Source organism: Cyclospora cayetanensis, unplaced genomic scaffold (genome assembly GCF_002999335.1).
Source record: "Cyclospora cayetanensis isolate NF1_C8 unplaced genomic scaffold, CcayRef3 CcayRef3_contig_75, whole genome shotgun sequence".
In the NCBI taxonomy this organism is placed as follows: domain Eukaryota; phylum Apicomplexa; class Conoidasida; order Eucoccidiorida; family Eimeriidae; genus Cyclospora; species Cyclospora cayetanensis.
Genome location: NW_020312747.1, coordinates 150 through 66,284, shown reverse-complemented (window position 1 = coordinate 66,284; position 66,135 = coordinate 150). Strand labels below are relative to the sequence as shown.

Genomic DNA, 66,135 nt, shown 5'->3' with positions numbered 1-66,135 from the left:
TACTCCAATTCCCGTTCGCCGACCCTCACGGGAAGGCGGCAATTTCTGGGGCCTTTCGGGGCTAACGATTTGTGGTGTTCGTTTTTTCCGACGTGGGAGGCTGTCGCTGATGAGCGATTCGATGTCGGCCATAGCGAGCGGCTTCGCGTTGCGGTTCTGCTCTACGGTCGCTAGATTATTGTCGTTCAGTGGCGAACTACGCACTTAGTCGAGCCTAGAACTTGCTGAACAGTGCGTGCTGTGGCTCGTGATGCTGCCTATTTCTACCTGCGGGCTGAGAGGCACGGGGAGGGGAGCCGAGTGAATTATTCTGCTGAGTGACGGGGGCAAGCTGCTCCCGGCCTTTCTTAGCTCTGTCTAGTTGTTTTTCGCGCGGCTATTCATTTGTTGAGTGGTAGAGGTGCACTGAAGAATAGAGGCTAACGCTCCGAATACACCCCTACGCCTGCTTGGTGGCCCTTTTGAGGGATGATGCAGTATAAGCCTACTTTTCCAGGCAGTTCCCAGATGCAAACAAGGCGCACAGAGTTAAAACCCTGGAGGGATGGGCGGAAGGTGTATATTGCTGCTTCCTTCTCCTTCCGAGGGGTATCCTCTGGCCTCTCCCTCGGTTCTTTATAGAGTAAACAGGACGATTTGTGCCACATGTCTCTAAAGTATGTGGCGACGGCCCCCGCCTTCTACACGTTGTGTAAAAAAGACGCTGTTTCTATTTTCGTGTGGGTGGCTGGACCTCTTGTGAAAGGCGTGCTTGGAAGACGGCCTCTCTTTGTGCCATTTATTGGCGCGCACGCGCGCTCTTAAATGCATGCAGGACGTGGGAATATATATAGGGAAGGCAGCCGCTTCTTCCTCTCTCCCCTCCCCCTCCTTTAGTGTGCAGAGGGAAAAGCGCAAGCAAACAGCGTCATCTTACTGGAGATGCGCCAGGTTGCTCAAAGCCTCCGTACATACCAGTTCCAGCAGGCGCTGTCTCGCCTGGGGTTTTAAGTGCTGCAGAAGCACAGCAATGTCGTGGTGTCGTTGCTGCAGCTCGGTGACTTCATGCGATGGCACCGTAAGGTCGATGCTTTGCTGCCGTGATGAAAGCCTCTGGAATTGCTGTTCATAGGCTGGGTGCTGAGAGGAGTGCTGCTGCTGCTGCTGCAACGCCCCTACAATTTCCGCAAGCCAAAGCCTCTCAGTGTCGCCTACGTGGCTACGACGCTGCTGCTGCTGCTGCTGTTGCTGTTCCCGCGATGACTCGCGTCTTTGTTGTGTGCTTACCTTTCCATAGCGCAGCTGCTGCTGCTGCAACTGCATCGTCTGCTGCTGCTGCTGCAACTGCATCGTCTGCTGCTGCTGCCCGTCTTGCTGCTGCTGCCGCGATTGCTCGCGTGAGCGCAGTTCGTGGTATTGCATTTTCTGCCTCGGCTGCACTTCCTCGCAGTGCTGCAGCCACTGCTTGAGAAGCTGCTGCTTCTGACTTTCCGACTCCTGCTGTTTGGGATGCTGCTCTTGACGCCCTCTAAGCTGCGCCTGGCTTGGTTTCGGACCTTGTTCCTCTGCAAGGCGCTTGCGCTGCTGCCCTGCAGAGCACTGCCGCGAATGCGCCTTACGCAGCTGCAGTTGCAGCTGCTGCTGCAGCTGCTGCAGTTGCTGCTGCTGTTGCTGTTGCTGCTGCTGTTGCTGCTGCTGCTGCTGCTGCAGTTGCTGCAGTTGCTCCGCCCCCGCCACACAACAGGGGTGCTCGGCGAGTGGAGCACCCGCTGCCAGGGAGGCTGCCCCTGCGTGCTCTCGGAAGCTCTCAGACGCATGCATGGACCGTTCGACTGCTTGCTCGACTTCCTGTCTGTCTTGCTGGATATCGACTTCCGAGGAGCCGTGGTGTGTCTGGTCCGCGAGCGGCGTTGTCGTTTCGTCCGCACTCTGCCCTGCGAAGGTAATACAGCCCGCCGTTCCAAAGTCTAAGGCAGCCACTTCGACGACTTGCCAGGAAGCGTGGTGCGCGGCTTTTTTTGCCTCTCGTTCGCCTGCTTCTGCCGGTGCTGGTCGCTCGCAAACGTCGCTCTTGCCGCCCGCGAATAAGGCCTCTTCCAGCCCTGTAGACGCGATGGTTCCAAAGTCGCGCAAATGCCGCAGCTGCCTGGGAGTCGTTCGCGGAAAGCCGAATCCAGCATTTCCAGAAAGCAGCTCGCCAGCAACAGCGGACGCGTGCGACTGCTGCTGTAGTTGCTGCTCTGCTGCGCATTCGCGCTGTCGCGTGTTTCTCCTCTTGGCTAGTCCACCCCTTTTGCTGCTCGGCAGCTGCTGCAGAGGCACCGAGGAGGCACTCCCTGCCGCCTCAGCCTCTGCACACGCAGCTGAGGCACCGCTCTCCCTTCCCCTCGAGGCAGTGGAAGCCGCGGCAGCGGCTGCAGCCGCTGCAGCCTCTGCAGCCGCTGCAGCCTCTTCCTCCTTCTTCTTGCCCTTCATCTTGAGCTTCCACAGGTAGTAGACCTTCTTGAAGTCGGCGTCTCCACATTCTTCCGGGTGAAACTGGAAGGCTAGCCGCTTCGCCTCGCTGTATCCCAAGCTCTTCGCGTTGTACGTTCGCTGTTTAACAGGCCGGTGCCGGCTAGGGCTTCGCAGCCAGGAGAAGAAGGTGTGCAGATCTGTGCGGTACCACACCTTCCGTCTGTAAGACGCGTCGATGACTTCGTCTGCCCACAGCACGCGCTGGTACCCGCCCCCCCCCGCCGTCGCAGCGGCACAGGCAGCAGCAGCAGCAAGCTCTGGAGCTTGCTGCTGCTGCTGCGCCGCTGGCTCGTTCGGAGCAGCGGCTTCCGTCTTCTCTGCTCCCGAGCAGACAACTTCGCAGTAGCTGCCGCTCGAGCCGTAAGTCATGATCTTCAGGGGGCGACTGGGGAGTCCAACGTACGCCTGCAGTGTATGAACATCAGCGTACTGAGGGCCCAGGGGGCACCCCTGCTGACCAGGCAAGAATCCTGCAACGTCACAGTAGCAAAGGGCTTCGTATTGGGGGGAGGGGGGGGGAGCTGCCTCGTCGGGAGCGCTCTCGGGAGGCGCCCTGCCGCCTCCAGGCTGGGGAGCGCCGCTCGCCGACACTGCAGAGCCTTCGGCGGGAGAAAGCGGAGGCAGGATGCAACAAGACTCCGTCTCGGAAGGCAGAGAGAGACTCGGAGAGGCCGCTTGGAAGGGGGGAGGCGCAGCGGAGGCTTCGTCCGGTGTGCCCTCTTGGCCCCCTTCTGCTGATCGCTGCTCTCCCGCTTCTGAACGACTCGAGGGAGAAACTCCGCATGCAGCCTCTGGCGTGCCTGCCTGACCAGTAGGTGTTGCAGGCTGCTGCGTGCTGCAAAGGGAGTCCGCGCGGCTCTCCGCTCGCGTCACACCTGCGCACACGCACGCCGTCGAAAAAACGCGCCGCCTCCAGAAGAAGACAGTCTGACATTCGTGCATGCATGGAGGTCATGTAGCATGCTGCATGCTACATGCTACATGCTGCATGCTACATGCTGCATGCTACATGTAGCATGTAGCATGCACGATAAAAATACGGAAGAGGGTCGGCAAACGGGGCGTTCGTGCATGCACGCATGCATGCACGCATGCATGCGTGCATGCGAGGCCTTACATAGAGGCAGCCTCGGTCGGTGCTCGTGCTGCAAACTGATGCTGCTGCTCCTGCTGCTTGCAGTGCTGCTTCGCCTGCGTTTCTGCAAGGGCTGCATCAGTTCGAGATCGGCTGCCTCGCAAATAGGCCTCTCCCGTCCCTGCGCGTGCAGTTCTGCAAGCATCGCCAAGTTGCACATCGCTGGCTCCTCCATGCGCAGTGCTCCCACAGCCCTCGCCTCCTTTCCCTTCGCCCGAGCAAAGGCTGCAGCAGAGGATCCACTGAATTCGGCGGCAGTTGCCGTGCGCATGCTCGAGTCTGCACGGAAAAGCAGAGAGAACCTCTCGCCGCCTACGCAAGGAGCCGCAACTGCGGGCAGCACGGAGCCTTTCCGAGACACAAACGCATCTAGACACGTAAACGGAATAAATTACATGGAAATTAAAGAAAATAAAGACGTGTTTTTATCTCATGCGGCCCCGCTGTAGTGCTCCGACTCCGCAGCCGACGGCAGCGGCGTTGCTGCTACCCTCTGGCTCCCCGGCGTGAGTGCTCGTAAGGTGAAGTTGGACAGCGTGTGGCAATACGACTCCATAAGAAGGTAGAAGAAAGCAGATGAGAGGGAGAAACCGTGGAAAAGCGAAGGAAAGCGATAAGCGCCTCTTCGCAGCCAGCGGCAGTGGGGGGAACGTTTAGACCTTTCTGCACGCTGTGTCGGACGAGTTTTACCGCTATAATCGCGTTCGCTTTAACGTACTTCAAAATCCACAGGGTGGAAAGACCTTGATCAACAAGGGTTTCAATAGGAAACGCGAATATGTGAGACTCTGCTGCAGTTCACAGTCCAGTAAAGACGAGTGGGAGGGACGCGGCCTACTAGGCCGGTGTCAGAGGAATGGATGCAGTTTTCAGAGACTAGAAAGGAGACAATATTCAAAGAGAGGAAAAGGAAAGGTCCTCATGCATGTACATGTAAAGGCAAGAGGAAAGCCGGCGATCCCTTGCGAGCGCGGTATGGCAGCAGCTGGGCATACACTACAACAAAGGCAGCAAGGCACTTACAACCCCAGTGTTCCCACATTCAAAGTGCACGTAAAAGTATAACCTATCATAGAATCCACAAAAATATGCTAGACAGGCGCTAAACAGGGACTCTCCATGGTCGTCTTCTATGCCAACGGCGGAGGTTCCCTGTGCCCTATGGTCCGGCAGCCGCAAGACGCGGCACTGCGGAGTGCCGATCCTCCAAAGTTGTGTTTACCGGGGAGAAAACCTTGTAACCACACTCAACCTGTGTTTAAATGAAAGGTATGCATGTCTCGGCTGGCCAGCTGCTCTACTTAGTCATAACAGCCTACTATCTCCCGATGTCGGCAGCATATCAACCACCCTCCTGCCTGCTAGGCGCCCATACAGTCTTGGGGTCTCTTAAAGGGATTGGCAGAAACTACGTCTGTTTCATTTCCCTCTTCATGAAACAGGAAGCAGTGTACCAGGGGGAACTCTCACCGCTTCCACCAGAGACGGAATCGCACCGAATCCATCTGCGCCTCTACGCCTACTTGGCCGAGTTGTGCTAAATTAGGCAGTACTTCAATTCCAGAGGTGTGTACTGGCATCCTCAAATGTCATCCGTCTAAAAAGAGCGTGCTTGTGGGCTGCCTTGGGAATATGCGGTATACTGAACACTTACGTTATGGCAGAGCGCCACGATTGTTGCAAACTAGGCTACAGTTGGGCGCTTTCTGCTAAACTTGGAATATTTACTTACGAATTGGAAAAGACCTGACGTTTTGACATGGTTTCTAGTGTATCTTATTGCTTGCAGAGTAGAACTCGTTCATCCACTCCATCCGATTAGAACGAATACTGTGTGCTGGTGCGCTCGATGCTCTGCCCAACTGATCGCGAACGCTCGAAGTGCTAGCGCGTACAGCACACGCACCCTACCTGTGTCTGTTCCCTCATGTCGGAATCCTGAAAGCTGGGGGCAGAGAGATGGGAGGATATCTTCTGAAACAACACCGAATAACCTATGAAATTCGTCTGGATGCAACGCTCCAACAAAACTTTTCGCGGGGAAACACTTAAACCCAGACTTAAGCCAACCTTAATAAAAGCCAATTCAATGTTGTCCCAGCGGCACATCGCCCTTTCTTGCTCTCGCCCCTCGGAGCTGCGACATCAGAGGAGAAAGCCCGCTAGGGTGCAATCTCCTGCATTGTCACATTGCAGTCAAGATGTCCTTCAAGAAACGCATAGCCCATGCTGAATCCAAACCAGATAAAAACTTATTAGGTGTTTTCCTTAAGCTCCCTTCTTCCCTCACCCGCGCCCCTTCGATTTCCTGAAATAGGGAGAGAGGGAAAGCCAAGGTGCGTATAGCTGTACCATCTGAAGACTCCGACCATCCGTACTAGTTGCGGAAAGTACTTAGCGCACACGCACGCAGCATTCTTATGATATTGACGTAACACTACTTCGCGAACAATACCATATAAGATCAGATTAACCACTCATAGTCACTTTTCCCTAATGCTTATCTAATCTTGAGCACTCTTGAGCGCAGTAGTCTGATGTAGCAAAGCCCGTTATATCTTCCCACAGTTCAACGACAATCCGTCATGCCCCGCGACTGTACGCCAAGACCAGGAACGTGCGGGATAGCGATGAGTTCGCGCCCTCCTGCCACTCCTATGCAAGCCGAATCGCGAAAAGCAATGCAAGTGAGAAAAGCAAATGTATGCGTCAACCACTAAAGTGAAATCAAACGGAAGAGAGGCAAAGAAATCGGCCAACAACGAACGAAGGAGCCAACCAACATGGCTACCGCGGCGCTATGGCTCGCAGTCGTAGGACCTCTAAAATGCTTAGGCCTTCTGCCGAGAAAACAGAAGACAAGCAAGCTGTGTAAAGGGAAGCGAAAAGAGACTGGTTCAGCAGCGGCTCCGCGTCTCGTGATTCAATCTGTGTATGCAAATACTGCCGACATATGCAGCATCTTTGAATTCAAAAGCCCCAGAAGGGGCCTACGGAACAATGGTGGGACAGCACACCGGAGCAGCGCTCAAAACAAATCCTCAAAAGAAATTCCGGTAATAAGATGCAAGCTCCTAGAGCTTTGAAAGGCTCAGAGAGTGCGCAAAGGTGAAGGCCATGCCCTGATTGCTTCAATTTTTGCTGACTCCGCCACGTTTTCTGCCGCAAAAACACGGAATCTCAGAAACGGAGTATCCACTCAACTGCCGCAGCCTTGCAAGTCTTTGCGTTGCGCTTCTCGTCAGTGAACTTAAGTCTTGCGCACTGCACTACCGAGTGAACAGGAGGGTTGCACTTCTGCGTCGTCTCCTCAGTCAAGATAGGCACTTCTCGTTTAGTGTCAAGTAACGATAGTAGTTCTTGACACTTTGTGAGAACATGCAAGGGCGCAAAATTAATCTGTTGTATCTCCTCAGCTACAGCTCAATCCTCTGTAGCACCCCTCACGGCACACAGCCTGAATGGAGGCTTTGTGTTTCCCCTGTGCTCCTTAGCTTGCAAAGTACCATACCTCCGGTATCTTCAGCCCTGCTCAAGGTTTTTGGTGTTTAGCATGCGCTTGCAGCTACTGGTCTTATGGCTCACTCTTCCATAATAGAAGCATGTAAGTTTTCGATGGGCTTTCTGGGGCTGCTTCGAAGCGCGGTCTCCCTCTGGGTTTATTTTTTTGCTCACCTAGAACTGTAGGCCGTGAAAGGTTGCCACAGCTTCGACACGCACTGGCGAATTCGCCTTTTCTATTCAGCCAAAGATGCAAACGCTGTGTTTATTGCTCTTGAAGCCTCAAGTAGCCCATCTTGTGCGGAACCCACACAGATCCGTTATTTGCTTGCTGGCTCGCTGCCCACCTTGCGACCCCTTGAAGTCGCACTTCAACCAGACCTTGGAACATATCACTGAGAAAGCGGCTGCTCGTCTACGTTGTGGCTTTTGCAAGCCAGATGTGCTTACCTCGATCTTTCGATGTGTTGGTTGTTTGCGCTTGCTTAGCCTGCTCAGTTCTCCGAAAGCATGACTTGAGGAGTCGTGGATTGTATAATTGCGGAGTTGTAGCATTCCCTGCAGGCAGATGGCTTCCACTACATGAGTACAGCCACAATTCAAGTCGTTGCCTCCTGCCCCCCACCCCAGCGAATGAACAGGCTGCAAAGAGCATTGTTTTTTTTCTTTATCTAAGGGGTACGAAGCTAGGTACATTTCAAGCTAGCTGATAAATTCTTTGGTTTTTCACCCATCTATACAGCCAGCATACTTAGCAGATCTGCAGACCCTCATGAATGCAGCCACAAACATTTTATATGTTGAAGAATCACTCCTGTCGTCCAGGAGAGGATCTTTTGCGTTCACCTTAGCCTGCAAGATTTCACTGTACCTTCCCAAGCGGCGCTGTGCCACCTTCAACTTCAATAACCAGAGGGTGATTTCTCCGGATTATTGCTACGAAAATCATAATACTGAGTTACCCAATAACTTTAACTAAACCAGACACTGGCTAGAGGGAAACTGACACCCCACTGCATCCACAGCCAGTGAATGAGCAGATCTGGCGGCAGCAAAGCACAGATACTACGGAGTGTAACGCATTACCTAAGGTTCTTGTAATGAGGTAAATATTCCAGACACAAAGCAAACTTAATGGAAAGCTACCGATCGTTCTTACAAAAGAGCTCCCACCTATGCTTGCTCCTGAACCCCTAGAGTTTCACAAACGAGAAGAGAAGAACATCTGGGTGCGCGTAACTGAGGCCTTTAAGTACTTCGAGCATTCATAAGTAGTTGCAGATAACATCTGGCGCATATGCACACAGCATTGCGTCTTCTTTTGTCGAGCTAGTGTTACTCAGCAATACTAGGATCTAAGGGGCCACACCACTGATTTGATCACTACTAGCTTCTTGTTAGATTTAAGTAGTGCAGTGTAAAGTGCTTTAGTGTAGGTTAGCCCGCCACACCGTTGATTATCGCAAGTCGTTGTAGCACGTTTAAAAGTCCTGAAAATCGACCAAAGGATATGCTCTGCGCGTACTTCATAAGGGTTCTTGTAGTCTAAATCTATGTATTAATTGATTGGAGGTTCTTGTAGCTTGCTGTGAGGCATTCAATTTGATAACGAATGTGCAGGGCGCCTGCGCCGCGTCGAGCATTTTTTGGTAGGAGATACTGCTGCAGCAACCAGTAGCTAGATCCTCCCCCTTAAAGTCTTGAATCTTTGCTTTTTTGTTGATGGCGCACGATAACATAGCGGTTTATTGTGCGTGACATCAAATGGTACGGGGCTGCGACGAGTTGCATTTGCAGCATGGCGTCGGCAGCAGCGCAGTCCCAGCACTGAAACGATATCCCTGAGTACCAGTCTGAACACACAATTCATTCATATTTATGTGTTTTATCTGATCACAAGCTAGTGGAATGGAGAGAGGACTGTGGACCTTCTGAATGTGATTGTGGGCATCTTGCGAGCCTAAACAGCCGGCGCCCCTGCGTCCATGGGAGGCTCTTGTGAACTGGAGCTTGCACACGATCGCTCTTCCCCTTATGCATTGTAGGAACGGGATTCCGTGTTACTCTTCGTATGAATGCTTAGAATTTTCCCTTCGGCTGCAGTAGGGGTCTCAATTTGCGCTGTCAGCCATCGGCAGCTGTCGCCTTGCGCGGGTGCCGTATAGCAGGCATTTTCTTTTGCATGGTCTCGGTCTCTTGGCTGCATCTGTACCAGCACCTTGGAGCCTGAGACGCTTTTTTAAATCTCACACCTCCGCTTGGTTCTCAGATCGGTCTCGGTTTCTTCAGTTTTACCGTCCAAAGCCAATGACTGAGGGACTGAGCTCAACTGCAGACAGGCGGCGCCCCCTTTGGGGATGCCTGAAATTCACCATGATGGCACTGGGATTTTTCTCAATAATCCTCAACGCTGTTCTGCTTAGTCAGTACCTCTTCTCATCCGAGCGGTTTTCCTCTACAGAAGAGGCGAAGTTCGTTTCTTCCCTAGAAGAGAAGCAAGCTTCTTTTTCCCATCAAGCCCAACCAAAGCATGGTAATAACACTTTGATGATGCACGGACCTCTTGGCTTCAAGCCAGACGGGAACCCGGCACATGTGCCAGCGCCCGCGCCTCCATCCGTACGCCCTGACACCCTGAAATCGAAATCGAACAAACTGCGCTTTGCTATCCAATGCGGAGGCCCCTGTGCTCCTCCTGATTGCACCATGACTTTGTGTGTGTGTGCTTGTGTTGGAACATTATTTCATTTAGCTTGAGCTCGCAGTGTCACTCCCCCTTTTTGAATATTGCAAAAAGGATGTATACAGAGGTAGCGCAACTCTGTGCGGCGTGACCACAGGACTTGAACATGTCACTGGAACTAGCGCGAGGAGGCGGGTTTAACTTGAAGCTGAGCGACCATCTGCCTCTCGACCGCGACATCCCTGATTCTCGCCAGCCTGCGTGCATGTCAATTACTTACGACATATCGACTCTCCCCGCAGCTTCTGTGCTCATGGTCTTCTACAACGAGCCCTTCTCAACCCTGATGCGGTCAGTGCACAGCGTACTAAATCGCACACATCCCTCCTTGCTTCAGGAAATTGTCTTGCTAGACGACGGTAGCGACTTGGCCGATGTTGCTGCCAACGGAAATGGAAAACTGGAGAACTATGTTAAGCTGTTGCCCAAAGTGCGGCTCGTGAGGAGCCCAAAAAGAGAAGGGATTGTGGGTGCACGCATGCGTGCAATAAGGGCAAGCCAAGCGGATATATTTGTCGTACTGGACAGCCACATCGAGGTGCAGAACCAGTGGCTAGAGCCACTTGTTTCTCGGATCAGGGAGGACCCTCGCCGCATCGTAATGCCGCAAGTGGACGGTATTGACGCGGAGAACTTTCGCCATATTGCAGGTGGCATCGGGTGCAAGTTGGGTTTCCTTTGGCAGCTGATGGAGCATTCTTATGAATTCCATCAAATGGCACGGCTTCCCCCCGAGCAGCAGAACTCGCAGGCTACTGATTTCCAGACCTCTCCGACCATGGCTGGGGGCCTGTTCGCGGCTGATAAGAAGTTTTTTTTCTCCATTGGGGCGTATGACGAAGGCTTTCGGTACTGGGGAACAGAAAACCTCGAGTTCAGCTTCAGGCTTTGGCAGTGTGGCGGCATTCTCGAGTGCGCGCCATGTAGCCGTGTATACCATATTTTTAGAAAAGGAGGCTCTGGATACAGCTTTCCGTCAGACGCACTGATTGCGAATAAAATGCGTACGCTGATGTGGATGGACGAATATGCCGACTTGGCGTGGCGCGTGCTAGGAAAACCAGCGGTCGATTATGGCGAAGAGTCCCTCAAGAAAAGGCGGGAATGGAGGGCACAGAAGCAATGCAAAAGCTTCAAATGGTACATGGAAAACGTGTTCTCTGAAGCTGATGTAGTACATCTAACGGACGTTCCATTCCTTGGTAAGCGGAATTGGGGATTTGGGGATTTCAGCATTCGCTAGTTGCCGAGGATGAGAAAAGTTCGGAAGCTGAAACGCATCTCGGCTCTTCGCAGGGAGAACTGAGGAAAGCGAACATCTATGTTGCTGACGACGACAAAGTTTTCGAGCATCTCTTCAAATTTGAGAATTTCCTTCAAAACGTTATGCGGTTCTAGTACTTCCGGCTCATTGGGGTTCATGCTCACTACGGTGCATGTCATGAACCCTATACGTGTTTCAAAAGGCTTCCAACAGCGGTGCCTCTGGGTGTTATATTAATCAGGGCGCCTGAAGCACAACGCCACTGGATTGTGCCTTGACGCTGGTGGTCAGTCCTTCCCTGGTGGCCACCCTGCTTTGGTTCGTTGTGAGGAATCTCACCCTAGTCAAGACTTTATGTATTTTAGGTAAGCGCTTTTCCTCAAAGGAAGTGATCGGCAATGCTTGCTGTCCCTGTCCATAGCCCCATGATGCATGACCAGCATGCGTCTAGGAGTGCGAGCGAAATACGCGGGCTGTTCGTGGTTATGCTTCGGAATCATGATTGAAATATGCGTATCATGAATGCGCTTTTTGTATGTGTGCTCGGCGAATGCGCTGGACTGCAGGAAAATCGGTCACGTGATGCCAGTGCGCAATGATGAAGCGTGCTTGACTCCCAAGGGAAATTTTGACTGGTGTCGAGCTACGGATGTTATGTGGTACTTCAATTTAAACGTCTTTGTTGTTCATGTGTTCCGTCGTGGGGGCTGTTCAAATTGCCAGAAACTCCAGTCTTGCTTCATTCCCATGTAATCTTATTTCTTACGGCTTCAACGTGAATGAAATTTTCTGTAATTTGATCCATCATTCACTATATTTCATCTGTGCATGCACATATTTCGGATGTGGTGGCATCTTATTTGCTGAAGGTGGGATTTCGAAGGCGGAATGTTGCAGAACAGATCCGCTGGGGAATGTCTGACTGTCGTCCGCTCGAAGCTCACACTGGTTCAGTGTGATCCGACAACAGCTCTGCAAGTGCGCACGCCAACAGACATCCCCTGGCGATAGAATAACTTGAATGTCATGTACACGCTTTCGCCTGCAGAAGTGGGATAACACATGCGTGTGAAGGGGGGAACAGTAAAAATTGACTGTGGGATTATAGAGAACGGACTCGCATGCACGGTGTTTGGCTTCTCTTGCAGCAATGGACTTGGGAAGAATACAATCCTCCAGACACTTTCCACTTTCCTCCTCCCCGAGCTCGCAAGCAGCGCATCCCATAAATACGGCGATCAAAGCTGCTTGGCATGTCCTGCACTAAGGCATGTACAGGCTGCCGAAGAGCTCCCTCGTCTTCACTTTCTGATTGATGAGTAAGAACTATTTGTGGGTGTCTCAATGATTTTGATGTAAGGCTTAATACTGGTTGTTTTGAAGGGCTTTCAGAGGCATGCCCACATACTGTCCTGGGCAATCTGTTTCTAGTCCGGCGGTGCAGCAATCTCTGCACCAGGAAAATTTTTGAGTACTCGCCCGATTTTTAGGATTGGGAGGCCTTTAAGAAGAGGATCCAAGTAATTTTTTTAATACTATTTCTAACTGATGCATCTGGTATCGATATGCCCATCGCTGCTCGCCTGCAAATCGTGCTCCATTTTTTTGTCGCTATTCGGCCTAGGAACGTCAGCACCACAAAGGAATAAATAGAGCACCGCTGCATGACGTTCGATGACGATTTAGCCTGCTCTATTAGTATGCGTGTCGCTAGTATATGTTTCATGTGAATGTGCCTGTCTGTCTGGGAGCACGAATTGTTTTGTGCTCACTTTAGCTTCCCGAAATGCACTTGGTTGTGCATCCTTCTTTGCTATGAGCAGTTCTGGTGAGGTATTGTACCCGCTCATGCATGAGCTATGCTTGGTGTGGTTGAAACCGATAGATCCTTTAGTCCAAGAGCTCTCTAACAACTTGCAGTGCCCTGTTGAAGCACTACAAATCGCATGAACAGCATCATGCTCTCTGTTCATTGGGCAAAAAGTGCCTGTCCGATGCAAGCCGCACATTAGCTGTGCAGTAGTGGTGTTTTCGCTGAAACATGCGGATTTTGGACACTACTGGGCAACATTAGTGTTCTTGAGGGCTCTAGTGACATTGCTGTATGCCTACCGATGGGCAGGGCAAAGTGCAATATATGATTTCTCGTCCTAATAATATTTCGATCCAAAACAGGTCCAGGCAGTGCCAAATTCCAGTAAGCAGTTCACCCCCTTGCGGAACGTGCGAAGTGCCGGTGGAAGTTATTTTGCGCGTCGTACATCGCTCCATGCCTTTCATGCTAAGCAAATGGAAATGTGATGTTCTGCTCACTCTTCGAAAAGATAAAATCGCAATGGAGCACACGGAACAGGCTCAGGGCGAAAAGCAGTCAGTTAGATCGGATATTCACCTCACGCACAGCTTCACCAAAAGGGACATGCGGAGAACAATCAGATCAAAAGAATCAGTATGGAATCCATTGCCCCATAGCGTGCAGGGGAATCGCCGGCAGTCACAATCCAAGCCCATCGACTGCAGAGAGAAATCAAGAATAGTGAAGGTAGTTACTTTTCTTGTACATACCGTGGTCCCGCACAGCGAGATTGACAGGAATGGGCCGAGAGAAACTCAAGAAGGAGGCAATGCGTGCATTTTATTGAAAAGTTGTTCGAAGAAGCGACAATTCTAGAAGTCATGGCAGCGGCCACCGCATGGACGTTCAGAGAGTACGTCTATTGGTGTGAACCGCCTGCGTTTAATGCTAAAAGTAAAAGGCAAAGCATCTGAACCACATGCGCAAATGATGTTCCACTTCTAGGGATTCGAGAGGCCTGTGAGGGCAGGCTTCTGAATGGCGAGAATTTCAAAAAAGTTAATCTATCCAGTAGCTAGAAACGTATTCCAATATACACGTGACTATCTTTTGTGCATGAGGCAGAACGATTTACGCAATTGTTCATTATCGAAGGCATTCCTTCTCATGTAGCTGGCAGTTATGAGAAGCGCCACTGTAAAGACCTGCTATTCCGGTGGATGCTGGTCAAACAAATAGCGGACTAACTTTTGCTGCTTCTATGAGGTTACTAACATATGCTGCCCGCTGCAGAGTAGTTTAGTTAGCTTGAAACGACTACAATCAACCTTTATTCCCCCATGGGCGCAGCCTCTGCGTGCAATTAGCGATGAATGCTCAGCGTGCATCCAGTGGCAAGCACCGCGTACCTTGTAAGCAGTCTCCCTTCATGGCGATACCCTTCAAAGTAAAGACAGGGAGAAAGGATGCTTTCTAAATGAGACACTGAGTAACATTCCATTGGGTATTGCATTTGAGTTTGTGTCTAAGGGCCTCTTTATGGAGACTCTTGTTGGATATGAGAATTGGCCGCACTGAAGGGTGTAGTGCAGCTGTTCCCGTGCCCTCTCCTCGTTGCAGCTCCACTTTGACGCCATGTTCTCCACAGAAATATTTGTATCACAATCTCTTGAAAAATCGACACCTTGAAGCGTTTTGTGGTTTTGAAAGGATACACATCACGACAACGGATGTTGTAGCTCCCCAGCTAGGGGATCCCCAGTAAATTGACCCTCCAATCGAGTCTCTAGATCCCTTCTTTGCAGAAAAAGGTGCAATCTAAGCACTTGGACCAAACCAAACGAAGGGCCCTACACGCCTGTTGTCTATTAAAACCTTCAACTTCCTATCAAAACCGTGCAGATGCATGTTCGTCTGCATTACAAGCTAATTAGGATGTTGCCTTAGAGGAATGATTGTAGGGTAGGATATTACTCCGGACATTCTCGCATTTGCGCTCGATATGTAGCTTTAACATAGCTGCTGGCAGTACTTAAGTGCGAGCATAAACCAAAACACTTTCCCAGCTAGCTTTTTGAGGCTAAAGCGGCACTTTCGTTCACTGGGCCAATGGGAAAGTTGTAACCCCAAAGCCCTGTCTTGGCTTGCACGGAAAAAAAATCTTCGTCTGCCAAACAGCCTTTAAGCACCGAGTTCGCATAGTGTTGGCTGTTATCTTGCAGCATTTAATCTTATTTAGCAACGAATTCCTTGGCAGGGGTGCTGGGGTCTGACTTGCATGTGTGCAGCAATTGGCTAACTGAGTATGCCAGCAAAAAAAGAAAGCTAATACCCAAGCTGTCTACTTAATTTAATCACAATGACTGCCAATACCGATAAAACATTAACTCTCTGTTGCGATACACCTCGCGTGGCTACTTGGGGAGGCCCGCCTGCTAGTGATCATCATGTGGGTTTTGCCCAATTGGAGCGTGTTTATTGGAGGGTCAAGTAGCAAATCGTGGAGCCATTTTCATACCGAGCGTGAAGTCCACAGAAAGTTAATACTGTAGCGCAAGCCTGTATTCAAGTACTGACTCTTCGGATAACGCTGATCTCAGCTCACCAGCAAGAGTTGACAAAAAAGTGTAAGCAGTTAGTAGGCCAAAAAACCTTTATATCTCGACATCTGATTTTTCGGTTATTACAAGCCGCAGCATACACGAATAGTTGCTCAATCTAGGCCTTATCGCTGGTCTACCTAAGAGGTAGCTTTATTTGCTTACAGGTTGGATAACGGTTTATCGCTTTCAAAACTGGCCATCGGGGCCTTCTCATATGATATAATTTACGAGAGTTTATGAAAGAATTAGTTAAGCTTCTGGGTTGGCTGTTCGATTGAAGGAACCTAATCAGTATTTTGGACCTCAATCTAGGAACTCCTCCCAGTAACTATTACTAGGCAAGATTTCAGTCCTCAGGAGTCGTGAGAGAGCCCTGCCATGCAAGACTGCACTCCACGCAGCCGCCGTAGCTCTGCTCTAGCTAGCTACCCATTCTGCGAATCTTAGTGACTGTTTCAACAGATATGGGCCCCCGAAGACAACCGCTCCTGGAATTGCGCATGCCGACGAATCCTGGTGCTATTTGAAGCCTTCTCGACGACGTAGGGTAGCCAGAATTCCCAATGTCGGCTGAGTGTGTGCGTCAAGTTTCCCGACAATGTGAACACGTTGATCAACCTTCCAGGATCCCCTGCAAGCTACCTTTTTAGATAGAACGGGTACTTTATGTTGGATTAGAAATCAATGCGGACGCTCCACAAGGACGCCCCTGGAATTAGTCTATGTTCTCAAACTTTTATGCTCACCGGGCCGTCTGCAAGCATGCGCGCAAGTGAGGCCCGGTTACCAACAAACAGCGCATTCGTTACAAAAACACAATCCTTTGCTTCAAGAAATGGCCGACCCGATGCAAAATCAACAACTGGCGACTGCTTGATCAGCATTTGTAGTTTTAGGGTGTACTGGTCTATGCAAGCTAAGGTGGAACTTCGGGGTAAGAGCTTCCACACTGTCCAAGTGGACGCCAGTGCCACGTTGGCCACAAGCTTCTGATTCAAATTCAGACCTTGGTGGCTGCTCGCCTTTTGAGCCCCCTTCATAGTTAAGCTTAGAGCACTCTTTGAGAACATTTCTCACAACTTTTGTGGGCACTTGATATCTCCAGTGACTTCCGGTTTTTAGAATCATGCACTTAAGCTAATATTCAAGGTTTCTAGAGTGTCAGTGCTTAAGGTGCGCCTTCAGCTGGCAAATCCTTGAATGGAAGCGAAATGCTTTTCAGTTGATTACATGGGAAGCCTATTGGGGGTTTGATCTAGGTTTAATGTCCTTTAATCATTACTAAGCCCATCGCGTTGCCTAAAAGAGGTAAGAGGGGGGTGTCTCAGTTATCTCATTCTCCGCTGGTTGCAGCATCGAGCTGTCCTCACAGCATAAGAGCGCTTGGTCCACGCGTGTGCGCTGACTTTCTCTGTCTGTCTGCAAACGAGTGCCAGGATCGCTCCAAGAGAACAGTACCATCTACCACTCGCAACCATAACCTTCCTAGGTGGGAAACTCTTTGGGCTCAGGGAATGTAATGAAGCATTTTAGGAACGAGAAACGCGTGTCCTTTCATGTCTGAGGTTACCCTTGCAAAAGCCTTCGGAAAACGCGTTTTACAGAGGAGCTGGGAGCATGCTACGTGGGCCTAAAAGCCAATGTCTAGGATGACCTTTAGATGCACGCGAAACTCGCACGTTGCACCGTGCATTACCTGCAGGCACTAGACAAGCAAAGTAAAATGTTTCGCAGAGCCTGTGCTGTACGCATTCCCAATATAGTAATTTGGATTCAGCATTTTATTTAATAAGTTATGCTTGGTCTTTTTCTCTGTGCGCTTCTTAGCGGGCTGGCCTAGCAATTCTTATCGTCGTTTTACTCAGTAAAACGGGCACAGGCTTTGCAGTTTACATCTTGAGTCTGCACTAGCAATATGGCAAAGCCCCCAGTACCCCCAGGTTTGCGCAGTTGGAGGCATGCGATTCAAACAGATGATCCTATTTGAGCATAAATATTTGCCAGGGCCCGTGAAATACACCATTCAGGCCTGTTGTAATTGTACCCTGCGTCCGCGATGCCAATGCAGAGTATGCCTTAGTTCCTCGGCACTCTCGTCTCTCTGCATCCTAGCCAGCGGTATGCATATCGCATGAATTGTTCCAAAATTCTTGGTCATACAGCAGTAAATGCCGACCAGACTTTCTGGTGAACTATCTGAAAGTGTGGCTTCCAGTTCAAGTGGTGACTATGTAAATGCGTTCTTTTCCTTGAAATATTTGAGCCATGTAGCTTTCAGTTCTCCATTTTTTTATGGGTGTGCGCTGGTGCCCTGAGACGAATCCTGTGCTCTCGGCTGGTGTCACCCTGAGACCGCTTCGCAAGCACGAGACTGCTGCGCATGAAATTTAGCCTCTTTGGACAAAGTTCACACCGTTGGGAAAAAACCAGCTGTACACGGCAGGTTTCAGCGGTTGTACTTATTACACAGCTCAAAATCCCAACAAACTAGTGCGCCTACGCCCCATGGAGGAAGCGGCAAACGTCCGGCATTCCTCGCCAGCATGGCTCCTCAATGATAGTTTTCGCTCAAGATGAGCCCATCATGAGATTTCATGAAGGGAATTCACCCAATTATACAACAGAACCACAGAGCACTAATGTTTTGTACTCCACACGAAGATTTGTGAACAACAATGCGCAGGCCAACGAAACACACCGCAATAGAATGTGTGGCAAATGACAAAAGAGCATTTTTAATACAAGCTGGACAACAGGGAATTCACCACTCTATGTAAACGAAATGCACACGAATGTAACTGCCAGTTCAATCCTTGGCGTTCACTTGGGCTTGCTTCATATCCGAAGATCCATGACAGCAGTTTCTTTGTCCACTCCCACTCTCCTTCTCGACCTTGGACTTTCGTAGCCTCCTTACTTTGCCAGCTTTCTGCGCCCCTTCGGTAATATCACCGTCACTGCTACTGTCGCTTTCACTGCTACTCTCTGCAAACGCTCGGGGTTTGTGGTAGATGCAGCAAACTTTACTGCTTTTCCTTCCCAAGTTTTCGTTGTCCACCGTGCCCTCCTCAAAAGACACCTGTTTCTGCTGCTCAATGCTTGCATTTTGCTGCTCGGACGTTGCAGGAGGTGCCGCAGAGGATACTAGGTGAATCACTGCTTGTGTGACGGTTTCCGTCCTCGTCGTGCTTGCCATTTCCCGTGTATCTGATGAGGTCCACACCAGAATAGGCCGCACTCAACTGTAGAAGTTGTAGGCTTAAGTAAGAAGAAAGATTGCTGAGCGCTTTTGAGCACCACACGGTGACGCTTCCGAGCTTCTAACAGCGCTCAGAACCAAATGCCATATCCGTGCAAAAAGCGCAAATGGGTGTCCGCACACGCTGCGTCTGGGGAAAACAGGCCTTTATCTTCAAAGCAGAAGGCGCAAGTCTCAAGCGTTGAATATTTGATCCATGCATACGTTTGGTATTTCCCGAGGGCCGAATGCGGATCGTCACCAATTCGACGCGAAGCGCACGGGTCTCCAGGGAAGGCCACAAGGGATGAATACATAAAAACGATTATGAAAACGCAGATGGGTAGCAAGATGGACGAGGAAGAAGAATAAGAAGGAGAATTGCCAGTCGAGCCGTGTCTGAGATGCAGGCTCTACGCAGCGTCGCGCCGGTGCAGCTTCAACTGAGCAGAATTACCAAGGTTTCTCGCTCAGGAACTCACTCTTCCCAGAACATGCAAAGACAAGAAAGGAAAAAACTAGTTTTGGGTAGGCTGCTCGCAAAGCCCTAGAGTGAGGGGCACCATAGGCGACTGTGTGTAGCTAGGGGGGTTAATGAGAGGCCCCTGCTTGCGCGAGAACGAGGCGCAAAGCCATTGACCACATAGAATCGGAAATGTATATACTGCGCACTTGAGCGTTACCGCGAGAAATATCCGTATACACCGCATCCCCGCCGCTCCGGTTCCCTGGCGGTCCGCAGTTCTAAGCTCGAAGCTGCTGGCTTATACACATGCATGCGCAGTTTCTCCATTGAGGTGGGCGAAGGTGTTAAAGAGAAAGGACGCTAAGCAGTCCGTTAGTCGCTGGTGCCTTCCGCGAGAAGTAAGCCGCAGGCGCGACCAAGCTTTCGACCTCGAAGGAAATTCGAGATATTTTCCGTCTTTCTACTTCACGACCCTCTTGAACACGAAGGGATTCCCTATGTAACTCCCTGCATCCTGCTGAACGCGACGAAACAGTTTGCACTGCGGAGCCGACGCCGTATTTCCGCAGAGCACCCCGTGCAACATTGCCTAGTTGTTCTAGTGGCTGCAAAGGGTTTCTGCTCGATCCGTATGTACAAGGCCCCTCACGCAGGTGGGAGGCTGTGGTATCCTGACGTAAATGGCTACGGAGAACGGCCTCACGATGCGGAAGAGCGACGACCATGATGACAGGGGGTAAGATGCAGAGCCTTCCCATTCAAATTTCCTACGGTAGCTCTTCCATTCTGTGAAAAAGTGCGTGCTTCGCGTCATCGCGACCTCCGTATAAAGGCCGAATAGTTGGCGTTTTTTTCGCACCAGCTGTACAGGTTTGCGCAGCTTCTTTGCGTCTTCCTTGCTAGTCGAGGATTCCCCCACGCAGGCTTTGCGGGAAGCCTGCGTGGGGGAATCCTCGACTTGCAAGGAAGACGCAAAGAAGCTGCCCTGTTTGAATGTGCTGCTTGAAGGTTTTTGGAGAGTTCTGAGTGTGTGTGTGTGCTCTGTATGTGTTGCACAAGGGGCCCTATATAAGGCGCTAATGCCGACGAAGGGTGTGCGTGTTGTGTGTACGTGTGTCTGTGTGCGTGGCTTTTCGCGCGCAACAGGTTAGGCCTCCCGGAAGGCTGGCACTTCCCCGAAAAGGTCGCTGGCATGGGCTGTAGCAGGATGGTGCTCATGCAGTTGAGGGAGCGCAGAAGCTGCGTCGTGGGGACTGCGCATGAAGTTTCGTTTTCGCAGCCTTCGCTTGACGGGGAGAGCTCTGCAGTGTCGGAGGGAGAGCTTCTGCAGTCGCAGCTGGATATAGCGCTGCTGCCCGCGTCTGCGCCGCCTTCTGACGTGCCTGGTGCTCTCTTGCCTGCAGCAAGTAGCAGCACGGAGGCTGCGCAGGAAAGAGCGATTGGCGCAAATGCCACTTGCGTCGCCTATGCTGTGAAGCCTGGCGTCGTACGGGTTGTTCGCGTGCTGGATCAGCAGGCGCAGCAGAATGCCGCAGTTTGCCGGGTAAGCGATGGAGGAAAAAGATGTCTGTCTGTCTGTCTGCTGCTGCTCCTGTTCCTCTCCGGGCTGCTTCTAGCTTCCCGAAGGTGTACATACAGCTGGAGTTTTGCTTGGCTTATTTTCTAGAGGGCCCCCTAAGAGATCCCTGTAGATATTAGGCCAAGTAAAACGAGAACCTTGCCAGAATCATTGAGGCACTTCCCTTTCCACGCACCAAAAAGGGGCAGCTGTTGGCAGATGAATTCGCTCTCATCACACGACGCAGAGCATGCATGGAGGTGTCTACGGCTCGAGGGACTTGCCTCCCTCTGGTGGTGGTGGTGTGTGTGTATATATATATATGTGTGTGAATATATATATATATATATGTGTATATATGTATATATATATATGTATATATGTGCGTGTATGCACATTATTTTTTTCACTCACTCACTCACTCTCTGTCTTTGTTTGTTTGTCGCATGCGTCTGTTCGCTTTGAAGTTTCTTCTCCCCGATCCGCCAGCGGGAGTCGCAGGATCGCGTGTGGCAGAAGGCCTCGCGCTTGGTCAAGAAAAGCCGCAGTTTCTCCTGATAAGAGACTCTCACGGATTGGTTCTCATTTACAAGGGGAGGCTGGAGTCTCCTGCTCCTAAGCCTTCCGCGGATCGCTCTCCATCGGCAGATGCAGAGCGGGGGGGCAGCAGCTCGACAGGCATGCCGACTGCGGGGGGGGGAACAGACACCACTCCCCCGTTCGTACAGCTGCAGCTGCAGCTCGAGCATGGGCGTCTTCTGGACGCCTTCTGGCTGCCCTCGACTGCCACGCAGCGGAGAGCGGGTACAGGTGCTGCTGAAACTGCGGAGAGAGACAGGAGCGAGACTGCAGAAGGCGGGAGTGGATGCTTCTTTGTCACTGTGCAGCAACGCCGAGTGGCGGTGTGGTCTGTACCGCTGCTGAGGATCTTGGGAGTGACGCTGCGGCGTGATCCTCAGAAGGAGCCGCTTTTGGTGAGTGTGTAGTGTGTAGTGTGTACGTACTTTCACCGTTTTTTTTCAGCCTCGAAGCAGTCGCGGGCAAGCAGACACACAGGCAGACTTGTTCGCAGACTTGTTTGCAGACTTGTTTGCAGACTTGTTTGCAGAGTTGTTTGCAGAGTTGTTTGCAGAGTTGTTTGCAGACTTTTTTGCAGACTTGTTTGCAGACTTGTTCGCAGACTTTTTTGCAGACGTTTTTGCAGACTTGTTTGCAGGGAGCAGCAGTGGAGCCTCGCACGCATTGATTTTGGAAAGAAACTCCAGCCGCTTGTCGCCACTTTGGGGGGGGCGTAGTGCCACTGCTGCCGGCACACGAGGTGATGGCTGTGTTGCGACGCTTCTCTGCTGCAGGCAGAAGAAGCAGAAGCCGCGGATTGCTGCTGCTGTGTGCTGCCCTTGGAAGAGGCAGCCGCCGCAGCCGAAGGAGTGCTGCACGACCCTTTCAACGTGTGCACCCCCAGCGAGCTGCCGGAGGTGTATTCGGCGTGCTGCGCCTCAAGAGAAGGCTGCTTGCTGGTCGGGCTCAAGCGACGGGTTGTAGCAGCGTGGCAGCTGCAGGTGAGACGCACTCACCACACCACTGTTCGCCTAGAGTCGAGGAAGGGGCAGCCTTCGTCTTCCGGGAGTGCGAAGATGTGAACTGCAGCGCACGCCTGCCCAACAGAGGGAGCTGACTCGCACTTGCTCTCTTTGTTTTTCCTTGGGTAGAGATCGCTCCGTGAATGACGCCGCTCCTCCCTCCTGGCGCCGTTCTCCTCGACGCCTGTGCTGTGCTGCCGCCCTTGGAAGAGGCAGCCGCTGCAGCGAGTTTCTCTGCGATCTGCTGCTGTGTGGCTTGCCAGACGCAGCAGAACGGCATCAAGGCTGCGCAGCTCCTCGCCGCGGTGCGACTGCCTCCAGAGCCTTATGGAGCACTGCGTCTTCCTACCAGATCTGCTGCTGCTGCTGCTGCGGCAGAAGCCGAAGAGCATCTGCAGGCGTCTGCTCAAACGAACCCTTTTTTCTCGCCGCTTGGCACGCGCGATCCCACGAGCATCGTGCTGCGACGCCAGCAGCAGCAGCATCAGCAGCAGCGGAAACAGCACCTCGACGAGGCGAGCAGTCCCTTCCAGCTCTTGGTGCTCTACGGAGGAGGATGCCTTGACAAAAAGGCTGGCTTCTCTCCCTTCCTAGCCGTTTGCACCAGAGGCGCTTTCTACGTACAGCTCTTCCCCCTTTGCTTCCCGGAAGCTTCTTGCTCCCTGCAATATCCGCAGGCTCAGCACTTCTTAGGGCCATGTCAACAGACGTTGTGTTTCGGCTTGCCCAAAGATCTCGAGCTGAGCGTTCTGGGTAGCAGCAGCAGCAGCAGCAGCAGCAGCAGCAGCAGCAGCAGTAGCGACACTGCGGCCTTCTGCGCGTGGGCTCTTACAGACTTAACTCAGCGGTTCCTTGTTGTTGGTGTTACGGTGGAAAGAGGACAGCCTGAGGCACGTTCATACCTGTGCATTTTGGATGCTCAGCAGCAGCAGCATCCTGGTGCTGCTTCTGAGCAGCAGCAGCATCCTGGTGCTGCTTCTGAGCAGCAGCAGCATCCTGGTGCTGCTTCTGAGCAGCAGCAGCATCCTGGTGCTGCTTCTGAGCAGCAGCAGGAGCAGGAGCAGCAGCAGCTGCCTCTCTCCTCAGTTTTGCTGCTGCACCTGCCAAACCCCTTGGTAAAATTGGGTGCGGCCGTTCTTACGGGGGCCCCTGCGGGGGGGCCCCCCGAGATGGAGGCAGCAGCAGCGGGGCAGGAGGCGGAGGAGGAGGCTGCCTTGTACTGTTACTGCGTGTTTACGGCAGAAGAGGATCGACATCTGCTCCATCCGCAGTCGCAGCAGCGGCCTCACTTGCTGCGCGTTCACTACGTCCAGTGCAGCAAGCTCGCCGACTTGGGTTTGAAAAACGCGTTGCAGTGGCAGCATCTCCGCCACGCTGCAGCACCCCCAGCAGCAGTTGATGCGCTTCCAGCGATGGATGAGGGTCTTGTCAACGGGGAAAACGCAGAGCAGACACCCCTCACTCCCCCCCGCATTGCTGCAGAGGGTGCTGCTGCAGCTGCTGCAGCGGAGGATGCCATGACCACCATCGCACAGCGTAGCGGCAGGAGCAGCAGCTACTGCTGCTCCTTCGACGCGGGCGCCTCGCCAGCTGCTGCTGTGCATGCGGGAACGCCTCCAGCCAAGTTCGTGATGTCTTCAGAAAACACTGCTCAAGCAGCAGCAATCCCAGCAGATCCAGCTATCCTGCTTGCGTTGCCAGGGGGGCCTGCTGCTGCTGCAGCGGCAGCGGAGCACGCAGGCACCCCCGTCTTGCCGGAGGCAGATTCGACGTCTAGCGGCTTGTTGCAGCTGCTGCTAGCTCGCAACAAGGGCAGCAGCAGCAGCGCAAACAAGGACGCTTTGACTCCCGATTTTGACAAGCGGGCTGAGTCGTCGCCCTCTTCGGTGTCTCCGTCTCGCTCGGCAGCTGCAGGAGGGGGGGCCTCCTCTAGCAACGCGCGTGTCTCTGGCGCCTCTGGCAAGCCGAGAGAAAGCAAATCGGCAGAACCACCAGCAGCGGCAGCAGCAGGAGCTCTCTCCGGAGCTTCGCCGCATGCTGCGTCTCCTGCTGCCCCTAAGACGCAGGCAGAAAAGCCTCCTCAAGTCGCCTCCGCTTCAACGGCAACTCCGACGGCAGAATCAGAAGCTGCAGCAGGAAAAGCCAAAGCAGATGCCTCCGCAACACATCAGGCACAAGGGGGAGGACGCAAGAAAGGAGGAGGGAAGCAGCAGCAACAACAACAGCAACAACAACAGCAGCAACAACAGCAGCAACAACAACAGCAGCAACAACAACAGCACCCGGTATATTCGAACGCCTCACATCGCACAGAAAGCTCCGCAGAGCAGGTAAGAGCTCCTTGAAGGAACGGAAAAGGCATGCTAAAGGGGGGGAGGGGAGGGGTTGCTCTCCTATGGACGCTCAGAGAGCGCGTTCCTCACACCAGTTGCAGGAGTATTGGCAGTTTTGTAACGGGTACAGTAGCAATATTTTTGGCAGGAGGAGCGTTGAGAGAAGCTTCCGTAGGGTGTTTGTCGCGGAGAGTAGTGCACACAGGGGAAACAAGTTCGTGCGACTGTGTTGCATGCAGACTGTCGTGGGAGTCAGGCCATATCCTGAGGAAAAGGAAAGCCGTAAGCTCCTTCCTGACTCTGCTACAATTTTTCTTGCTGCTCGCAGACTCTTTATTCAGGATGCTGCTGCTTGGCTTGCTGCTCGAAGACTCTTTATTCAGGATGCTGCTGCTTGGCTTGCTGCTCGTACAGTTTTTCTCCAGGATGCTGCTGCCACAGCCTTTGCAACTGTTGGATGATGCCGCTGTTGCAGCAACAAACGCATGCCCCGAAGGAGTTCAAGAGCTGGCTGTCAGTCGCAGCCACCCTGTGACGTACGATGCTCTTGAGTCTCTGATCACGAAGGCGATAGGAGAGCTCACGCAGAAGATATCTGTACGCTGTGACTGCTCTGTTTGCTCGCTTTGGTGTGTCGGTTCTGCTCTGACAAGGTAGTGCAACTCTCTTCCACATTCCGCCGAGGCTCAAGAAGCCGACGAGCAGTTTTCTATGTGGCTGCTTGTGTTTTTTGCGACTTTTCCCACAGGCCAGCACGAGCACTATAGTGAAGGCTAACAGCTCATGTGCGCTGGAGCGACAGCACGCGCCTCAGCAGGCACAGCTGCAGCAGCAGCAGCGCATGGCAGGCTTAATTGCGACTGAGGTACAGCGTCTCTTCTCCTCGCAGCTGCAGACAGCGGTGCAGGAAGCGTGTGAAGCTGCCAAGCTTGCGGCAGTGAGTCTCTCTCTCTCCCTCTGCGCGCGCTCACGCTTCACGAGCTGCCTGTTGAAGTCGCTGCCTTGGCAGTCATCCAAATCTCCCTCCTTCCTTCCCCCCTTCCTTGCTGAGGCAGCATCTGGCCTTTGCTTTCTACTCCCACAGCATGCATTTCCAGCGTCGCACTGTTGCTTTTGAGGGGCCTATACACTGCGGGAGAAGGTGAAGGGGAAGAAAGGCGTGGAGTGCTCTTTGCGCAGCTGTCTCCGCCACAAGGAACGCCTTCCCTCGCTGCAGCAGCAGCACATCACCAGAACGTTGTGCAGCAAATGCAGCAGCTGGAATGTAATGTGTCTAACCAACTGCAAACTAAGCTGAAGCAGCACATAACCGGAACGAACCAGCTGCTGGAAGAGCACCAACGGCTGCTGCAGCAGCATATTCAGCAGCAAATCCTCCCCTTGCAGCATCACCTCCACAAGTGGCAGCAGGCACAACAGCAACAGATGAATCAGATGCAGCAGCTGCTACTTCAAATGACACAGCAAATTCAGCAGGTACAACAGCAGCTCCTGCGCTTGCAGCAGGTGCAGCACCAGCAGACACCTGCAGACGCATTCTCTGGCGAGAAGCTTCTTGAGACTGTAGACAGTCATCTTAAGGCGCAGTCGGAGTTGCTACACAAGGTGCGTCTGAAGTCTGTCGCTGCTTTTCCGACGATGATCGCGCAACTGTGCCACATTACCACCCATGCATGTGCAGCGCCTTCCCGCCGTGCATCCGTTTGGCATGGCATGCGCGCTTTGTACGATCGCATGCCTCAACGAATGCATGAGGTTCACGTCGAAGGATTTCGATCCGCAAAAGTTGAAGCACTTGATGAGCAATCGTATAAATGCATATATATATATATGTATATATATATATATATGTATGTTTATGTGTAAGCAAACGCGAAGCCTGCTGCGCTGGCGCATACACGTGCCTGTTCTTTTCGAGGGGGCGACTGCGTCACATTTAGAAACAGCTGCTTCCCGTGTCGGTTGGAGTATCGAGGCATTTGATTTGTGCCGCCCCTTCCCGGTGGAGTGCTATCGATGTTGACGACATGCAGCCGCTTTTCCGTGCAGCAGCGACACTTCTCGTGCGCAGGCTTCCGCGGCAGCATACTCCTACCGCGTCCTTCCTGTTGGCGTGAAGGCTGTTGTGTGTGTATTTTGGTGTGCCTCTCTGTTTGTGTGCTTCGCGTGATGAGGCATCTGGAATGGCTTCTCGTCTCTGTCCGTACCTTCTAGGGGGTGAGTGCGTGAGTGTGTTTGCGCGGCTTCTTCCACAGAATTTTAGTGCTTCTGACAGCGCGATCGCCCACCTTCGGGTTCAACTGCAAGACGCGCAGGAGGATACGAAGGAGATGCTAGCAAAGCAGCAGCAGAAGCAGCAGAAGCACTTCCTGGAGCTGCAGCAGCAGCAGCAGGCGCTGCTGGACCGGGTTGCAGCGATGTCTAGCACCGTAGCGGAATTTGCACAGCTGCGATCTCATGCTTCGCGGGAAGGGCTCGCGGGTGTTTCTGAGGAGTTTTCGTCTTTGATTGGAGCGCCGTCCTCCGAGGCTGCTGAGCAGCGCAGGATGTCGGCACACTTCACGGAGAGTCTGAAGGCTGCAGTGGAGGAAAACAAGCTCGACGAGGCTTTCGGACTGGCTATTTCCGCCGATATTCGCCAAAACACCAAGGGATTCTGGGTTACACACGTCTGCAAGAACCTCGACGCGGACGCAGTCTTCGATGTGGAGCCACCAGCTCTCAGTCAGCCTGTGCTGCTCGGAGTTGGAAAGGGTAAGACAGAACGCGACAGATTTGTTTCGACTGGGAAGCGCAGCGTGTGGAAAGGCTTTGATGGGTTTTCATAAACCTTCAGGCCGCTGTACTATCCCGCAAGTAGCTGGTTCAGAATCCGGCAAAAACTGCGCTGAGGTTTCTTCGCTTGGTTCTAACGCGCTCGAACACGGACTGGCGCACGCCGAGGTTTACGACAGACAGACAGACGGGCATCTAGCTCAGCTGGTGCAAAACAGCGCTTGGCGATGTCACTTGAGCCGCTTATCCGGAGGGAGGCTTTTCCTGGTGTTGCACTGTGCCGTTAGTGAGCGGCTCCGGCCTGCGGGTTTGTGCAAGGGTAAGGCAGCTAAGCAAATAGATGTCTGTTTCTCTCTGTCTGTCTGTCGCGCGCAGTTCTTACCGAGTCACTAGCGTCGGAGGCATCAAGAGGAGATCTCGAAGACTTGAAAACAATGGCTTTGTGGATTTCGGAGGCACTCACGCAGATGGTTGCTCCGTCGCAGCACATCGAGTCTCAAGATCTTAGCCATGTAATGCTGCACCGTCATCGTGAACCTTGGTGGTCTCCCCCTATCCCCTCCCTACGCAGCTTCTGTACTTTCTAGGGTGTCTGGCTAGCCACCGATCCTGATGCGCTTCGTTGCGCAAGCAGCTGCGTAATATCCGCCCCAATGTGTACTTGTTTAACCCCCGACCGACTCGTGCATGCCTGCTCGTTCGTTGGTGCGGCGCCTGCCTCTCACTGCGGTGTTGCCGCAGCTCTTACATGAATTCAAGACGCATCTGCTCTACGCTCAAGCAAACTTCCGCAGTCGAGACGATGGTAGTACTGTAGTCTTGGGGGAACGAATCGCCGTGTCCTTAAGGCAGCTGAAGAGGTAAGCTCTTTCTTGGCTATTTTTCTTTAAAGAACTGGTAAACGCATGGCTGTCAATTCTCAGCGATATTGCGGTGCTTGCCGATGCGCGGGTAGCTACTACTGTGTGTACACACAGGACTGGGCTTGGCTCCTTGGTTTTCTGTCTTTCAGGCTTATTAGAGCTGTGGAGGCTGCCGTTCCCACAGCGAGGAGCTAAGTTCTGAGAGGGAGGACAGCCTGTGCGTCATTAGGATTTTGAATTACTGGTGCCTTCTTTTGGAAAGCAGCTGCCTTGACAATGTTTCAGCTCAAGCATTCAACGCAAGTCCTTTCCCTCACCTGTGGCGTTGATGCGTCGTCAAACCGTATTTTAATCAAGGTCGCCTTAGTATCTGTTTTCTTACTTGAGCTTCGCGCATGTGCTTGGCACAAACAGCCTGTACACACTGACCAGCGCTTGGGGGTCCAACGCCATTTTGGTGGTTGAAGATTCATCTTCAGGCCCTTCGGGATACGCAGATTTAGATAACCCCGACCAATTTAGATCACTTCACATCGGACCTAGATGCCATGAGGGAGCTATTTATCTGGAGTTCTGCATTAGTGCGTCAGACCTGCACACATCTAACAGGAACATGCACTATGGGGTATAAAGCCTCCCTGAAAGCTGTCGGCACAAGCCCCTACATTTATTGGCGTTTCAGCGGCTTTAGTTCCAACCCAATACTTTGTTTGTACGCAACAGATCTACAAACGCCTGGTACTTTGTAAGGCCCGAGAAAAACTCAAATAGGTGTAGGGAACGATATTCAACCTGATATTTCATCAGTCCATGGCTACCTGAAAATTCGCCAGGCGGCAGAAGGCTGAGAGCCGAGCCCACTAAGGATGACACTATCCCAGCGTGATTGGTTTGTCATGGGAAAGTAGGACCGATGGTTTTGCAAGATAACTTAAACTTTACTGTCTGTCTTTCCCTGTAGTATTTTTGTTTACTATTCAGTATGTTGCTGTGAGCTGTGTTGCACTGAAAGCGAAAATGCGATGACAAATCCATCATTTGCTCGTGCCCCGAAGAGAACGCATTTGGGTATTCCTACTGCTGTCATTTGCGCTAGCCACGAGCCTGTCGTCGAATGGAGGAAACTTTACTCTGAAGGAGAACGGATCCGCATCGGGCTGTTTATAAAAGGTGTCTACTAAATTCACCCAGGAAACCAAGGTATTGGTACTCTGACATGCTTCAGCACCGTGACGTAGTTGAGATGGGCCGCTGTGAACTGCGCAGGATATCATGCATACTAGGAGCCAGCATTCAGGATGCCTGCACATCGAATCCCAACGCAGATATTCTCTTTTGTGAAAAATATTCCATATAAATTGGTTTAAGAAATCTACGTATGTTTCCTTCTGGTGCCTGCACCTTAGTCGAATAGTATCCTCCCCTTTTGAGCTGTATTAGCAGTAATATTGAAGCTAGACCAAGAAAACGAGTTTCCGTATGCAAAAATCGAGCAAAGACTGCCTGAAGTGCCCGGATGAGCTGGTCACCATACGCACATGACACCAAAGGGCATAGTTGCAACGTGTGAAGTAGGACTGCAGCCATGGGGCTGTTCAGTGGCTCTTGGAATTACAAGAAATGAGAAGGCCGTGTGTTGCTGTGTGGTATCACACACATTGTTTGCTTACCAATTGCTACCAGCGGTGGCTTTTGCCCAAGCTGCTCATTGGCTTCTTCATGGGTCATGTACAATCGCAATAGAGCCAGTTATGCAGTGGTACTGGTGAAAGCTAGTTGATATCCTGACTAAACTTGTAGGAATTTCTGACGTTGAAAACGCGCCTACAAATGGAGGATTAGCCTATGAGTAGAAGACGCGCATATGAATGAAAGTTGTGTTTATCTTACCGCTGCCCTGCACTTTACCATCGCCCCCAACTAGTGATTCCTGGCTGGCAGAGCCAAAGGCTTTCTAGTATAGGACATCTCTGAAATGTATTAACGAGTTGACATTCCTGTAGATGTCATGAGGTTAACTAGGTAAGGTAGAGAAAATCAACTGGGGTGTACTCGTCCTAGGAAATCTTCGAGTCTGACCCAAGGGTACCATATGCTCAAAATTGGCACAACAACCGCAATATCCTAAACAATTTCCTCAGGTGAGTTTATCAAGGCGGTGTGCGATGAAAAACCAAGTAGCTTAGAGGACTCCTTGATGACAAATGAAGGGCAGCGTTGATTACTGCTAATTGTGTTTTGTAGAGTTTCTAGTAGAATGCCTTCCACCAATTTCTTGCAGCTGGCCATCGCTACATTCTTAGAGACACTCTCCACCACATCCATTCTATTTAAAACGAACAGCTATGAATTGATTATGTGTTTTGGTGGCTTCTGTTTGCTCTGTGTCGCAGAGCGAAGCTAACTTAACGTGAAAAGAATCAACGATTGTGTGCCTATGCGCTAGTTGCCTTATACCACTTGGTCTGGATCTTATGAGTTCATGGCGGCTCAGCAGGGCTCGCCCGCGCCGCCCTTCTCTCCTCATGCCTACTCCCTGTAGGGTGAGGGTAGTGGAAGCAAAGAGCTCTTTTGGAAGAGAAATCAGTGCTCTGCTTGGCGTTTTGTATTGGTAAGTGACTTCCCATGGAGACCATCGGAGAATCACATATTTTTGTGAGCTATTGCAAAATTCCCGATAAAAAGCTCCAGTACTCAAGCTACCTAAATGAATTTTACTCTGAGGTTACACGGTTAAAAGTAGACTGCATTAAGCGCAAGGTTCTCCGAAATTGCGAGAATTTTTTGATGGTCGCAGGTGCCTCCAGGAAGCAGAATAATCTGATACCTTCAAAAATCCCATAGAATGCAAGACTATTTGCAATTCATGGCGGTCATCTTAGCACAGTTGTACTACTTGTCTCTAGCAGACTGATGCGGTTCCTGCAGCTGGTCCACGAGGACAAACTGTGGAGGAGCTTCGAAGAAATTCGTTGTGTGCCATCAAAACATACATGACCAGTCCACCCAGATGGAATGATAACAATTTCTTACTTACTTCGCTATGGAACCGAGCTTTTTCCTACTTACGGTAGTCTTGCTCATGATCCTTTTGACCATGGCGAAATCGAGCTCCCGTCGGCAGGTAGGGCGGAGCCTGTAAAAGCAACCTCCATTCTCATGTCTAAACGGCGTCAGCGGGAGAAGATAAATATTTTACGTCTAAAGAATTCTTAATATTGGAAGAAGATGAGCCCTGTGTTACCCATTGTTCAATACCGGACGATGTGCGTCAGCCATGCAGCGCAGTCGGCGGCAGGGCTGCTTGCCTGTCGGCGGCGACTAGCTGAGGCTTCAACAAGGAAGTCTCCAGCGGTGAAATCTCAGATATGAAACCCTCGAAAGACTTTAGAAGCTGGTTTATTGACGCATTGAGGCTAGTGTGTTTTGATTCCGAGCCCACTTGTAGCGGGTTTTTTTGCGGCTGCCACACGGTCCTCAGCTTCCCGGCAGCCGAAAGAAAACGGTGAAGGGGCGTCCAGGGTACTTTGATGCCGTTTTGGATGACCGCTGAGTTTTAGATAAAACTTGAGGGCTACGTGTCAGTGTATTTCTCTGTAAGCAATCCGAATACGCTTCACAATGGCGCGTCATGCCCGAACTGGCAGGGGCCTCCGTGCTCGCTCGGTTGCCTACACAGCAGCGATCTTGGTAGGTTTGCTCAACATTAACTCGGCCTTTGGACAGCTCAAGTTTGCAGCTCTTGGCAACTACGGCTTTGACGTCTTGGGGCAGAAGCAAGTAGCGGAAACCCTTAAGAAATCCGCTGCCGATCAACGCATCAGCTTCATTGTGAGCCCAGGGAGCAACTTCCCTAACGGTGTTTCTGGAGCCAACGATACCACGTGGGAACAACAGTTTGAAAACGTTTATTCTGACGAGCATGGTGCTCTCAAAATGCCGTTCCTCACAGTTCTTGGTGCAGAGGACTGGTCAGGTAACTATACCGCTCTGAGAGACAGAACAAACCTCGTCTACGGCGATGGAACAGAAAATGAGACTGCCTCGAACGCCCCAAAGTGGACCCTTCCCAACTGGTGGTATCATTATGCTGTCCATTTCGCCGCTTCAACCGGTGAGCTCCCCGTATGAAGATCTTCATTTGCATGTGCACTTTGGGGAAGATCGAAGAGTGGACCCCCTCCAGGTACTGTCTTGGTAGCTCGCCTAGGAGGATACAAGTAGCTCAATTACCCGATTTTTGTTTGTGGGCTTTCGCAGGAAGTGCATTCATAAGCTCTGGGCACAAGGATATGAGTGTAGGATTGGTCTTCATCGACACATGGGTGCTTTCGTCTTCCTTCCCTTTCGGAAACGTCACGGAAAAGGCATGGACTGAGCTAGAAGCTACGCTGGATATTGCCCCCAAAGTGTTTGACTACATTATTGTAGTAGGAAACAGGCCTGTATACAGCAGCGGGTCATCCAAAGGCGACTCAATGCTGCAGTACTACTTGGAGCCTCTGTTGAAGAAGGCAGGAGTTGACGCTTACATCTCTGGCTACGACCATGACATGGAAGTCATCGAGGTAAGACTTAGTCATAATTTACAGGTTTTATATGCTTAATATACTTCTTTGCCTTTCGCTGTGCTAAAATGCTTGAATGCGAGCAGTTTTTTCTTCTTGAACGTGGAGCCTGCTAAACTGCACTTTTTTGGTGAAACAGATCATTGATTTTGCCGCATTAGCAGCGTGGGTGTACCCTGTGAGCAGGATGGGGAGATTGCGCACATCAACTGTGGCACGGGTTCCGTTGCTGGCAGCAGCTCATTGGTTGGAGTCTCCGGCTCCAAGTTTTTCAGCGGAGATCGCGGCTTCTGTCTCTTTGAACTTACCGCCGACGGGCTAGTGACAAAGTTCATCAAGGGGGAGACCGGCGAAACACTCTTTGAGCATAAACAGCCCGTTAAGAGCCGCCCAGAGAGATCCACCGTAAGAATATAATCCCTGAACACGCATACATTGTGTACCAGTCTACGATCCACGACACTCCAAAATGCAGAGCAGGCCCATGTCTTAGGTAGATCAGCAAATACATGGACAAAGCTTCGAGTCGCCCTTCAACTATTACAGTGTTGAGAGCAGTTGCTTTTGGATGTATGGATGCAGATCGACCAGTTCAACTACCTGAGCGAAATGCCCGAAGTAACGTATTATCCGATTCCAGCTATGGGCAAACTACCAGGCAAAGACGTATTCGTCCGCGTCGTGGGGACCATCGGTCTCTGCATCTTGACCTTCTTCGCCACACTGGCTGTTGCCAGCAGCATCTCCAAGGTGATGAAATGATTCTTCTCCTAGTCTTAATTGCTTTAGCATATTTGGTTAAACCTCCTCATTGCCCGGCCAAACGCAGAGATATGTGTAGGCATTTACGTGCACATATACCCAGTGTACCCACAGCGTGTTTGAGTACGTAATATACATATATTACACAACTTGCAAATCAAGTGCATTGTGTACAAAACAACTACCTCTGGTCAGGCAGGAGGACAGGACTGCCGCTGGGCGCTTTAACTTTAGATTCATCGTGTGATAAGTTGCGTTATCGCTGCACACCTTTAAGAACTAAACAATCTTGAGGGAGGTGATGCAGCTTTTACACGGAGCGTAGATGCGACGCGGGAGCAGGCTGCGCTGTTAAGGCCGGTTTCCGCCCTTAAAAATCCCACGACTAGAGGCTTAGGTCAACCAACCTCCCACAATATTCAGTACACAGAAAATGTGGAGAGCCCCAAATCACCTAAATGGATGGCTATTCTACTAAGACAGACTATTCAGCCACATTCATGTGGTTTCAGAAGAGTTCCGAGTTTCTGATCGCAAAAGGTACATGGCACTGCCGTCAATACAGCCATACTCCAGCCGGACGAAACGAAAATGAGAGATATCGCCCCAAGGTTTGAGGACCTCAGAATGTGGGAAAGCAAGGGAAAACGCAATGAGTGCCGGCGGGACGATGAATGAAGAGTCCACTAATTGTTGGCTCGAACAACTGGCTGCAACACTGTTCAGCACAAACGAGGGTATGCCCACGGGGATTTGGGGAGGTGAGACTTCACAGGTTTCAGAAGGGTACAATCGAAGCCTCAGCAACGGGCTCTAGTCTCTGTACTATAGATTTGGGAGATGATTATGCAGGCATGTCTCACAGACCCCGCTGGGTGCTGCCCCCTAAGCGGCGCATGGCCACGGTGCTGCTGGCCGCAAAGGCATGCATATATGAGCCGAGCCGACCGCAAAAGACAGTAGCAGCCCTTTTGGTGCTCGAGGGTGTGCGGCATTGATGCTGCAGCTTAGTATGCCCTCCGAAATGGCAGGTGGGAGAATAGACTCCGGCCAAAAACGAACGAGCGCTTCGCCGTGTGCAAATAGCCGCCTCTCTTCTCTCTTGTCTCCTCTCCCTCTCTCTATTCAAGGAATGTGTAACGAGGCCCAGAATACCATGAGGGTTCGCGTGATACTTGCTGCTCAGCAACAGCACTATACAAAGGGGCGATGCGCAAATAAAATATCTCATGAACACATCTTCGCACGTTCTAGCAAAGTCTTGGGCAGTTGCAGCGTGGGATGGAACCGCTGCATCTCCCGCAAGAAGCCTAGGCTGCAGCAGTCCAAACAGAGTAACAAATCGCACAGCAACGCCGACATAGGGCGGGCGGCTTCGGGAAGGATGCGCGCAAAAAGGCAGCAAAGTGAACATCAACGCGGAGCGCGCGGGAGAGAGGGCCACGCAAGAACTCTGCAGCCGTCGAGAAAATCACCAGGCAAAAAGAGCAGCGCACAGGAAGTTGAAACAGCTGCAGTGTACGATGGGGGGGGGGGGGGTGACCAAGTACACTCGAGGGCGATTTTCTCACCGGAGCTGCGGTTCGTCCATATTGGCCCAGTCATTGAATGGTAACCGCACCTTCTCACTCGCCGTTACCTGCCGAAAGTGCATGCATCAATAAGAATTTTCTCCGCCCTCAGTAGCGCGTTGAACCCGAGCACATTGGCGGGTGTACACGAAACAAGGATTTCCGGACGGCGGGCACGGAACTATTTGCAGTTAGGGAGGCACACCTCTATCGCCGGGTTGCGAACTTCTTTGAAAAATGGATGCGCGAGGCACTCATCAACGGAGATGCGCCGCTTGGGGTTGAAGACCAACATTCGCTTTAGAAGGTTTAAAGCCTCCGCTAAACACAGACACAGCAGCTGCGGATGAGCAGTCATGCGTGGGGGCAGCGTAATGCACAGGCATTCCGAGACAAGGCTCTATGCAGAGAAAACGGCCTGCTCGGGTGGAAAAACATGAATCATCGTAGAAATATGCCACCCTACACACCCAGGCCGAATGTGGACACGGGCTCTGCGAAAAAGTAGAACCGCCAAGCTGGAAAAAGTCTACGCTGCCGTAGACACTGAGCAGATGGAAGGGCCCAGAGGGATAAACATAGCACGCTGAAGCGCAGCTGTAAGGCCTTACGGGAAGAAGCCGAGAACCGCTCAGCAAGATCATGCGCCTCCTTTGGGGCAAAAGTTCGAATGTATTGCTTCGCCTCTTGAGATTCCAGAGCTTCGATCTCCTCCTCGCTGGGTGTGCCCAGCACATTGAAGATAACATTCAGCTGATCCTTGTTTCCCCGCGTCTGCAACCTGCGTGTCCGAGGCACCGTAAGTATACACTCCACAGTTGACAGGGGGCGTTTCGAATGGCGAGGCAGCAACAAGGGCAGATCTACAGGAGAGCAGAAGCCGACGGCGTTTGTTTGCGTGCTACATTCTTCAGCACCCGTCGTAAGAAGCCGAGGAATGACCAATGACTGCGCTTACTTGGAATCGTCGCCATTCTTCTGGTCCGGGGAGAGGGGGAAACAAGAAGAGCCTGGAAACAGGGGACCCCTGTCGCAATGCGATTCAACGTTCTCCTCCTTAGCCACACGAAAACATAACAATTTCCGTGCCGTCAAACTGCATGTTAGGAATGACATAAAACCGCTCCTCACGATAGGGCTTGACTCGTTTGGCACGCTGCTGCACGACGCTGTAGTGTTAACAACCAATGCGCACTGGATAAGCGCTCAGCGGCGTCAAGGGAGCAAAACTCATTGAATAGAAGCAGGTAAAGGAAGTGCCAGCTTCGTACAATCATGGAGAGTAGCTCTGAGAAAATGCAGCCTATCGACCACACGTCAATGGCCTCTGTGTAATTCTCTGCGAGCAAGATAAGCTCCGGTGCGCGATACCACCTGAAAGAAACCAGCGGAGAGCAGACAACACCTTAAAAGCGGCATGCAATGCATGTCTTTCTCTAGCCACGACAGCGCCTTGCTGCCGAAGAACTGGCTGGAGATCTTCGCCCCTTAAGCCCACAGCGGGGGGGGGGGGGCGGGGAGAAGCGGGAGAGTTCAAGTGTTTGCGAGGCGGCTGGAAGGGAAGGAGGTGGTCCTCCCCACTCCGAAACGAGGAAACAATTTGCACACACCTGGTGACAACATGACCCGTGAGCTGTCTTTTCAGGTTCTTGGTGTGGGGGACGTTCACGATATCGTCATCCTGTTGAGTGATGGGGTTGTGGCTGCTGTGCCCCTCTGGGAAGTCCATTGTTCGAGCAAGGCCAAAATCGCAGACTTTCACGCTGCAATCTTGGTTGACCAAGCAATTCGCCGGTTTCTGTGGACACAAAAGAGCCATCAGACTCGAAAGATAAGCAGCGCGCAGCCACAAAGCCCAAGACTCTAGTCTCCTATTCAGCTGCCGAGATGCAAAAAGTAACATGCATACATTTACGTGCATCCCGCGCCAAATAATAACCACAAGAATAAAAAGGCGCAGAGAGAGAAACGCGCATGTGAAACAACGCCAAGCAGCCACAGTAAGGGGCTCTTGGGGGCAGAGGAGGGAAACGGTGCAGCTAGGACGCACCAGGTCTCGATGAAGAATGCCTGCGGAATGTACATACTTGACCCCAACAAGAAGATTGTACAAAAGCGTCTTAATGTGCAACTCCGTCAAATACACAGGAGCGCGGAAGAGCTTTTTGAAGTCCGAGTCCGCTATCTCCAAGACGACGTACATTTCCTGCATGGAGGGCACACGGCAACCGCGTGGAGACGGTATACGGCAGTATGTGACAAGTGCATGAAGCCAACAACGCCGCATTGGAGAAGGCTTAGTTGAGGACAGGATACTTGCGTAAGCGATGGTCTGTGCGCGAACTATTCCTCATGCCACTGAGGGAGGCCGGGTGTATGCGCACGTCGAATTTCTCGAGGTCGGTTGGGACCAAGATATCAAGGATCTTCACGATATGGTTATGGTTCAGGCGGTTCAGGATGGCGATTTCCCTGAGAATACGCTTGCAGTCTATTAAGTCTTCAAATACTCGATGAATCTTTTTGATCGCCACAATTCGTTGTTCCTGGTTGTCGTACACCTCGCAAACGTGCCCTGCAGGCAAGGCAGAGGACCACGAAGGACGCATTCAAAAACGACACAAGGGCGTTCACACATGACCCAACATGGAGGCACTGTTATTTGGAGGCAGGATGCCGATGCAAGCAGCGCAGGCAAGCATGCTTCTTGCAAGCTTTCATACCCTGCACACCGGATATGCACAGTCAGTCTGCAGGCTACCCAGGGCCTGGGATACGCCAATCGGACAACGCACCGTAAGAGCCCGTGCCGATGAGATGATGGAGTTCATAACGCTCTGGCAACTGCCAGTCCGTCAGGGGATGCGGCATTCGGGTAGTTGGTTTAACCGCGTGTTGAGCCTTCCGCTGAGGGTCATGATTTTGGTGTCTTTGTGCATGTTGTGGCGCGGGTGGCTGGGCACAGCGCTGCGGCTGTTGCATTGTGGTGGTGCAGGAAGCTGCAGGCGGGGGGGTCACTTGTTTCACCGAAGCATTAACGGCACCTCCGTGGCATTGCTGCTGGTAGTAGACGTGCTGCTGGTGGTCGAATCTCTGTTGTTGCTGGTAGCGGGAATACTGGTGCTGCTGTTGCTGCTTCTGGTACGACTGCTGCGGAGGACACTGGGCATACCCTTGCCCGAAACCAGAAACAGGAGCCGCGCTGACAGCGCCTTGAGACTTTGGGTAACTCATTACAAAAAATGGAAACGAAGAAGCTAGCTACGGGATATCAGATATCAGGAAGGCCACCAGAACACCATGGCCACTACGCGGAACTGCAGCGTCCTCGGCAGCGGCGGCCGGAAACCAGCAGAACACATGCGGCGATTTGAACAGAGGTAGAAGTTGATGAATGATGGTTAAATCTCAAACGAAATACGTCAGCAAACACTTTCCTTCCTCGGCGGTGTTGTTATGCACACAGTTCGAAGCACGGTCCCAAATAATAGATCAGTGGAGCTAGACCAGCCAGTCCACTTGAGCACGCCAGCAACAAACAACAGGTGAACATAAACACCAGGGGAGCTGTCCTTTCGGGCCGCAGGTTGCCGCGTCCGAAGTCCGTCTATCTGTCAGGCGTGCACACACACCACCCCAGCCACGCGCATAGGCAAATATGCGAGAAACTGCGAGCCTTTTTAGCATAAACAGGAAACTGGGACATAGAAGGATCTAGAACCACATAAGGATTCGAACTGTAAGAGCTCAACGAGGAATAATAGGCGTGGTATCAGCTCGCTCGCCCGCGTGTCGGCCCAGGCACCAGCAGCGCTGCCTGAGCGCCAGGGATGGATGACACGGCACATGCGCTCCCGACGCTCCGAACATACAATCAAGCTGGCTAATACACCAATTGAAGCGAATTACTGGCTCCTTTGAAGAAGCTGTCCTTAGACAAGACGACGCCAAAGGTGGCCGGGGCGGATCCCTTGCGTTACCATGGGTAGCCTGAGGGCAGCCCACCAGGCAGTAAGCGGCTGTCCAAGGGTCGCAAAACCGAAAATCGCAGGAAAGGAAGGATGTTCTACAGAAATAGATGGCCGTAATCCGTTTGTGGAAAGGTGGGGCCGAAGCAGGGATGGCCGAACCTTGCACCCTTGTTGTGCACTCAACAGAGCAAGACGAAATAACGCCGATTCCCTGCCTTCGGGAGGGAATCTGTTACATCAAAAACCGTCGCATAAACGGTTTTAGAGCATAGTGCAAAGGGGTAACGCTGCCCAAGAGGCCGGCCATGTGCGCATATATGCAAGATGAGGGGGGTGGGCGCCAAGCGGTCGCCTCGACTGCGCCCCCAGTATAGTCCTCACTTTGCTGCAAACCCCTCCTTATCATTCTTTGGCGGCCATATTCCATTATTTATTTCCCAGTTTGCCCATTTGCATGTATATTGTTACTTAGCAGCCTGCCAACTGAAGACACCTCTGTTGCGCATGCTCCGGGGGGCTTGTGGGATAGCATCGTGTATACTGCGGCGCCTCCGATCTCGGCCTGTTGCTTTGATGGGGAAATAACTTACTAAATATGTATTGTTTGCTCTTGAGCAAATGAGGAAGAAGCCAAGAAAGACATTTGTGGGGATTACCCATCAAAGAGTTCGCCCCCGTGTGGGCAACCCACTGGGGGCCAACTAGTTACATGAATAAGTTTGAAGCTAAGTCATTACACATTTCCTTATTACAAAAATAACACTGAGCGAGGAGCCAAAAGTATGGAGGAATGCAATTTCGCTGCTTAAAGCTCGTTTTTGCACATTGGACTCCCCTCACTCTGGGGCTACCCCAGCAGCGCCCGTATTTTCTGCAGCTTGCTAGGCAGCTGAAGAAGCTTCCACCTGACAAAAACTCTTTCTAAAAGGCGCAAATAGGGCTATTACTCTGGCCCAAAGTCCTTACGTGAAGTGGGTAATCAGGGGATCAGCAGGGGCTAATCACACCAACGCCTACTACAGTCACCTAGTAGCCCAAAAAAACCGGTGCCGGCACCCTCCTTATTACCATTCAACAACATAAATCTACCCCACTTCGTGAACAATCGTGTTTTCTCAAGCCGCAGTGCAACAGCGAAGGTCCCTTTATGGAACTTGATTGCACAGGGAGGTATTCGTAAGCGGTGGATTATCCTTGAATCCCATACACTTCAGCCCCCGGTTCGTTGATTATCCAGCTTCAGACTCGATACGAACTTAATAAAACTATATTTAGCGCCTTTATGAAGACCTTCCTTTACCCCCTACCTGCACCCCTCAGGGCATCGACTTGAGAGGCCAGTCACAGCTAGTGTGGGGGTAGCTGCTCCCTCTGTGCACTCTGAGCATTCACAACTAGTTGCACACACGTCATCTAGCGCGCACGCACACAACACTGCGTCTTCTCTCATGAAGCTAGTAGTAGTCTGCAATGAGCAAGATATACGCCCAGACAGAACAAATGGTCCATTATTTACTGACTACTAGTTGAACATAACGGGCGAAGTAGAAAATGCTCAGTGTAACTCAGCCCGCTACAGGATTGGAGGGGAGCGGCAAGGGTAGAAGGCAGCCCTTTAAATAGCGCTAACGAGCATTCCATTTTGAGCATGGAGTTAGATGTCCCTTGTCGCAGACCTTAGATGAAGCGCTACAGGGCTTAAGATGATTGAAGTCTCCAAGCGCCTGTAGCGCGTTCCTTGCACTTCATTTAATATTGTGATTGTGAGGCAACGGAAATCATTATATGCACGATTCGCAGTCCACGTTCAAAGAAAAGTTCAGCAAGTAGAAGCAGGAGTGTGCTATGCACACGAGTAGCCAAGCGCTGGGAAAACCCCTGCTGCCTCGTGCTGCTCGAGCCAGGTGTGTGTATTTTCGGATTTTCTTGAGCATCTTACTCTGCAGGCCTGTGCGGCATTTTCGCGAATGCGATAATATCACCAGCCGGGCGCTTTGCCTCCCGCCTGCTCCAGCAGCACTTCGTATGCGAGGTTGATATTCTGCATAAATTCGTGCCGCGCCTTGTAGTCGCGAGACGCATTGGAGGTACTCGTCTCCTCGCAAGCCACGAGGCATCCCTCCCCCCTTCGTTTGCCAGCGTTCACGCCGGCCCGATCGGGGTGGTGGCGTCTTGCGAGCTGCCTGTACCTGTGTTTTATCTCTGCTATTGTTGCGTTGTTCCCCAGGTTAAAAAGCTTCAAGGCACCAGCCAGCGCCTCCGTGTCTTTTTTTTCTGTCTCGATCTGTTCATTCCAACTGGCTTGCACTTGTTGAAGCATCCACTCCAGCGTCCGTTCGTAGCCCTCTACGCGCACGCGCCTCTGGAGTTCGTCATGCAGTGCCTTAAGCTCCAGCCACGCCTGTTTCAGGTCGTCCTGTTGCATTCTCTCCTGCAACATCGAGAGAGGGGTTATAGCCACTCCGTCTTCTGCCCACCCCACCGGAACGTCAGCAGTACCGACAAGTAACACCAGCACCCACAACAACGCCAGTACAGAGACACAAGTGCACCGCACGCGACTGACTACGCCTAAGGGCACCCGGTGTACAGACAGCACGAGACCCTCCCACGCCCATCTGCAGCGCTTGCTGATGCGGGAACACAGACGTTCATGCCGAAGCATTTGTGCTCTATTGTGCAGCAGTTTTCTCGCCGCAAGTATCCCAGCTGCCTGCTCCAGACGGGCATGCTGTTCCCACAGGGCAGGCGGGATGCTGCATCGTGCAGCGGCGGCAGCTGCAACAGTCAGGAGGACGCCTGCGGATAGCATCTTGCGGCTGGCGTCCGTCTTAGGCCACTGAAGCCATCCTAACGCTTTCTGTTCCTGCACCAGAAGCAGGAGGTACTCTGTCGCCCTCACTCGTTCCTCGTGCAGAGGCAGAATCGAAGAGATCTCGGAAGGCAGGAGCTGCAGGGGAAGGCCTACCAGCACGTGGGGTAATCCCGCCACCAGACTCTCATAGCTCCAGAATTTATTCGCAGCCGCGGCACTCCAAGCAGCAGTAGTGACGAGGGAGCAGAGGAGCGGCACCAGAAACGCGAAAAGCAGACGCCAATGCACGTTCCACTGCTTTGGAGGCCGTTCCAAGACGCAGCCGCAGTGCTTCTCGGCGCCGCTGCTTCTAGAATGAACTGCACAGGGGACTGCGGGAAGGACGGCGAGAGAAGCGTACTCCCCAACGTGAAGGTTCATGAACGCGGCGGCGAGGCAGGCTCTTGCGAACGCATGCAGCAGCGGCAGCAACCAAGGCAATGGCAAGCTCCATCCTGATGAGCCGAGCACTGCTTCGAAACGATCAAGGGGGAGGAGGGTGAACACGACTACCAATACGAAGCAGCAGCAGAAGGTGACCACGTCCTTCGTCCTCCTCCAAAGCCACTTGCTGACACCAGCAGCGGTCCGCAGCACCCACGGAGAGCTTTGTCGCTTTCTCCTGCAGCTGCTGCACGATTCAGCGTGGTGCAGCTGCGCGGCAGCCACCGCAGCAGCTACAGCGTCTGGAGAGACCCCGTACAATCGCGCAGCCGCCTTAAGATCACCTGCTAGAATCCTCTGTGCTGCCGCGTTTGCTTCTTCTTCTGCGAGCGGCGGCGAGTCTTCCTCTCCTACCAAGGGACGCTGCGCAGTTGGCATAGCCGCTGACGCTGCGCCGCTGTCTGCCGCCTCCGCTTGCCATTTCGAAGCAGCTGCTGCAGTGGCATGACAAGAAGGCTCATGCGCAGCGGCCAAATGGTGACACAGAGCACTGACCAACTGCCCAAGCCGCAGCCTCTCCTCCGCAACCGCCTTTCTGGTTTCTTTGGGGTGTATCGACAGGAGCAAATCCAGCTGTCTCTGAACCCACCTCTGCTGCCGCTGCTCCAGCACACGGGTGTAGACCCAACGCACACCGAAGACGCAGTCATACAGCAGCAGTAAGCCGCAGCCTCCGAAAGTAAAAAGCCGCAGCAACTGTTGTGGCAACAGCGCAGCACACCCTGCAGCAGGCAATCCTAAGAACCCCCCAAAGAGGTATGCCAGCGCAAATTCGAGGCGGACGCCCCATATATTCCAGTAGGAAAATGGGCTGCCCCAGTACGCAGCTAGAGGCGGCAGTTCAGCATCAGTAGTGGCCTTCTTGCTTGTGTGCGCTGACGCCGCTGATGATGGCTGGCTGCGCTGCTGCACACCCACAGAGGCACTGCAGACGTTACCGCCTGCAGCACAAATTCTGGAGCGAATCTGCTTGCCCTCCGTACTGCTGGTGCTGCAGTCGTTGGCGCTGTTGCCTCCTCTGCAGGGGGAAACGGTGGTGAGGCTGGCTTCTCCTGCGGTGTGAAGACTGCTGCAGTTGCTGCTTACAGCGGGGTCCTCCAGCGCGGGAATCCACTCTCCCTCCATTACAAGACTGGGTAAAGGTGCTGCAGCACCAGAGAATACTATTTCTCTACTGGACACTCGGCATTCCTGCCAACGTTTCACTGAGGCTGCGCTTGCGGCCAATGCTCTAGTGGCTGCTGTTGTCTTTGTTGGACCTGCTAGTTCGTTTCTACCAACTTAAGCTCTCTTCGCATACTCTAATCTTGAAATTATGGCAACGTAATCGAAAATTAGAGGCCATGAGATCGCTCAGCTTCGGGCTGCATGCGCAAATGGCAGCTGAGTCTGCATTGCGCGTTGCTTCGCTCTAAAAATCCAGCCATAGATATCCTCTTGCGAATTCATCCATTTATGCACACGAGTAACTAGGGCTGTTTCCTTTGCTGACATGTAGTTGCAGTGATTACTTCCTTAGAAACGTGGAACAATGATGCTGCTGCAGCAGTAGAACTGTGGAATGCAAAAAGAAATAAAAGACAGTTGCTTCACGCAACCACGCCATTCATCCATCTATTTGATGCTAGGAGTCCTTTTCATTCGCGCCTTTTGCCCTGTTGCTAGTCTTGTCTTGTTCGCGGTGCAACTCTGGTGGCTGGTGTGTAGCGGGGCACGCTACGTATGCGACCGGCCAGGCGACTCTTAGGCCCTTTCTTTTTCATTAGTTTTCCTCAACAAATAATCCGTAAAGAATTGGCTAACTGGTCTGTCTGCCCGTATATATCATATATTGCACAGTACTGTTGGCTCAATACAAGAAGGCACAGTGCTCTGTGTGTCTGTGCGAAAATTCTATTTGCAAAGTACCAGCGAGTGCCTGGAGTGCACAGGGAGCACAGCTACGAGTGGCGTAGCATGTACTCTTCCCTCATGTTGGGGTATGTGAAGGGCACAGGCAGGGAAAGGAGGGCGCTTTCTCGAAATGCACAGTGACTTTCTATTTGGTTTCTATTTTCCCGCTTGACAAGAAGACGCGCAGCTGGAGCGAACCTAGCTGAACTTGTGAACAACTTTGAGTATCTATTTATGGCGGCTCACGCAGGTGCACATGAAGCACTATTGCAGTCTTGAGTTCACTCTCGCGTGCAAAAACGATAGCGTGTCGACTACCATACCCTAGAATGAATACATCACCGAGATATCCAGGTGAATAGAACATGAGTAGGCACGGTTTTGCCCTCTACAGCAGCCAAACATTCGCTTTGCAGGGCATGACTGGACTCCGATCTTGGCGACTTGTGTATGTTCCAGAACTTACATTTTGATAAGTAGGCGATTTCTCATGTGTCCATTTTTTTCTGCACTTTTCCCGCTTTCTGTAGCAGATGATCATGTCCAAACAAGCCACACGCCTAGTTGGCCGGCCCAAAGGCAGCCTTTGATGGTGTGCCCCATGATCGACATGAAATAGCAAGCAAAACTAGTTTCTTATCTGGATTTGGTCTCCGGGTTTGAGTACTTGTACATTTTATAGTATTTGTGCTGGGTCGTGCCTCTTCAGACTGAACTCCTGCTTCTCCACAAAAATGGTTTGCCGGATCGAGCGGTGTGGTTAGTAACAGACTTGGACATACAGTGAATTTTACAGCAAAAAAGGTATAGTAAAGTGCTTTGTAGACTGAAGGGCCTATTGCCAAGCGCCAAGCACCGTGATCGCACCAGAGTTCGTCCTGGAATGTTGGAGCGTATCTAATAAACGTTATCACATTACACATGCCAACAAGTTGCCTTGACCGAGCAAGGCAGGAGCAAACAACACACTGCGAGGACGGTGATGCAATTAGCTTTTTGGGTGTTGAGTTGCCATGCGTATCCAATGTCAAGGTTTTCTGCGCATAGCCCATGGCGTAAAGCAGAGGTGAGGTTAGATGAAAATTCCTAACCTGAATGTTTTCAGAAATTAGGCACCATGTCACACAGAGGCGCACTGATATACACTGCATACAGAATGCATCATTTCAAATAGTAAACAACGTACGAATGGAACCCAGCGCTGAGTGGCAACGTGCACACCCAAAAAAAGGTGTGTAGTTTCCCTCAGCCTCGCTCTTCGTGAGAAAATGGGACCGTCACATCTGATGACAGGTGTATAAGATGAAACAATGTGTCGTTCAAGAGTAAGGGTGCGAACTATCTGAGTTCCCTGAACAAGCACTCAGAAGCATCAGAAGTAATGATCATGGCCTGAACAACCCGTGCACGCTGAATGATAGCAGGTCCAGAGAGCGACATCACCCGGCACTATATCGGTATTTGGTTAGAGTGTCCACTGGATGATTCTTAGGCCGGTGAAATTCAAGTTACCCTGTTCACAGATGTGAAAAACCACAATCGTTTGTACGCACTACCGGAAAGGCCACCGATGTGTAAGGCAAATCTTCGATGAGAGATAATTATATACTAGGTTTAGGGCGTAAAGCATTCCAGTAGGAGGCAACAATGGATCTTCGTACACTGGAAAGTTTGCCATACTGGCATAGGTAGGATTTAGCTGAAGTTCTTCGGGATTAAAAGTCGGATGGAATAATAGCGGAATACCGAATACCATATACATTCCGAAACAGGACCAAAACCAGTCTCTCAGCTCATTTTGCAGATGAAACACCACTGGAATGGAAGCTCGCTGCATTAAAGAAGTCATTCAGGAATTCGATGGTTGCGAGACCCCTGTTGTTTGCGCCTCCAGCTCTGCGCGTGTGATGACTTCATAATTAAGCCAAAGCGTAAGTAAGAAGCTGAAGCAGCAGAACAGGTGGAAAAGCTCGTGGAATCCAAAATGTGTTGGGCATGGGTCGGGCCACCGACTGCCGTACACCAAGGCTCCAACAATGTAGAATCCCGCGAGGGAGAGCACAAGCGCAATTTCCTTTGCTGTTAGAACGCTGATATACGCCTTCAGGAATACAGCGTGTAGCAACCCAATTGCTATGTACGTAAATGCCCGCCGTTGCCTGGCACCGGAGGAAAGATCACCAAACAAAATGATCCAGAACCCTGTAGAAGAAAAACACGGAGGCGAGGTCTTGGCTCGTTGACTACCCAAGTGCTCTAAAGCGGTGATTCTTCCCTGAAGAGCGAGTACACATCCAGTGAGTCAAAGACGGATTGAGTGGACTGAGGAACCTTTGCAAAAAGGCTGATCACCTATTGAAACATAGGAACTCACCGTAAAGAGTAGCCATTCCCTGTACGGAAAGCAGAAGGACCGACGGCCAAAAGTCGAGAAGCAGCATGGGGATGGGGGTCGTGCAGCTGCTTATAACGACAAAGATACCTGAAAGCGTTGCAGCACGCTCGGAAGCGTAATTCCTGAGGGGTCGTTTCAGCATGTAGCTCAGCCATTCCACAAACCCCTTTTCTAGACCAAAAAGACACAACGCCGACATAGTCATGATGACCACTGCCTACAGGTACACCCGGCCGTACTAGTGCATAAGACGCAGAAACCTATACTGAAACAGCCCCCATCTAATGGCCCTTACCTGCATGATCTAGCTTAACAACGAGTGAACGCCATTGCGGGCCCCAAATACCGCTGTGCAGAATGGCGCTGGCGGTAAAATTTGCAAGAAAGGATAGGCAGCTGACCACAGCAGCTATGATGCTGACAACGCTCTTGCATGCGCTCAGCATCAGAACAACCCAGACGGGAGAGAGCAGCAATAGCCCCAGATGAATCTTCCCCCGCAGTTTCGGTCGGACGAGAAGAACATCCTCGTCTGCACTGACAATGGCGAGGCCTGTGGTGTCTCGCGAGTCCGAGGAAGAAATCGAACGGTACTTTGTGGTGCGCCCAACGCCTTCAGGAGAGGAGTTCTCGGTTGGGGTGCTGAGTGTTTCAGCTTTTTCAGAAGGCGCATTCCCTTTCAATCCATGAATGACGCCATGCTGCTCCTCTCCTGAACAGTGACCTCGACAAGATGTCATACCACGGGGCGGTAGCCACATGATGCACTGTATTTCCCTATTACGAAGAATGTGCAACCGTTCAGTTCGTATTCCAGTAAAAACTGGCAATAGTCTGTGACGGCCCCGCACCCCGAAAGCCGACAAACGTTCGTCACTCTACAAACAGGTCCTGTCTGCACGCTCTTGCTAGTACCTCCTCTCCACGAGAGACAAGTAACATGAACACATTTGTCTCTTATGTTGCTGAAGGCCCGAAGCCGTCATCAGAGCGCCAGCCGTGGCGAGAGACCCAGAGACGAACAAGGTGAAGGCACCAGAGGCTGCCACGATTACTACGAGAGGGCGTGGAAACAAAAGTGCAAATGCCGGAAGGCCACCATAAAACGGTGCGAGAGCAAGCCATAAAATGATGTACACACCAAATACCACAGTCCAAACCAAACCGACAAGAGCTCTGCAGCGCCAAGCAGACAGCATGGCTGAAGCTGCCGACACTCTGTTCCTTCGCACCTATTATATCTAGATGGACGAGCGGTTCCCCACTAGATATTCAAAAACAGCCGCACAAAATCTCACGGCAGGGTAAGCAGCTGTAGGGGACACATCACAGACACAAACGGCTGCCGCTTTGCAAGAATATGCTCCCACTCTCAGAAGCCTCGTTACGTGCACGGTGTAACAGATTTCCCGGCTTCAAAACGCAAATATAGGCAGGTTTGCGCTGCACGCATTGCCAAAAGCCGGCACAATGCCACGGGGTTCGGGTCTGACTTTCTTCGCGCCAGTCGATCAAGCATGTAAGCGCGTGAGCGGCTGCCTGACTCCAGATGGTATTAATCACAGTTTACATTATTAAGTAGATTCTTTTTAAAAATGGCGGTCAGTAGTGCTGCTGAAGTACGTTTCTTACAATGAATACCAAAGGATCGGAGGGAACTTCTTATCCGAGTTGTATAGAAACCGGCTAAATGCGTCGTCGTCTCCCAACCAAAAGGAGTTTTCTGCAGGTCACTCGTGAAATGTGTGTATTGGGGTGCAGCCCAATTCTGACAGAGAAATATGCTATCTCTCACTGACCCCATTCAGATAACCCAACACAAGCTTTCGGGAGTTCGAGAGATACAAGCCACCGAGACGAGTGTCTGTTTAGATCAAAAACTGATCACATCTCCGATAATATCTCGTGAAATACTGACTCCGATATCAATAGCCTTTCTTCTCTCTTGTAATAGAGGATGCACGTCAATAACCATTTTCGAAGATTGACCTGGATGGAACTCCTTTAGCTGGAGAATGGCGACAGAATATAGCCGGCGTTCACGAATTTAAATCAGGCTTTACTATTCCACAATCAGCGGACTCACGTTTTCCGGGTTGTCTAGCGTGTTACATTGGAGTTAAAGCCTCCGCAGGCAGGCTATCAGCTCAGTATTCAATACAACTTCACAGGAAGCTATTGTGTGTTTTCAAAGGAAGAGCCACCTTTTTCTACCAGCTCTGCTCGAAGTGCCGACATAAGGAGAGCGGGACAGCTAGAATGCGAGTACCTACAACCTTGAAGCGTAGTGGGCCAAGCCACACTGGGCATTTTCCACTACGGTAGTTTTACTTGACTAAAAGACAGGAAGTGACTAACAATTCTCTCTGTTCGTGTATGGTATTTATTGCTAGGTACTGTTTGCTCGATACACAACGACGCAATGTTGCGTGCGTGTGTGCAAAAAGGATTTGTGCCCCTTCGTACGAAAGCTTTGAATGCATAGAAGGTGTAGCTAGGCGCACCTTAACTGCCCTTCGTCCTTCGTGTCTTGTGTTTAATGGGGTGGGGCCAGAGGGAAGGCTGAAGTTCTCTCTAGAAGCACGCACCAACTTAAGTTTACCTTGTATTGACTCCCGAGCTGTGTCTACATCTGGAGGCCCTTTGTGAAGCTGTACATTAGGCATTCCGAGTATTCGTACCTAGCCGCACAACATATAGCGCACACCATATTGCGTCTTTTCTGTATTGAGCTGGAAGTACGATGCAAATAAGACATAAGAACAGAGAAACTCGTTAGTCTTTCAATTACTAGTTCGTAGCTAAATAAAAGCAGTGTAGCAGAACGTCCAAGTTCAGCTTAACCCGCCGCTCCTTTCCCTCCGCACTACAAAACGTATACCATCGCTGGCTATGCCTGTCTAACGAGACCAAGTGCGTCCAGGACAGCAAATGAGTTCCCAGCCTAACGCCATTCCCAAGGCAAGGAGGAACTCGAAAAACGGCACATTTGAGAATGCAAGGTGTGCATAGACTGACGGAGAGAAGATGAAGGAAAAGAAGATAGAGATAGACACACTAGCCAAAAGCGAACGGGGTGCCAAACCAAAATGACTGGGGGAAAGATGGTTGTCAGTGAGGCGCTGAACTGTGTAAGCATGCTGCTGTGAGGAAACAAAGGACATGTAAAATATGTGGAGAGAATCAAGCTACAAACTAGTCAAGGTGTGCCTCTGCATCTCATAAAGCTATGCTTGACTCACCATAGCCAAATCTCCAGGCTCGAGACACAGCCAACCACCGCTTATCACAATGGTGTGCGGGTCTGTCTTGAGGTTTTCTAATGCCTTTCCGTGCCGTGGCCAATCGTTTTGGGAGCCCTCCGCCTCCTACCGGTGTCTGCTGACCCCGGACTATTGGATCCAGGCGCAGATCAGAGAGTTGCTTTTCAGCGTGGATAGAGATGCGTGAGAGCGAAGGGCAGAAGAGTGGACGTTTGTATCACAAATCACCTCAGAACAAATGTAAGAAAAACAGGCCGAGCAATAGGATATTCTTGAGCAATGTGTCGCCATTACTGCAGAAAGGTGCTATTGGTGCACTCTGTCTGCACATCTACCTCAGGATGATTCACTATGATCATATCATAGCCAATGCGTAGGTTAAAAACGCCCGCCAGAACGCACTAGCGAAGTGCGGGTCCCTATCCGAAAGGATATATCGGTGGAGTTCGTAAATTTTCTAGACATTACTTGAGAAACAGTGAGCGACTTCCTTAGCCGTTAGAGAGCTCGATGGACGGGTGAATGGGTCTATTTTCAGAGCCTGTCGACAACGACGTAGGTGTTGTCCCGAACCTTGACCTGTAGCAGCTTAACGATAACGTTCGAAGTCAGACTAGTCCAAATCCTTTCAGGGATCGCGGTGCGCTTTGAAAGATTTGGCTTACTAGGAAGGATCGACCAAAGCTTTTCACGATTTCGGCATGATGGTGTGTGGTGTTCTGCCGCGAGACGCATCCCAGATAACCAGAATTACTCTAAGAACCTTTTCACTGTAGAGAGAATAGCACCATGATCGGAAGGAACATGGTCCTGTTCTTTGCACAATACGGCAGTGCGATGTGAAGTCAAAGTGTGTAAGCGACAGAGTCCCCGCTGTGTCTGAGCCACAGCAAATCACCTTACCTCGATAGGGCTCCACGCCTTGCCCATTGTGGATTTTGGCTATTCTAGCCGTTTTACGGCTGGCAAAAGCATAAGGCTGACGTACTGTGGATCGTCACAAAAGAGTGCTTGCGCTGCACAGGAGCGATCCTCTGTGGCGTCGAGAGATCGCTCCAATGATCACGTTGGGGATGCTCTTCATATACGACTGTCAAGGCGTGCTGCAGGAGGTATGCAAGCAAGTGAACAACTCTGGGATTATCAGCATCGCAAAAGCTTTTCGTAAGGTACGATAAAGACGGATGGCCGATTTGGTCAGGAAAGTGACGCCCAAATAGGCGTTGCCGGCATTCTTGACGCCACACCAGACAGCGAGGAGTTTCTTTTCTCGCACCGAATAACGCTGCTCGGTTTTCTTGGGGTGGTGAAGTATGACAAGCAAGAATTCGGTGTTTTGTAGAGCCTGAAGTTTATGGGACAAAAATAGGGCCCACCGCTCCTGTAGGAGCGTGGGATGGAGTGAAGAAATGGCTATCATTATCGGGCAGAGTGAGTGCCGGTGGTTAAGCGGATCAGTCAAAGGAGAAGTGATATGAACAGATCCAAAGCTGAACTCCCGATGATACGACGCAAGCCCATTGAATTCCCCAATGTCTCTGTGCGGGGTTCAATGTAAAGATCATGCCTTGAGTGCTTCAATTTTGCGGGATCTAGCGCAACTCTCGCAGCCAAAATATGAGAGCCTAGAAACACAAACTCCTAATGAGAAATGAGGACTTGCCTGTATTCACACACCACCGCTTGCCCCGCAGCAGCCGAGGCGCACGCCGTATGTGCTTTTGGTGTTCTCGAACTTTTGATGAATACCAAAATGTTGTTCTATACAGACCGCCATCAAGCCCTCCTTTGTCGTTTTTGGCGTAGCAATAGGAGTGTGAAGAACGCTGTGTAAGCCTACTAGGTTGTCAAGCAGCTGAAATTGAAATGCTTTGAGTGTTCAGGGCGTTCCCCAAACCACGCTGACTGCCCCCCTCCTCGCTTCTTCCGAAGGCCTGGGGAGTAATGTCAAGGCGAGCAGGGATCTTTTGAAGGAACGCTGCATGCGTTTCTACTTACTTTAGGTGGGTTTGGGTATGGAGGCGTTCTTACGGGGACACCAGGTACAGCGCCACGTAGCGGGCTCCGTGCACAGGCATACATTTCATGTCCCACCATGATTGAGTTTGACGCATGCTACATTTTATAGAATCTCTAGCATCGACAGTACTTAGCCAGCTATAATGAGCCGCATGGAAGTGAGCTAAGGGGAACTTCCTCAAGCATCCTCCGAAGAATCGCTTGGCTCTCTAACAGCAGGACCACAAAAACGGAGGGCCTATACAAAAAAGTGCAACGATGCGGACCAGAACACGTGACAAGCTACTGCGGCGGAGCGAAAGAGAGAGCAACTGTGTTGCTGGTATCTCCCTGATGCGAGTTCAGTGGCGTCTTTGCACGCTGCTTCAGAGGGGAAAATGTAGCTCTGGTACGCCAAGATGAATGTGGATGAAAGAGAGGACACTAGGAAGGATCTGTGAAAGTGCAGTGATACGCACTCTTTTCCGCATTTTGCCCTTTTGAAGAAGCGGGTAGTCACAGAACATGCGCATTGAGGCGCAATTCAAGTTGACCCCATGCACCATGCACTGAGGATGAAGGTTAAAAACGTCTTCTGCCTGTGCTGCCCTGCGCGTGCTACCTCCTTCGGGTTTGCCACTCTCGCAGTGTTTTGAGGATCGTAGTTCCTCGTCTGCAATGTCTCTGCTCGGGTCGTAAGTCAGTGTGTTACTCGTGTCTATCAAAAGAGCACCCACCAGGGCACATGATGACTGCCTTAAAAGAGGCACCCTATTGACCGCCGCTAGTGAGGCTATTCCTAGAATCAGTGAAGCGAGGAAGCAGCAGCCAATGACTGCCTCCGTAAGCAGCAAACAGAACCCGCCAGGCTCTATGCAGAGTAAACGTGTCAAGGAGAAGGCGTGCAGGATGATGCGCAGCAAAAGTTTAGTCGTCGTATATCCCGAAACCACCACAGTGCGGTTGTTGCTGCTGCTGCACCTGGTAAGCGGTCTGCGCCATGGCTGCCTCGTACATTGCAATTTGAGGCTGATCTGCCACACGCTGCATCGCCAGTTGCTGTAGTTGTAGAGCCCTATCCCGAAGCCACGCTGAAGGCGATCCAGGAGGATTGAAGAGGAAGCAGTTGGACACGATGAGGTCGATGTCTGCCTTGAAGGCAGCCACAGAAGTGTACTGTCTCTCCCTGCATTTGGAAAGAATCTTTCGCAGAAACATCGGCTTCTTGACGATCACGGAATATCCAGGGGCCACACGATCATCTACGCGGCTTACGAACGGCTGCAGCAAGACACATACATACATACGTAGATACATGCATAACATACATAGCACACATACATAACATACATAAACATACATATATATACATAAATATACATACATACATAGATACATAACATATACACATACATAACATACATAAACATACATACATATACATGAATATACATACATAGATACATATACATATACACATACATAACATATACATAAATATACATACACGGCCGATTGCGCGCCGCCTGCAAGCAGTTTGGAAGCGCAACAAAGTGAGCGAGACGCTAGAAGCACTAGTGCCACAAATTACGGACGAGGCACATCATGAAGACGGAAGAAGAGCGAGAAGAACCACGTCAGAAACAGTGTGGGCGCAAAACACAGATAGGCATGACTACTTTGGCTCAACCAACACTATAGAATGTCGAGAAGAAGAACGTGCTGGCGGTAAGGCAGCATCCAGCATAAGCAGAAAAAAATTCCTTACCTTAAGAGACTGTTGCTGCAGCAGCAAGTTGACGACTCTGGCGAATGCCACGTTGAGAGCATCGAGGGGTTGCTGCGAGTTTGCCAGGCGATCTCCATCTGCTGCGCCTCCTCCTCCTCCTGGTTTGCTTCGCTTTCGAGTTGTCAGAGATCGACTCGACCTAGAAAGGGTGCTTTTAGGTGCCTTGCTGACACCCTCGAACTCCTCTTCGGAGTAAGGTTCATCCTCAAAGGCACTGTCGAAAGCAGCATCCCCCCCTGAGTCTCCTCCCGCGCCTCCCCGAACGATGCCCTCTTCATCGCCGCTGTCTTCTTCGCTGCTCTCGCTACTGCCTCCTCCAGCAGCCATTGCCAAGGTACTCTCGCCACGACGAGGTCGGCCTGAGGGAGAAAGGGGAACCCCCCCCGCGCTCGCGCTGCAGAGAGAACCTCCCCCTTCTAAACCTGGCTCAGCTGTCAACAGCAGATCCAAGTCGTTCCCAAAGCCTCGACGCTTCTTCTTCTTCACCACCATCGGCTCTGTCAGCGTCGACCCCAAACGCTTTGGACCTCTGTACAGAGGACAATTCTGCACCAAAAGAGAGAAAAAGAGAGCTCAAATGCCACTCACACATGTAAGATACACACATATTTCCAATCTCGTGCCCTCCAACAAAGGCTCTCCAACATAGCCGCCTGTCGAAGCTGCTTTGTGTCGCAACGAGAGCCGATGACGCCTGCCAGTTACACGGTAAAAGCTCACTCACTCACTCTCTATCTCTATCTTTCACCGTGGCCAACTCTCCTTCACTCTCTCCAAGTTTCTATCACTCTCTCTCTCTATCTCTCTCTTTCACTCTCTCACTCACTCTCTATCATCCTCTCCAACTCTCTATCTCTATCTCTCTATCTCTATCTCCCTCTCTATCTCCAACTCTCTATCTCTCTCTCTCTCTCCAACTCTCTATCTCTCTCTCTCCAACTCTCTATCTCTCTCTCTCCAACTCTCTATCTCTCTCTCTCCCCTTCACTCTCTCCAAAACTTTCCATCTATCACTCTCTCCTTTCACTCTGTTTCTGACTTGCCGAGTGTGTGTGTGTAACCATACGCTTAAAACATTCCCACGCTGCCTTTGTTACCCACGGCTATACTCCAGAAGTGCTTCCTCGCTCACCACATTGGAGGCGATATGCCCTGGCCTTCCACAAGCTCTACACACCCTTTTCCCCGCAAGCGCCTCCTTGGTGTGCACTGCGCTCATCTGGTGCTGCAGAAAAACAGCGGAAATACATAATGAAGAAAGTTCGTCGTAGTGAGAACACTCGAGGAAAATGCAAAGACTCCCCTCTCTACCCACACACCCTCCTTAAACCGCGCGACAGGAAAAAACAAAAAAACTTCTCCGAATGCCTGCAACGGACCTGTCGTTTCTTCTCAAGTCGCTGATCTCTCCACGCGAGGAACGCCTTGATGTTCTCAGCGCCGTAGATCAAAATGCAACGGTCTGCCGTAAAAGAATCTCCAACTTGCTGCCGTCTCTTCCGTGTCCACCTCAGGCACGGCACAGCTCTCACCTACACAGCCAGGAAAAAGCAAGCGACCATCCCACACATAAAACAAACAGAACAAAGGAAAAAACGCAGACATATACATACAGAGAATTCAAGATAGATAGACACACAACATACACCTACATGACAAACACACATAACACACAGCCATACAGGCATACAGAACAAACGCAAAAATGCAGGCATATATATACAGAGTATTTACGATATACATACACACAACATACACCTACATGACAAACACACAGAACACACAGCCATACAGAACAAACGCAAAAATGCAGACAGATACACACAGAGTTTTTACGATATACATACACACAACATACACCTACATGACAAACACACATAACACACAGCCATACAGGCATACAGAACAAACGCAAAATTGCAGACAGATACACACAGAGTATTCACGATATACATACACACAGCATACACCTACATGACAAACACACATAACACAGCCATACAGGCATACAGAACAAACGCAAAAATGCAGGCATATATATACAGAGTATTCACGATATACATACACACAGCATACACCGATATGACAAACACACATAACACACAGCCATACAGACCGAACGCAAAAATGCAGACAGATACATACACACACACACATACACATACACATACATACATATACACATACATATACGCATACACACATCCATAAACATCGAAGAAAATGATATAACCGAAGCGTTGTGAAGCCTCTAAACAGAGAGGGGGGGGCATGCGGAGTGGCCGTGTTGAACTCCTGGTGTGGCGATACGTCGAGAAGAATTTTCGACAGCCGAGATGCAGTAGACTGGATCTTTCAGAGGGCACATAGCTGGCGTAGATTCCTTTACACGGTGGTAACAAATTAATGTTTCGCCACACAGAGATCTTCGGAAAGTCTCCTCCACGGCTTGCCGCAAAGAGAGCGTTGCTTACCGTCGCTTCTGCCCTCAGTTGTTCTTCCTGCGTGAGGGGACGCTGGCTGCGAGCTTCTTGACGGTCTCTAAGAACCTGCAGTTCTCGCATTTCTAATTCTGCCTCGTCGGCTTGCTGCAACAAAAAGCCACCAAGTCGAAGTGCAAGTCGCAGAGAGCTGAAAGCCGTAGAACGCGGTGCACGCGTCGCCAGACCCCATAGGGTGAATGTTCTTCGTCAAGCGCAATGTGGAGAGATTGTACGACTCGGAGGAAGGATGCATACATATATTCAAAAGGCAGTGAAAGAGAAAGAGAGAGAAAGCGTGTGTATGTGTATAGGGGGGTGGGTGGGTGGGGAGAAGAGAGGAGGAGAAAGGAGCCAACCCAAAGGACAAGGCGAATGCTGGGCAGTACAAGAGGAGATGAAAGCATAGCTTCCAAAAGCTCTAAAACGGCTTCAGTGGGGGTATGTCGTTGGCTCAAGACCCCTCCTTCTTGTGTTTCTGTGTGCACGTGTAACACTGTATCTGTGTGTGTATGTGTGTGAATGTGTATCTATATATCTGTGTGTACCTCTGTGTGTGTGTGTGTATATCTGTGTGTGTGCGTATCTGTGTATATTTGCGTGTATATATCTGTGTGTATGCGTGTCTGTGTATATTTGTGTGTATATATCTGTGTGCACATCTGTGTGTTGACGCGGTACGTTCAGATTGTCTGACAGCGTGAAAGTCGCGGAAAACAGATGACACCCACGTCTAATCGACTGCGAAACACCTGCAGTTTCACATATGCGAAAGCGAATGTTACCTCATGATCCGAATCCTCACACCCAGCAAACAGCGCATCAGCGACGTCTTCGCCTGCTCCGAGCTGCTGGTGTGGGTTTGGTCCAGCTGCTGCAGTACTCGCACCATCCGTGAGTTGCTGCAGCTGCAAAGGAGGAGTCTGCATCTCATCTTCTGTGTCTGTAACAACGGGCAGATCAGCTCGGAGGGCAGCTTGCTGCCTCTTGAGGATGCTCGCCAGCTTTGCTTCATACTCTTCTGCTGGAAGACGCGTTCCAGCTCCTCTATTTCCCTTGCCGCTGCTTTCCTCAGCACCAAATCCGTCGCGATATTGGCGAACAAGCGCAACTTGATCCCATCTATGCGCAGCAGCAGAAGCAACAGCAGAAGCAGATGATCGAAAAAAAACGTAGCGTTATTTGTTGCATGCATGCATGCATGCGAGAAAAAGAAGCAGCAGCAGCAGAAGCAGCAGCAGCAGCAGAAGCAGATGATCGAAAAAATCGCGGGCTTTATTGTTGCACGCATGGATAGCATGCGAGAAAGAGAAGCAGCAGCAGCAGACATAGATGATCGAAAGAACAAAGCGGCTTTGTTGTTGCACGCATGGATAGCATGCGAGAAGAAGAAGCAGCAGCAGACACAGAGGATCGATAAAGCAAACGCGGCTTTATTGTTGCACGCATGCATAGCATGGGAGAAGAAGAAGCAGCAGCAGACACAGAGGATCGAAAAAAATCGCGGGCTTTATTGTTGCATGCATGCATAGCATGCGGGCAGAAGAAGCAGCAGCAGCAGAAGCAACACCAGCAGACATAGAAGTGCGAAGACAGCAGAGCATCTGAGCTTCAGAAAGCGACAGTGCGATCACAGTTTGCCGCGTGCGGCAAGGTTTAAGAGAGAAGACATGAGAAAAGGCTGCTCGAAGGACTAAAAGAAGGAGAGAGGACTGGCTAGAAAGGCAACTTCCGTCTAGTCTGACGCATGGCACAGCCCGCAAGACGCCTTTGCATGCGGAGCAGCAGAAACAGGAGAGGCTGTGGAAATAGCCTTTGCTGCCAAGCGTCTTGCGAGCTTTCTTTGGAGCAGGCTCTCGCAGACTGAGAGGAGCGAGTCACGCATGCATACCCATGCACGTAATCCGTGATCTTCGCATTTGGTGCCGTTAATATTTACCTCGGAAGTGTTCTAATGACTGCGTCGCTGAGCCCATACTGGAGCAGTCTCGCCCTTAACTCCATCATTCCAAGTTTCCGAAGATCATCGACTGTGCCCGCAATGCCACCTGCCGCTTGCCTCCGAGTCGCTTGTTGCACTGCGAGAGGATTGTTGCTGTTGCGAATCCTGCTGCCGCGCTTCAAGAGAGTGATGCCTTCTCCCCTCCCGCAGGAGGGATCTCCAAAGCCAGTCAGCAGAAATTGAGCCGAGCCTTTGTTTTGCAGCACTTCTCGACATTCCTTCGTTGTTTGCCACGGCACGGAGAGAAGCAGTTCCTCGATAAAACGGATGAGCGGAGAGTAACGGCGACCAGCTCTGCTGTTTGAGAACTGCATGAAAAGCTGCTGCAGCTGCTGCTTTTCCGCCGCAGCTGCCTCCGCTACTCCAGCGTTTGAGAGGCCAAGAGCTTCTCGCCGCTGCTGCTGCTGCAGCTGCAGCTGCCTGAGCCGTCGACGTGCAGCAGCTGCTGCTTGCTGCTGCTTTCGCTCTTCCGCCTCCACGAATGCGCATGCGCTACTGAGCCCGTCGGGGGTTGTCAGGGAGACGATGCCTACTGCGCGAAGGCGATACCAGGCGGCATGGGAACTCTCCAAGGCACACACAGCTTCTGGAGAGATGATAGAAGTAATCGATGACTCTGGAAGAACTGGCAAACGGTGGGGAGCAATGGGAGACAGCTGCTTGAGTAGCTGAGCCACTTCCTTCTCTATCACTGGGGGACAAAAACGAGATTTCATCAACTCCTTGACACGCTTCAACTCCATGACTCCCGTCTCACGAACGTACCTGCAAGGCGCATATAAAGTAACACACACACACACAAAACACGCAGAAAAAGCGCATGCCCACAAGCCACCCATGAACCGCTACCGCTGCAGCGGAGCGATGCAACGACCTTTACAGAGGAAATGCCAAGTGACGCAGCGGAGAAAAAGTGAGAGAAGCAAATAAAAATAAAAGGGAAAAAATACAAAGGACGAGGGAAATATAGAGAGACAGAAAAGAGAAATAGGAAGAGAGAAAAGAAAAATATAGAGAGAAAAGAGAAATGCAGAAAGGAGTGCAATATAGCGAGAAAAGAGAAATACAGAAAGGAGTGCAATATAGAGAGCATAGAGGAATAGAGAGAGAAGAAAGCCATAGGAAGAGCGAAGAGAAATACAGAGAGAAAAGAGAAATACAGAGAGAAAAGAGAAACAGAGAGAGAAAAGAGAAATATAGGGGGAGAGAAAATCGAGAGAGAAAAGAGAAATCGAGAGGGAAAAGAGAAATCAAGAGAGAGAAAGGAGGACAGGTAGAGAGAAAAGAGAATCAAAGAGAGAAGAAGAATTAAAGAGAGAAAAGAGAGATATCGAGAAAAGAGAAAAAGAGAGAGAAAACTACAGAGAACAACACACAGAGAGAGGAACAACATACAGATCCTCGCAACTGCAACTGAAAAAGACTGAGAAGCAGCAGCATTTCATTTCGAGATTACACTGACGCTATGCATCCGGAAAGAGCTTAACCCCCCTCCCGCCTTCTCCCCATATCCCTCTAGAACCAGGAAAAGCATAAATATAGTTCACTCTCAAACTGCCATGTTCGCTCTCATTGGCTCCGTATGCGGCGATGCAATCTCCAAGTGTTCAAGTTTTGCTGCCTCTGCGAGAAAATCCGCCTTTTCTTGTTTCTGGAGATAGCGTCTCCCCCCATGCCCCTCCTTCCCATAAGCGGCAATGCAAGTACACCCCAAACATGCCACTGCGAGAGCTCTCTCTCTTTCTCTGTTTTCTCTATTTTTCTCTTTCTCTGTCTTTCTCTCTCTCTCTCTCTCACTCTATGTCTATATTTATGTAGGCCGTCCTTTTCTGATGTACACACACTGCAGCGAGCTGAGCTGCATACAGCTTTTTCTGGGAATGTGCAACGCTACCTGAGCGCCCAAGCTTTTGACTGAAGCTTTCGTTCGTCTAGCAGCTTTTTTGATTGCGGCGCAGGAACCTCCACTTTCGGCTGCAGCTGTCCAACGGTGTAGATGCAGCAGTTCTCCGTACTTCCCAGAAGCGTCAGCCTGCTGCTGCTGCTGTTGCTGCTGCTGAAGCACGACGGGTAGGCTGCTACCGCTTCGGCAGAGAATACCATTGGTCGAAGGTAGTGCTGAGGTCGAAAATGCACGAAGCAGCGTATCCAAAAAACGTCATTTCGAGAGCAGTGAAATGCAAACAAATATCGACTAGCAACCCTCATACAGAGTAATCCTGCCCAAGGCAGAGCGCTGTAGGCGGGCTGAAATCCTGCATCTACAGAGCACCCCCACTGCTGCCGATCCTTCTCCAACAAATATACAGACACACATATACATATATATACATACACTGCGTTTTACGGAGCTGGCAAAGCACCGCAGCAGCACTCAACATGCAAGCTAAACGGCCCTACCCACGTGTAGCATCCGCGCACAGAAAAATACGCAGTGGCAATCGCTACTAGGCTAAAATGCTGCCGTCACGGAAATACAGGTAATTCAGCAGCAGCATAAGACAGCATGCGGCTCGCTCCTCCCTCTCCCCTTCCTCCTCTAGACAAGCTGCGCTGCTGCGCATGCAAACAACTCACCCTCCACCCGTCTTTGTGCCGTCTGCGGATAAGGAGGAAGTCGCCTCTCCGAGGATCATTAAAGCGCCCTTCTGGCCCAGGAGGAAACTGTGGATTCTGCGGATGAGGAAAGACGAGAGCAGAAAACAAAGAGCACTCCACGACAGCCTGGCCCTCACCTGAGGCACCCTCACACATACATACACCCATACATACATACATACATCGCAGCAGCAGCAATAGCAACAACAATAATAACAATAATAACAACGATAACAATAACAACAATACCAATTACAATAACGAAATTAACAACAACAACAATAACAATACTAACAACAACAATGACAACGATAACAATAACAACAATAGGCGGCAATCGTCCGAAGGAGCCAACACTCGCCTCGCGCGTCATCAGCGAAGGGGTGTATGTGCGGGGGTGGGGAGCAGCACTTAAATAGGCTTACACAGAACAGACAACACTACGCGAGAGCAGCAGCAGCAGCAGCAGCAGCAGCAGCAGCAGCAGCAGCAACAGCAGCAGTAACAGAGCTGCATGACGGCAAAAGTCATGGAATATATACATAGTGCCTCGTAGAGCCTCATCTGCAGCGGCCAGACGTCTTGCTCCCCCCAGTCGCTGCAGAAGCGAAGAAAGGAGGCAGCCAGACACTCTCAGTCGCCCAACACACACACCCCTTTCTAGCGGAATATCCGTTCCAAAGAGACTTGGAGGCTTCTCATTTTGTTCCACGAGGCGTAAATCTCCAAAAGTACCCAATGAGCCCTGCAGCGAGATGCATGCAGCATGCGCGAAAAAGAGCACTAACGAGCTAACTATACATTAAAAATATATACAATATATATATGCATATATAAATATATATATATATCTGTAATATATACATACACATACATGGATATGTGTATATAAAAGGGCAGGAGAAACGAGTCGATATCGCGTGAAAGCTGCCTTTAAGGAGGGGCCTATTGAAAGGGGTTGAAAGTGTGTGTGTAAGTGTGTGTGTGTGTATGTGTAAGTGTGTCTGTGTAAGTGTGTCTGTGTAAGTGTGTGTGTGTGTAAGTGTGTGTGGGGTAATACCTGCAGCCGTTCCTCTTCTGCTCGAATTCTCTCCGCTTTGATTTGAGGCTGTGCGCTGGCGGCAGACCCCTGAAGTGGTGCTGAGAGGGGTCGAACGTATCGAGTAACACGTAAAGACATTCCTGGGTTGTTAACGATGAAGGGTTGCTGCTCTGTGTGCTCGAGGACTACAAAAGGGCAGTCGTCGCTCAGCGTGAGATCCTTTGGAGAATAAAAGCACAAAGAGGGGTGAGAATCCCCCATAACCCCCTGAGAAGGCATGCTGCCTGCTACAGTGCTCTCAAAGTCGACTGTATCTCCTGCTCCCACGAAAGAGGCATCCGAATTTCGACGCAAGACTTCGCTGCCAACGGGGGGACTGAAAACAGAAGGGAAGAAACGGATGAAGAGGAGGGAGATACATGCATATATGCATATATGCATATATATGTATACATATATATTATACATATATAGCATATATATATTTATGTTTGCACGCGTGAGTGCCAGGAAAATGCGTGGATGCTTGTGGCGAGACAGCGAACGTCGTGAGAGAGAGAGAGAGTGAATGCGGCAGTGACTCTCTCTCTCTCTCAGGCTCATGAGACACGACATGGAGGAAGGAGACATAGAGCCCGCAGTAGCCTCCGGCGCTTTCACCGCGCGAGAAAGGCTTAATGAAAAAGGGGAGGATCTAGCGGAAGCAGCGGGGACGAAGGCAGGAGGTGCAGCCGTCTACGACTCAAAAAAAGGAGACGAGTAGAGGAGGTAAGAAAAAGAGAAGCAGAGGGGAGGAGTAGACGGGGGTAGAAAACAAAGAGAAGCAGAAAACTAGACGAATGTAAAAAGAGAAGTAGAGGACTAGATGAATGTAAAAAGAGAAGAAGAGAACTAGACGAATGTAAAAAGAGAAGTGGAAGACTAGACGAATGTACGAAGAGAAGAGTAGAGGACTAGATGAATGTGAAGAGAGAAGTAGAGGACCAGACGAATGTAAAAAGAGAAGAAGAGGACTAGACGAATGTATGAAGAGAAGCAGAGAACTAGACGAAGGTAAAAAGAGAAGTAGAGGACTAGATGAATGTGAAGAGAGGAGAGGAGAAGAGGAGAGGAGTAAACGGGGGGGTGGGTGTATTTTTCCGACAGCAAACTGTAGGAAGGAGAGGCCTCTCTCGAAGCACCACAGAGCTTGTTGCGTTGTATGCATCGAAGGATGCATACAACGGGGAGTGAGATTTTTGAGCTTGTTTCGAACAGCAACGCAAGAGAGAGAGAGAGACATCGAGCAAGCAAGCGAGAGAGAAAGAAAGGTGAACGAGCGTACAGCACAATCCAAGGCTTCTCTGCAGCAGATACGCCTCCCCGTTTGCGCGAAGTTGGATTTGCAAAGCTGGAACGAATATCAGGCCTGTGAAATCTCAGCATTGCCACTCGCGCTCTTCGACCAGCTACAGGCGAGACACCATACAGCTGAAGTGCTGCCTTCACGTGCAGCAGCGGAGCTCCTCCTGCAGTAGCCGCAAAGAATTTGTACGCAGTAAGAGGAGGCAGACTGAGGAATCTATGCATGAGAAGGCGCAGTCTTGCCGCGAGGCGAGAACGATGCAATCACTCCGCACAAGGCCTCTTTTCAGCAAAGTGCATCCGCACAACCTCTCCTTTCATAAAAATCCCCCTCTTTTCCCGTTAAAATTCCGCTGCTGACACACATTTTGTTACGACTGTGTTTTGTACCTCTTGCGGCTTGTCCATGCTCTCTCTGGTGTATCTGCCGCTTCACGAAATCCGCGTCGAATGAAACATTCAAACGCTGCAGCAACTCTCGCTGCCTTCCGCCTCCATACTCCGCCGCTGTCAGCAGAAACTCCTGCAGCGGCGTGCGCATTCTGAACTCGCGACTCAGCTCCTGCACAGACGGATAGACAGACAGACAGTAGCAGCAAAACAGTGCATCTCGCGAAGGCGGTAGAGCGCGTGCTGCTGCTGCTACACAAGTGACAGCCCTCTAAGCAAGAGACTCAAGGCATGCAGCGGCTCACACCGCCACAGAGACTACGCCAGATCCACCATTGAAGAAAGCGAGAAGGGAGATTGAAAAAGAAAGAGGAAAGAAAAGAGGGAGATAGGAAGAGAGGATGAGGAAAGAGAGAAGGGAGGTAGAAAGAGGAGGGAAGGAGCAGGTGCAGCGCAGCCATGAACATCCTTGAAAAACACCACACAGGAAATTGTTGGGGGCATTTCTGCAACAAACAGTATGGCTGCTGTATTACTGCTACGAACAGTATGGATGCTGTATTCCTGCTACAAACACTACTGCTACTGCAACAAACACTATTGCTGCTGTACTACTGCTATGAACACTGCTACTGCAACGCAAAACTCTATTGCTGCTGCTGCTGCTGCAAGCGCATCTCCGAAGCGACTTGAAAGCCACGACTTAAAGGGCACGACACCCCAAAAGCAGCTGCAGCGGATTCGGGAGCAGCATCTAGAGCGGTGATGCATGCAAAGGTGCATGCAACTTTGCATGCAACTTTGTATCAAGACGTACCTCTGCGGCTGCAAGTGCCCTCAACTCGTAAGCACTTTTGCCTTGTTTGACAAGTTCAATTCTGCGTTGCTTGTCGATCTTGAGCACTTCCTGCTTTGCGCGTCTTCGCATTTTCTGCAGCTGCGCACGGCTAGGCCCTTGCGCAGAGTTTGCTGCTGCTGCGGATGCTGCTGAAGCGACAGTTGGATGTGAAGGAGTGGGGATGGGGGGAAGCGCCCCTGCACTGCTGCTGCTGCTGCTGCTGCCACTCACTCCTCCCGCTTTCTCAGCACTGCTGATGCAAGCCGCAGAAGCTCCTGACAGAGCAGCACCAACACCTGTTGGTTCGTCGCTCTCGTCAATGCCAGCCTGCAAAGAAACAGCACGGCTGCATCCGCCTCATATGCTGTAAGGCCTATCCTTATCGTATTCTTATCCTTATCTCCTTCTCTGCTTATCTCCTTCTCTCCTTATCCTTCTGCTCCAAAACAAGGGTCCAAAGCCTCCCTTTAAAGCGAGAGCTGCTGCTTCAGCACAGCACAACTCGTGCTAGCAAGTGTGCATGCAAAGCTCACCTCGATAGGCAGTGCAAAAGCCGCCGAACTGTCGTTCAGGTCCAAGAAGAAGCAGCGCAACAGCCGTTCGCGCTGTCTGTACAGCGCCCGTTGGTGTTGCCGCTTCATTAGCCACACCTCTCCCCACTGATACACCAGTCCCTTCTCGCCGCTGCTGCTAGTGCTTCGGCTCTTGTCGATTGCAGCGACAAGAGCCGAAGCATCAGAGGTCACATGCTGCACTGTTGCTGGGAAGGGGTGACTTGCAATGCAGGCTGCATCTTTGCGCACCAACAGTCGCGGGTTGTGCAGCTGCCGCGAGGCAGGAACGAGGGGAAAGACTGCTGGGGAAGACTGCTGGAGAACATGCAGAACTGGACGACATGCGAGCAGCAAAGACAAGAAGCGGATCCCCTGCTCGCGCTGTAGCAACACCTGCGACTCCCCACAGGGAAGGGCAAGCGGCGAGTTTTGTGAGGCATTAGGAGCATGGCTGTGCCTGTATCAAGTCGCATCAAACGAAACGCACAGAGTGGCTGATTAAAAGCACGTCGTGGGGGGGAGAAGAGGGGAGGCATGAAGAAGGAATGGAGAAGAAGAGGGAAGAATGGAGAAGAAGAGGGAAGAATGGAGAAGAAGAAGGAAGAACGGAGAAGAAGAGGGAAGAATGGAGAAGAAGAGGGATGAATGGAGAAGAAGAGGGAAGAATGGAGAAGAAGAGGGAAGAATGGAGAAGAAGAAGGAAGAACGGAGAAGAAGAAGGAAGAATGGAGAAGAAGAGGGAAGAATGGAGAAGAAGAGGGAAGAATGCAGAAGAAGAGGGAAGAATGGAGAAGAAGAGGGAAGAATGGAGAAGAAGAAGGAAGAATGGAGAAGAAGAAGGAAGAATGCAGAAGAAGAGGGAAGAATGGAGAAGAAGAGGGAAGAATGGAGAAGAAGAAGGAAGAATGCAGAAGAAGAAGGAAGAATGGAGAAGAAGAGGGAAGAATGGAGAAGAAGAGGGAAGAATGGAGAAGAAGAAGGAAGAACGGAGAAGAAGAAGGAAGAATGGAGAAGAAGAGGGAAGAATGG

General features: G+C 51.1%; 8 protein-coding genes and 1 non-coding gene across 9 annotated transcripts in view; 4 read left to right on the top strand and 5 right to left on the bottom strand.

The window, feature by feature from the left end:
- Positions 1 to 62, top strand: part of LOC113146908 — a 132-nt gene extending 70 nt beyond the window's left edge. The window contains exon 1 of the small nuclear RNA XR_003297366.1: positions 1 to 62. This exon is cut by the window's left edge and continues 70 nt beyond it. This is a non-coding gene — a small nuclear RNA (U4 spliceosomal RNA).
- A 9,377-nt stretch (positions 63 to 9,439) lies between these two features.
- Positions 9,440 to 12,150, top strand: LOC34620037 (inactive polypeptide N-acetylgalactosaminyltransferase-like protein 5). Its single transcript, XM_022733307.1, has 5 exons — positions 9,440 to 9,751; positions 9,973 to 11,077; positions 11,381 to 11,504; positions 11,706 to 11,798; positions 12,009 to 12,150. The coding sequence occupies exons 1-5, from the start codon at positions 9,440 to 9,442 to the stop codon at positions 12,148 to 12,150; spliced, it is 1,776 nt and encodes a 591-aa protein (XP_022590134.1).
- Positions 12,151 to 18,343: 6,193 nt separating this feature from the next.
- Positions 18,344 to 18,733, bottom strand: LOC113146905 (type 1 phosphatases regulator ypi1-like). Its single transcript, XM_026335632.1, has one exon. The coding sequence runs from the start codon at positions 18,731 to 18,733 to the stop codon at positions 18,344 to 18,346; it is 390 nt and encodes a 129-aa protein (XP_026191417.1).
- Positions 18,734 to 20,448: 1,715 nt separating this feature from the next.
- LOC34624591 lies at positions 20,449 to 28,074 on the top strand. The gene is made up of 13 exons (XM_026335631.1): positions 20,449 to 20,784; positions 21,267 to 21,773; positions 22,152 to 22,358; positions 22,673 to 23,296; positions 23,393 to 23,714; positions 23,862 to 24,511; positions 24,808 to 25,164; positions 25,220 to 25,309; positions 25,461 to 25,653; positions 25,860 to 26,101; positions 26,968 to 27,069; positions 27,208 to 27,466; positions 27,863 to 28,074. Exons 1-13 carry the CDS (start codon positions 20,449 to 20,451, stop codon positions 28,072 to 28,074), a joined length of 4,101 nt encoding a protein of 1,366 aa, XP_026191416.1.
- A 3,897-nt stretch (positions 28,075 to 31,971) lies between these two features.
- LOC34618311 (tartrate-resistant acid phosphatase type 5) lies at positions 31,972 to 33,680 on the top strand. The gene is made up of 4 exons (XM_022731646.1): positions 31,972 to 32,464; positions 32,611 to 32,918; positions 33,105 to 33,323; positions 33,501 to 33,680. Exons 1-4 carry the CDS (start codon positions 31,972 to 31,974, stop codon positions 33,678 to 33,680), a joined length of 1,200 nt encoding a protein of 399 aa, XP_022588536.1.
- Positions 33,681 to 34,907: 1,227 nt separating this feature from the next.
- Positions 34,908 to 38,485, bottom strand: LOC34618310 (mitogen-activated protein kinase 7). The gene is made up of 10 exons (XM_026335626.1): positions 38,047 to 38,485; positions 37,636 to 37,826; positions 37,302 to 37,457; positions 36,862 to 37,049; positions 36,523 to 36,625; positions 36,210 to 36,307; positions 35,863 to 36,032; positions 35,457 to 35,572; positions 35,252 to 35,319; positions 34,908 to 34,995 (listed from the first exon to the last, which is right to left on the bottom strand). Exons 1-10 carry the CDS (start codon positions 38,483 to 38,485, stop codon positions 34,908 to 34,910), a joined length of 1,617 nt encoding a protein of 538 aa, XP_026191411.1.
- A 2,715-nt stretch (positions 38,486 to 41,200) lies between these two features.
- On the bottom strand, positions 41,201 to 44,014 carry LOC34618309. The gene is made up of 6 exons (XM_026335630.1): positions 43,926 to 44,014; positions 43,459 to 43,793; positions 42,746 to 43,404; positions 42,617 to 42,647; positions 41,894 to 42,549; positions 41,201 to 41,653 (listed from the first exon to the last, which is right to left on the bottom strand). The coding sequence occupies exons 1-6, from the start codon at positions 44,012 to 44,014 to the stop codon at positions 41,201 to 41,203; spliced, it is 2,223 nt and encodes a 740-aa protein (XP_026191415.1).
- A 2,248-nt stretch (positions 44,015 to 46,262) lies between these two features.
- LOC34618308 (UPF0073 membrane protein Mb1114c) lies at positions 46,263 to 47,569 on the bottom strand. Its single transcript, XM_026335629.1, has 3 exons — positions 47,104 to 47,569; positions 46,788 to 46,895; positions 46,263 to 46,615 (listed from the first exon to the last, which is right to left on the bottom strand). Exons 1-3 carry the CDS (start codon positions 47,567 to 47,569, stop codon positions 46,263 to 46,265), a joined length of 927 nt encoding a protein of 308 aa, XP_026191414.1.
- Positions 47,570 to 52,996: 5,427 nt separating this feature from the next.
- Positions 52,997 to 65,557, bottom strand: LOC34624321 (the record flags this gene model as incomplete). The annotated part of the gene is made up of 16 exons (XM_026335627.1): positions 52,997 to 53,350; positions 53,838 to 54,404; positions 54,991 to 55,083; positions 55,238 to 55,390; positions 56,333 to 56,446; positions 57,124 to 57,460; positions 58,278 to 59,105; positions 60,235 to 60,325; positions 60,914 to 61,085; positions 61,570 to 61,683; positions 61,999 to 62,356; positions 63,305 to 63,485; positions 63,715 to 63,886; positions 64,532 to 64,791; positions 64,843 to 64,879; positions 65,086 to 65,557. Coding segments are annotated over 16 exons (4,303 nt in total), but the record flags the coding sequence as incomplete, so codon positions are not given.
- Between the last annotated feature and the right edge of the window lie 578 nt (positions 65,558 to 66,135).

What these genes read in the sequence shown, in the direction of transcription:
- LOC34618310 (XM_026335626.1), bottom strand. Translation starts at nt 38,485, where the DNA reads ATGAGTTACCCAAAGTCTCAAGGCGCTGTCAGCGCGGCTCCTGTTTCT. An exon ending in GCATTCTTCATCGAGACCTG is followed by an intron (nt 37,050 to 37,301) that starts GTGCGTCCTAGC and finishes TTGTGTCCACAG; the next exon opens with AAACCGGCGAATTGCTTGGT. An exon ending in AAGAATGGCGACGATTCCAA is followed by an intron (nt 36,033 to 36,209) that starts GTAAGCGCAGTC and finishes TCGGACACGCAG; the next exon opens with GTTGCAGACGCGGGGAAACA.
- LOC34618308 (XM_026335629.1), bottom strand. Translation starts at nt 47,569, where the DNA reads ATGTGGCTACCGCCCCGTGGTATGACATCTTGTCGAGGTCACTGTTCA. An exon ending in TGTTAAGCTAGATCATGCAG is followed by an intron (nt 46,896 to 47,103) that starts GTAAGGGCCATT and finishes CAACGCTTTCAG; the next exon opens with GTATCTTTGTCGTTATAAGC. An exon ending in GGGAATGGCTACTCTTTACG is followed by an intron (nt 46,616 to 46,787) that starts GTGAGTTCCTAT and finishes TTTCTTCTACAG; the next exon opens with GGTTCTGGATCATTTTGTTT.
- LOC113146905 (XM_026335632.1), bottom strand. Translation starts at nt 18,733, where the DNA reads ATGGCAAGCACGACGAGGACGGAAACCGTCACACAAGCAGTGATTCAC.
- LOC34618311 (XM_022731646.1), top strand. Translation starts at nt 31,972, where the DNA reads ATGGCGCGTCATGCCCGAACTGGCAGGGGCCTCCGTGCTCGCTCGGTT. An exon ending in CCATTTCGCCGCTTCAACCG is followed by an intron (nt 32,465 to 32,610) that starts GTGAGCTCCCCG and finishes GGGCTTTCGCAG; the next exon opens with GAAGTGCATTCATAAGCTCT. An exon ending in ATGACATGGAAGTCATCGAG is followed by an intron (nt 32,919 to 33,104) that starts GTAAGACTTAGT and finishes CCCTGTGAGCAG; the next exon opens with GATGGGGAGATTGCGCACAT.
- LOC34624591 (XM_026335631.1), top strand. Translation starts at nt 20,449, where the DNA reads ATGGTGCTCATGCAGTTGAGGGAGCGCAGAAGCTGCGTCGTGGGGACT. An exon ending in CGGCAGAATCAGAAGCTGCA is followed by an intron (nt 24,512 to 24,807) that starts GCAGGAAAAGCC and finishes TCCTCACACCAG; the next exon opens with TTGCAGGAGTATTGGCAGTT. An exon ending in GCTGCTCGGAGTTGGAAAGG is followed by an intron (nt 27,467 to 27,862) that starts GTAAGACAGAAC and finishes TGTCGCGCGCAG; the next exon opens with TTCTTACCGAGTCACTAGCG.
- LOC34620037 (XM_022733307.1), top strand. Translation starts at nt 9,440, where the DNA reads ATGACTGAGGGACTGAGCTCAACTGCAGACAGGCGGCGCCCCCTTTGG. An exon ending in AACGGACGTTCCATTCCTTG is followed by an intron (nt 11,078 to 11,380) that starts GTAAGCGGAATT and finishes TATATTAATCAG; the next exon opens with GGCGCCTGAAGCACAACGCC. An exon ending in CAAGACTTTATGTATTTTAG is followed by an intron (nt 11,505 to 11,705) that starts GTAAGCGCTTTT and finishes GCTGGACTGCAG; the next exon opens with GAAAATCGGTCACGTGATGC.
- LOC34618309 (XM_026335630.1), bottom strand. Translation starts at nt 44,014, where the DNA reads ATGTCAGCAAAGGAAACAGCCCTAGTTACTCGTGTGCATAAATGGATG. An exon ending in CAGAATTTGTGCTGCAGGCG is followed by an intron (nt 43,405 to 43,458) that starts GTAACGTCTGCA and finishes AGCCATCATCAG; the next exon opens with CGGCGTCAGCGCACACAAGC. An exon ending in GGAGGAGGACGAAGGACGTG is followed by an intron (nt 42,550 to 42,616) that starts GTCACCTTCTGC and finishes ATCGTTTCGAAG; the next exon opens with CAGTGCTCGGCTCATCAGGA.